General features: G+C 38.0%; 4 protein-coding genes, 1 long non-coding RNA gene and 1 other non-coding gene across 6 annotated transcripts; 2 read left to right on the plus strand and 4 right to left on the minus strand.

Moving 5' to 3' along the window:
* Positions 1–21: 21 nt before the first annotated feature.
* On the minus strand, positions 22–511 carry LOC149720126 (uncharacterized). Its single transcript, XR_016381425.1, has 2 exons — positions 349–511; positions 22–281 (listed from the first exon to the last, which is right to left on the minus strand). It is a non-coding gene; the product is annotated as an uncharacterized LOC149720126 (long non-coding RNA).
* Positions 512–7,895: 7,384 nt separating this feature from the next.
* LOC149720127 (putative ATP-binding cassette sub-family C member 13) lies at positions 7,896–11,867 on the plus strand. Its single transcript, XM_089864247.1, has 4 exons — positions 7,896–7,913; positions 7,984–8,121; positions 8,201–8,259; positions 11,561–11,867. The coding sequence occupies exons 1-4, from the start codon at positions 7,896–7,898 to the stop codon at positions 11,865–11,867; spliced, it is 522 nt and encodes a 173-aa protein (XP_089720373.1).
* A 4,737-nt stretch (positions 11,868–16,604) lies between these two features.
* On the minus strand, positions 16,605–17,594 carry LOC149720128 (uncharacterized). The gene has a single exon (XM_089864256.1). The coding sequence runs from the start codon at positions 17,592–17,594 to the stop codon at positions 16,605–16,607; it is 990 nt and encodes a 329-aa protein (XP_089720382.1).
* A 123-nt stretch (positions 17,595–17,717) lies between these two features.
* On the minus strand, positions 17,718–21,959 carry LOC149720129 (uncharacterized). Its single transcript, XM_089864265.1, has 6 exons — positions 21,632–21,959; positions 21,236–21,505; positions 20,675–21,184; positions 20,060–20,569; positions 18,809–19,977; positions 17,718–18,749 (listed from the first exon to the last, which is right to left on the minus strand). The coding sequence occupies exons 1-6, from the start codon at positions 21,957–21,959 to the stop codon at positions 17,718–17,720; spliced, it is 3,819 nt and encodes a 1,272-aa protein (XP_089720391.1).
* A 21,297-nt stretch (positions 21,960–43,256) lies between these two features.
* On the plus strand, positions 43,257–46,117 carry LOC149720130 (ATP-binding cassette sub-family C member 3-like). The gene is made up of 5 exons (XM_089864284.1): positions 43,257–43,339; positions 44,094–44,268; positions 44,324–44,578; positions 45,649–45,852; positions 45,923–46,117. Exons 1-5 carry the CDS (start codon positions 43,257–43,259, stop codon positions 46,115–46,117), a joined length of 912 nt encoding a protein of 303 aa, XP_089720410.1.
* Positions 46,118–61,315: 15,198 nt separating this feature from the next.
* TRNAV-CAC (transfer RNA valine (anticodon CAC)) lies at positions 61,316–61,388 on the minus strand. The gene has a single exon. It is a non-coding gene; the product is annotated as a tRNA-Val (tRNA).
* Positions 61,389–72,089: the final 10,701 nt, after the last annotated feature.

A 72,089-nucleotide genomic window follows, 5' to 3' on the forward strand; every position in this document is an offset into this window, starting at 1 on the left:
GGTTACGTCAGGCAACGGGTTAATGCGGATATTGGTTTAATTAAGGACGAAAATTCGGTTATTTAATAAAATGAATGTCGTTAAGAGTACGCAGTGTGATTTTACGTAGAAGGAAACTACCGATAAGAAAACTCAGGCTGTGTTGAAAGGAAAAGTAAGATCTACCCAAACCAATCCCAATGTTAAAAATCAAACTACAACAACTTGGATACAACTTTATTACTTTGAACTCTTCCCTATCACAGTTTAAAACTTCGGACAAGTTAATTTTATCCCTGGAACTTAGAAATACCATTGTTTTTAAAAATAAAGACATATTTTAAAATAAGTTATGAATTTAGTACTTACCACTCGATTCCAGCCTCTGCCATTCTGCCTGAGTGCCTCACTGCCTCTAGCAGACGCCTCTAGTCAGTTGGAAGGCGTAGGACCGTACTGTCCACAGAATCACGTCACTCGTGTGTTAATGCGCGTAAAAATCCTATCTCTCTTCACCCCCACGGGGAGGGAAATGGCGCGAAAACTCCGTAAACGGGACGCCTCACGAAGTTGCCCAAGCTACCCACTTCCCCTATTTTCTTCTGATTACCATGGAACTTTACACGGTAATTTACCATAGTAGCTGTAATTTACGATTTTGTCGGGTAAATTATGAAAATGGTTATTACCGTGGTATTTTACCACCAAATTCTTATTTCTTTCGCTTGGCAAATGGTTTAAAAGCTCCACTTTTTAAATCATGTTACAATTAAATACAATATTTATACTGGAACCACCGGGTTTGTCCAGGGACGACGGAAAGCGCCCGGACGGGTTGTCGTTAGTCCCTTGGTCGGGCGGGAAATCTCTCGTTTGGGATTTCACATGCACTGACCCTCTCGCGCCTTCATACCTAGCATCCTCAGCATCAGCCTTTCTCTTCCAGGCTGAGAGTAAGAAGAGAGCGAAATATTCGTCGCTGGAGAACCGTTTTATGTTTGCGGTGGTGGCCATCGAAACTATGGGGTCATTTGGAAAGGAGGGACTCAACTTGGTCCATGACATCGGGCGCCGTATCCGCAACGTCTCTGGAGAAAAACGCGCGGTCGAGTTTTTAATCCAACAAATCGCGGTCGCCGTTCAACGCGGCAACGCCGCGTCTATTTTAGACACATTTCCTCCTGGTTCGTCTTTGGAGGATTATTTAATGTTTTTACCCCCACATTGACGTGTCTTAATTGACTTTGTTTTTCGACCTTTTTTCTCTTTTTGTACAAAAAAATTAAGTGTATGATATTAAAAAAAAGTTATTGAAAAAAAAAATTAAATATTTTAACTAAATGATACTTTTCGAATTATATTTTTAATAAATGATACTTTTCGAATTATATTTAAATACATGATACTTTTTGAATTTTGTTTTATATAAATTTATGTCATTTAAATAATTATTAAATAAAGTGAAACAATCATATATCGCATTATTCAAAAACTAATCTTTTCTGATAGTAAATTTAATAACAGTTAACAAAGCCGGGGTCTTCTTATAATAAATTAATGATATACCAGCCACTAGATTGCGGAAATGTTTAATGCCCTTCGCCGGGCCCTTCTTGTTTTAAGATGGCGTAAACAGCGTTAATCTGAGTGTACATGTATTATTTTTCAAACACAGTAGTGGTTTGTAGGAAAAGTGTAACGGAAGAGTTAGTCGGCTGAAAACCTCACGACGAGTCGCTGGATTAGTCATTGCTAAAATTTATCTATTTCATTAAATATTTAATTCTTTTCTTGGAATGGATTCGTTTATTTTGGATAAGTTTTGTAAATCTACATTTTGGGTATGTTACTTCCATATTACTTCATTAGGTCTATGGTAAAATCACTTTACGTTGTTTAAGACCAGCTATTCGAAATTAAGTTTTTTTTCTTAATTATGTAGTGCTTAAATTATTATTAACAGGACGCCAATTTAACATGGTACACGGATGATCCAGACTTCACACCCTGTTTCCAAAAGACAATTTTGGTCTGGGTGCCATGCGCGATATTGTGGCTGTTCCTTCCTTTGGAAGTGTTTTTGATTGCGACGTCGGAAAGGCGAAGCGTTCGTTGTTCGCAACTATCCATTACAATGATTACAAAGATCGTAAGTCCATTACTTTATAAGCAATTTTGCATGGCACAATTTGTTCTATACCTCTCCCGTATATTATCCCGCGCATTATTCTCCTAGTTTTACGTCCTGTCTGGACTTTTATCTTAAAAAAGCTAATAGCCGAAACACATATTTCTACTGGGATTTGCTTACAAAAAATTTAAAGATAGAGAGTAGGGATAGCCTTACACACCTAAAATTTTTCCCTCATCCTTCACCATCTTGGGGGAAGAAGTGGGGGTGTTGCCTTCTCCCCCGCGTAGGGGGTTGCGCGGTGCGCCCACTTGTGGTGGCGCGATATTTGAATTTTGGCGATTGATGTACCACCTGGTGGTGAAAGATTAGATGATGAAGTCACGTGATCTGAAAAATATAGGCTTTTGCTATTGTAGGCTTATTCTTTGGTAGATCCTGAAAAGATAGGCTTATGCTAGTTGTATAGGCGGAAGAATCAGATTTTGTATTAAACTTCTAACATTTCTAAGAATTCTAGAAATCAAGTAATCGATTTCTGCTTTTTTGTACACCTGACAATTCAAGTGACTAACCCCTTGGATTTTTCATACGCATATTCTAAGAGAGTGGTAGCTCTCTTAGATAGAACTTCATACTGGCTTTAGTGTATAAGGGTTGTTATTTCATTGGAAATAACTTTTTAATATCTGTTTACCGTTTTGAAAATATTCCAAAAAACTACAATTCGGGCCCTTAATACGAAGTTAAAATTTCGAAAAGACTCATCCATTAGTTTATTTTATGGGTGGTTTTCATTTCCATAAAATTTTCACACCATTTTACGAAAAACATTAACCATCGGTTGGCGGTCGGTAACTTAATTCACCATCGATACGAGGTCGGTAACTTAACTCGCCCTTGAAAGGCGCTTGGTAACTTAATTCATCATTAGTAGGTGGTGGATAACTTAATTCACCATTGGTATAGGCGGTTGATAACTTAATTCACTATTGGTAGGTGGTCGTTACAGTGGCGTCGCTAGGCCTTTTGGGGGGGGCTTTGGCCCCCCAAATCCCAAACTTAGCCCCCCAAAATAATCCGTAAACCCTACCAAAACATTGCTGTTAGCAACCTAAAATTCTGTAGTAATATATAAAAAATTATTATGATATATTCGTTAAGTTTCATCTCTGCAGAGATGAATTTCAATATCAAAGAGTACAATTTTGAAGAAAAGAACAGAGGGAGACCAGTAAAATATTTCGTGTTCTTTCGAAGGGAGTCCCAATAGTGTGGACTAAAAGCTAACCAAAATAAAAATAAACTTAAGACGAGTGAAAATCCTTCATAATGGGTTCCGTAGTCTTTATCAATAAAAGATTGTATATCTTTAAATTACGAATAATTTCACGTTGACACAAATTTACGGATAGTTTTTAAAGGTCTACACATTTTCCAATGAACCCATTAATGCATTTATTTATTAAGTTCTTATAATAACTAGTTTGCCCAGATTTATCCCCCCCCCCAAATTTCAAACTCTAGCGACGCTACTGGGTCGTTAACTTAATTCAGTATTGGTAGGCTGTTGGTAACGTAAATCACTTTTGGTAGGCTGTTGGTAACGTAAATCACTTTTGGTAGGCGGTTGCTAACTTAATTCACTATTGGTAGGCGGTATTCTTTAATCGTTAATCTAGTTTAATTGTCTTTAATCGGTAATCCAGTTTAATTACCTTTAATCGGTAATCTAGTTTAATTACCTTTAATCGGTAATCTAGTTTAATTACCTTCAATCGGTAATATAGTTTGATTACAATTAATCGGGATTCTTGTTTAATTACCTTTAATCGGTAATATAGTTTGATTGCAATTAATCGGTATTCTTGTTTAATTACTTTTAATCGGTAATATAGTTTGATTGCAATTAATCGGTATTCTTGTTTAATTACTTTTAATCGGTAATCTAGTTTGACTACAATTAATCGGTATTCTTGTTTAATTACCTTTAATCGGTAATCTAGTTTAATTACCTTTAATCGGTAATGTAATTTAATTGTCTTTAATTGATAACCTAGTTTAATTATGTGTAACGTCGCTATATTCGCGTTAAAACGACGAAAGTCCAAGAGTGGCTTTCTACACTACTTAATACATTCGACTTCCTATGAGAAAATTTCCCTTTTTTTAACCAAAATGGCTGAATAATTTTATGCAAACAAAAACCCCCATTAGCAACTATATTTTCTATAAGAAAAACTATTGCAATGATCTCTTTGAAATTTTAACCACATAGAGGAATTTTTTTCAAAACAGTAAACATAATACGAGAAAAGTTACATCGAATACATTAAAGCAGAAGTAATATAATAAAACTTCCAACGGGAGGGAAGTATGAAATACGCCATAAGCGTAACGTTAAAACTAGCGAGAAATCCTCGAACCGCCAAATATTATACTCAGACACTATTTTGCATGGACAAGGACACAAGGTACGGAAGATCTAAGTCCTTTGATATGGTCGTTGGAAAGGGAAAGAGAAAAAGGCAAAAGCGCTTCAAACTAGTGTAGTCTGCTAAGCCGTCTGTCGTAAGAAACAGAGAAGATTTTGCTAATGAATATTCACATACGGTTATTTCGAAACGACAATCTAGTTTGTTGTGAAGCCAATAAAATGAAAATGGTGAATACAAGAATAAAATTTCGTGATAGATAATAACACCATTTTAAAATCTATGTATACTGTTAGGCAAGGTCAGAGATTAATTTTATGAAAGACCTAAGAAAATCCTAAAATCTAGTCTGCCTGATTGGTATGGTCCCATTTCTCCCAATTCTGTCTTTCCCAAAATACATTTTTATCCCAAACTTTCCGATTCCCAGTTCTCCCAATCTTACATTTCCCAATCGGAATTTTTATCCCAAACTATTCAATTCTCATTTCTCCCAATCTAATGGTTTCGTCTACTATTTTATGCTGCAAAGGGTTGCTTTCAAAACGACTTTGATTATTTTTAATGCGAATAGGTTAGGTTAGGTTAGGTTTGGTTTGGTTTGGTTAGGTTTGGTTAGGTTTGGTTAGGTTTGGTTTGGTTTGGTTAGGTTAGGTTAGGTTAGGTTAGGTTAGGTTAGGTTTGGTTAGGTTTGGTTAGGTTTGGTTAGGTTTGGTTAGGTTTGGTTAGGTTTGGTTAGGTTAGGTTAGGTTAGGTTAGGTTAGGTTAGGTTAGGTTTGATTAGGTTTGGTTAGGTTAGGTTACGTTAAATAATTTTCCTACCAATTAATGTGAAGTGTTATTCTAAATGTATTATATTTTTCTGCTGGATCCACGAGAAAGTTCGTAATTTATTAATCATTTAACTATGGCACGCCTTTTCCAAAATATTAATGTTAAATTTCATTGACTTCTCAAATAATATGTCTTTTCCAAAACATTACTGTTATGTTAGGTTAGGTTTGGGTTGGTTAGGTTAGTAATAGTTTATAAATCATTTAACAATGTTACGCCTTTTCCAAAATATTGACGTTTAGCTTCGTTGACCTCTCAATTAATATGCCTTTTACAAAACATTACTGTTATGATATGTTAGGTTTGGTTTAGTTAGGTTAGTAATATTTTGTAAATCATTTAACAAAGTTACGCCTTTTCCAAAATATTGACATTTAGCTTCGTTGACTTCTCAAATAATATGCCTTTTCCATAACATTACTGTTATGTTATGTTAGGTTAAGTTTGGTTTGGTTAGGAGGACGTCTCTTCGTCTTTGGAGCGGTTATACACATCAAGTAAGTGTATCCCTTATGAAATGAAAAAATAAATAAATAAAACCATCAAATTCTACTCTACTTGAGTCTTTTTGAGTATGCAATATTGGGTTAATTGGAATAGGAGAACTGGGAATTGGGTTGAATGATGTTTGGGTAAATGGGAATTGGGTGTTTTAAATTGGGTGAAATGGGGGGGTAACCTGTTCGACCACCAACCAGAAAATACAAGATTCAGGAGGAAAAAATAAAACTAAAATGGGAACTGGATGCGGGGAGAAAAACTCCATTTGAATATGTATAAATCATAAAATTGAAATTCAAACTAAACTGAATATGTAAAACATATCATTGTTAATTAAACAAAAAAATTCTCTTTGAACTTATTAACATATGTTTTATACTGAATTGGGAGAAAAGAAATTGGGGGAAAAGACATAGTGTTGGGTCAAATGGGATTGGGAGATATGGGAATTGGGAGAAACACTTTGGGTTAAATGGGAGTAAATCGCCTGATTATCTTCAAAATCTAAAATTACTACTTTGGAAAAGTTAAAAAATTTTTTAAGAGGTTTCAATGTAACTTGGGTCCATAGGTCCGCGACAAGGATACGATTATTCAGGTTTCAGTATGTGAATAATCAGGGAAGGAAATGAGGTTTACTTGGGAGGTGACGGAAGGAGTGTGGGCCCTGTGGGGGTCAAGTCACCTCCGGCGGACACGGGACAGTCGGCACCTATAGGGTAGGATCGCCGACATGTGTCGTATTCCCTCAAACTTTGCCGCCCAGAAGTTTGGCTTACAGGAGTGTGCCACACTCCCGGCGAAAAAAGTTAAAAATTACAATGAATCTGTGAGATTGACTAACTTAAGCAGCCGACGCAATCGCGAGATCAGAGAATGTATTTCTACGCTCTACGCGGCCCTATTTTTTTACCTTGTTTACGGCCGTATAAGTGCGCGGGGACATTCGCGGTACGAAGTCTTGGAAAAAATTCGCCTTTTTACACTGTCCTCCCTTAGGGAGGTTTCTTATAATTACTTTTGATTAAAGCCAGTATCAAGTCATATTCGTATGCAACATCAGTATTAATATTCGTATGCAACATCAGTATTAATATTCGTATGCAACATCAGTATTAATATTCGTATGCAAAGTCAGTATTAATATTCTTACGCAAAATCAGTAAGTGGGGTGGCGTAGCGGTTAGCGCTTTCGCCTCGCAGCAAGAGGATCCCGGGTTCGATCCCGGACTGTGGCACCGGGTGAAAATCTGGAAACAAATCCTTCTACGTAGAGTTTGCAAGTTCTCTCCCCGCTTGTTTAAAGGAGTTTTCCTCCGCGGTCTAACCCGGTTTCTCCTTTCCATAAAAACTTGCTGAGGTTAACGGTAATAGTTAGTATAGGGCGCTGTAGGTTAGCTGTGGCATAGGGGCTAGCCACCACCCCTCTATGCGTTGTAAAGGGACCCACCTGTAAATAAGCCACAGGCTTAGTGTGGAAATCCCTTCGTAGACAAAGTAAAATAAAAAAAAATATTCGTATGCAAAATCAATATTAAAGGGGTGAATGAAGTTGGGAGAAATATTTTGGTTATTAGGCTATCCTTACTCTCTAACGATTATAGGCCCTGCAGATGAAGAGGTCGTGGAAACACAAGCAAATAATTAACATTTCCACTACTACTTAAGCGCTTCGTAGAACGTCCTTTGAAAATGTCTTTTCTTTGCATTTTCAGATCTTGGTTTTGTTATTGGCCGCAATCATCGTTTTAAAATTTGGAAAATCAGTTTACTATGGGTATTTTGAGGTCGTGAATGATTTAGCTGTCATCCTGCAATTCGGAACTTTGTAAAAAATTTCATAAAACAACTTTCCAAGAGTATTTGGTGAAATAAATTGAATTTTCATGTTACAGATCCTGGCGCTATTTCTCATTATTTATGGTAGAGGGGGTGGTCCGGTGTTGTCTGGAATCCTGACAATTTTTTGGCTTCTCTTAACTCTGACGGAAACGATTAAACTGAGATCGACAACCATGAAGTTCTTTTTGCAAGTAAGTAAAGGTTTCTCTTTTTAATTGAAAATACTGCCAAAGCGACGTAAAAATATGAGAATATTTTCAGAACGACAAAGATGATTATTTCGGCCTGATTATTGAATTGGTGAAATACCCTTTAATAGTAGTAACCCTTGTACTACACTCGTTGACTGACACATTTCCTCACTATGAAAAACATACGTATGCGATGGAAGGCAAATCGGTAAAACTCATCATTGGTTTATCTTACATAAGTTGACATAATAATAGTTGATTTAGCCGCTCGGTTTTAAACCTTAAAGAATTCAAAAGAAGATGATGCATCGTTTTGTTCACGCTTGTTGTATTCATGGCTTACTAGGTATGTCAATTATTCTATTACACATGGCAGAAGTCCATTAAATAAACCTAGAAATTAAACAATTGCAATAGCTGGTAAAGCGTACGTTTCTGCAGTGAGCACAAAAGTAATCCATCTTTTACATAGGTCAAATTTGGTTTTATGTTTGGGGAATGGGATGAATTTAATATCGGGGCTAAAGTTTTTCGTATTATTGGTACAGTTTTTGTAACAACATTTCTTATAGGAAACCATTATTAGGCCTATAAATTGTTAAGAATTGCAAATTAACCGTAGACAAAGTTACAGTAACCACGCTGAATGCTGATCTCTAGTCTAGTGTGTAGTGTGAGCCTCTAACCGTATTTTCGGGTTTACCCTCTTTGAATTTCCTTCACAAAGGATCACGTGACGTATTACTTTTCGACCGTTCGCCGAGGTAGGTGCGCGTGAGAGCCATGGTGCCCGGCCACTATAGTTTGCCTTCCCCCTTCCATCTTTGACTCTCCTTTCGATTTGTGATCCCTGATTTAACTCCATAGATGAGCGTTTAGTTTTTTCCCACTTTCCTAACCCTGTTAGAAATCTCGAGCTCCGCTCTTTCAAGTCTTTCTTATCACTTGAGCGGGGCGTGACTTTTCAGTCCATGAACGCTGGATCTCTAAAGGGACCGGAAAACGGGGTAGATTCCCCTCTATAGCACGCTTGCTTTATCTAAAAAAAAGGTACGGCCACGCTCGTTAAATTTTTTTTCAATAGGTTTATGAAGAATCACAAAAGACCGAATGGCCTTGACTGTTCCCAAATTCACAGCCCCATCCCTTCCCCTGATGCGATGCTAGAGAGGGCTCGGTTTGTACAGTGGAAGGGGGTGTTTCCCGGTCACTTTAGAGACCCAGCGTTCATTTTCAGCCAATGGCTGTTTCACTCCCAATGGGGCACATTTTGGCGTACGAGTCGCACCTAAACCGAAGGTCTGAGAAACGTTATCGTGAGGTGGCGAATGTGTCGCCCTTCTTCACTATTGCTACACAAGAGAGGGAAGTCCCAAATCCCGCTTTTTGTTACTTCCTAATAGTACAGCAGCCAACAAGCATATTTTATTTAAATCGTGCACTTTTTGATAAAAGCATGAAAATTGGTGAAAATATAGTACTATATATGTAGAAGCGATTTAAGATTGGAGGCAACGTGCATTAGCTGTGCAAAATTAATTATAAGTAATTAAACATGCCTCGAAAGTGTAGTGATACCTGTATGAGAAACCCCTATACTGGCCCTTTTACCCGCTATACGGAGGGGAGTCGACTATAATTCACGACTCTTTACGATCGCGGGGGACCGACACTAAAGCCAATTTTTAGGTAAAACTACCTTTCTGCGGCTTCCAAATTGAATAATGAACAGAAATGTTCATGGATTAAAAGCAAATTATAATTATACATCAACAAATTTTATTCAATCATAAAAATGGTTAGTACTTCATATAATATTCAGAATATAATATGTTGATTTATGAGATGTTTCTTGAATAATGAGAAATAAATCATATACATTTTACCAGAATTTGACGGTTATACAGTATCATGAATTTCTGATTTTACATGTTGACTAACATCGGCGTTAAGCCAAATTACTGCACGATAAAAATGAGCGTGCTTTCGGCATGCAAAAATGATAACGACCGTTCAATTTTGAACAAGCCTCTATTGACGAATTCAGATTTTACCAGAAACATTCCGTTTTGAACAGGAGTATTTTACGCGTTCAAAACTAAGCACGGGCATTCATTTCTGATCAACCTACCGTTATATCGACCAAACCTTAACGCTAGCACTAATTTTTGAACAGCTTACATATTACCATTCAAAAATTAATCTTTATCTCATTCAATTTTGAATAACTGCCTTGCGCTAATGAAACGTTTAGACATGGTCGTTTTAGCGTTCAAATAGGAATGTATTAGTATTCAAACTAGAGCGTTTTCGGCGTTTAAATAGGATCATTTTGACGTTCAAATGAGTTTGTTTTTGGAGTTCTAACAAGAGTGTTTTCGGCTTTAAAACAAGAGAATTATGGGCGTTCAAACGTGACTATATTTGGTGTTCAAATGAGAGCGTTTTTGCTTTTTAACGAGAGCGTTATGAGAGTTCACACGGGAGCTTTTTTTCAAATCAAATGATTGCTTTCTGGGCGTTCAAAGAAGTGTTTTTTGGCGAGTTTTTTGGTTGTAAATCCAGGTTTATTTAATCACAATTTTAATATTATAATTCAACAAGTTATTTTTATTATATTTTGATGTTCAAGAACATAATAATTTGCCATTTTTTTTTAACATTATTCAGTGGATTTTTTTGTCTCCGAAATTAGGCTCGGACTGTTGATTTTTCCAGGAACACAAGCACACAGACACAAATTACGAAATATTATTAGAAAATGGAGGTTACAGCTAAACTAAATTACTGGCTTAACAGGCTGATTAATTACAAAACTAAGTTTGATAGGCGATCGTCCTCTCTAAATAATCGTGAAAACTACTAGCAAAGTTTTTATACAGTAAACACCTGCCTTTTTCAAAATATTGCTTGTTTTATAGGTCAGATTAGGTTAGGCTTGGTTAGTGTGTAAGGCTTAGTTTAGGTTTTGTCTTTAAGACCTACGGTTCCAAAATTTAAGTATTGTGGAACGTTTCATTATTTTAATGCAAAAAAAAAACAGAGATAAGGTAACCATTCCACCGATTTGTACTCGTGTATACGATTTAATTCTCATTAAAATTAAACAAATTATATTCAGTATATGTGAAGTACTAACTATTTTTATGATTAAATAAAATTTGGTGATGTATAATTATAATTTGCTTTTAATTTATGAACATTTCTGTTCAATATTCAATTTGGAAGCCGCAGAAAGGTAGTTTTACCTAAAAATTGGCTTTAGTGTCGGTCCCCCGCGATCGTAAAGAGTCGTGAATTATAGTCGACTCCCCTCCGTATAGCGGGTAAAAGGGCCAGTATAGGGGTTTCTCATACAGGTATCACTACACTTTCGAGGCATGTTTAATTACTTATAATTAATTTTGCACAGCGAATTCACGTTGCCTCCAATCTTAAATCGCTTCTACTTATATAGTACTACCTTTTCACCAATTTTCATGCTTTTATCAAAAAATGCACGATTATATCCTGTGGCGGCCTAACTATAAGCTAATTTAATGGACTTCTGCACATGGCCATAACTGAAAAGTTGTGACATCCGTGCTAATTGTTCTCGGTGGTTTAATTTCAACAAGACTTTTTTTTAACAAAAAATCTAATTTTAGCACCCTCTGGAAAGGATGGAAGAAAAACCCTGAGCCATCGGATCTGCACGACTTGAATCACTCGGCGCAAGCGATGAATGTGTCACGCATTTTTGAAAAACACTGGCAACCCAAAGCTAAGACCAAAAGTGACGGCGTTGAAATTGAAATGAAAAATTTTTCGGAAAATCGAAACAGAACCAATATTCCAAGCAAGTCGATCACTTGGCCCTTGTTGAAGACAGTATGGTTTTGCTTGATTTCTGGAGTGATCTTTCAATTTCTGTCCGACTTAGTGTCTTTCGTTCCTCCCCTCTTGATAGGGTAAATACATCTACTTTCATGGTTTAATAAAAAACGTCATAAAGTCAGTAAGTGTAGAACCTTTTGTAGAGGTTGCACGGGCACATAAATTTCAAAATCTGGGTGCACAGTAGTGCACCCGCCAAGTTGACCATTCCGTCCACTCGCCAAAAGCACTCTGAACACTCTTTTCTCGTAGCAACTTAGGCACTTTTAAGCCCACTGCATCTTCGTTGTAAGTAAAGGTTGAAAACTGAAAAACCACACACCACAAGTACTTACTGGAACAATTTCTACCCCTCTAATTACACGTTTGTAGCTAATACAGTTCACAAAATATCTCAAGTCCAAATTGTTTTAGATTGGTCACTGACACACCGACCGATCTTCAAAATTCCGAGGTACTTCTAGCGGAGATAGAAAGATTTTGGGATTAGGTACAATCAAAAATAAATAGGGAAAAGTATCGGACTGCCATATTTTCCTGCCTTTGCCGTAGCTTGACATGCATTTCGAGACGCCCAAGCGCGCGAGAGGTGTTTAAAATTGTATCAGCCAATCAGATTTGTAGTTGATGATGTCATTCATTCCGAAAATAACGCTCGTACGCCACCAAACGGGAGAATTTGGCATAGGAGTATCTCAAGGAAGAGTCACAACCTCCGCGCTCTGTTCCATTTTCTTTAGTGTTATTTTCGCGTTTGAACGAGGTTAAAGTTTGTTTAAAAAGTTAGCACGCCGAAATTAAATTAAAAATGCCGCAGATGTTCTTGAAATCAAACATTTAATTAATAAAACTCATCGTTAAAATATCTTTTATAATTTCGTTTAAACTTAGGCCCTGGGTTGCCATTATAAGCTAAAACGTTTTAATATTAGCAAAATAAATTAATACAATCATATACATCATCAAATTAGATTTTGGCGATAAACTGCAGTGGCCACGGTTAGCCTCAGTCAAAACATAAGTGAATCATATTATTATAAGTACTGGACGTAGGTTAAGCTTTTGTAAACAGCGTTTTCTTCCAAGACATCCAAGCCCGTCATCTATAGCTCAGTTTTACAAGTATAGTTTTCCCATTAACCCGGGTCTTGAGTTAGGTTAACGTACGGAAGTTCCGGTTGATGATAATGGCTGTCAGACCGCTGTCAGTTTCGTGATTAGTGTGAAGCTTATTATCGCGTTATAATTTTGATTTAGAATGACTTATGTTAGGATCAATGTAACTAATTGCAATGGTTGCATGCCCACATTAAAGACACGATCTATGTGATATTAAAAGTACTTAACCGTAAGCAACTAAAAAAACGTTCTGTAAAACTGAAAAATATTGACCAGCATCTTTCTCAAACAGAAAACGTTAAAGCATTGAAAAAATTTGTTACACTTAAAAAAGGAAAACCAATTTCTATGACGACGCACATAACCTTTAATTAGTAATAAATCGGTCCAACTATCCCCGCTAAAAACCTTTAAATCGATCGGTGGAAGCTTAGCTCAGTGCTGTACTGTACTAGGGATACATTAGAAATATTCGAGCGTGATAATTTTAATTCATATTAATTTCCTTTTCAACACAAGCGTTTAAAAAATACCTATAGTCCGCCAATTATTTTTTAAAATCGGAAAAATAAAGTGGACTTCTACTATTATATTCACAACCCAACACTTTGTATGGAACAACTTGTTTCCTTCCGCGCTCTTCTCTCTCAAACCTTTCCTCATTGGCTACCAGCCTACCGCTTACTTCCGTTTGCTTCGCCCGCTTATTAAAAATTACTTTCGCGCCAAAATCATTCCTCTGGTTTAGTTCACAAATTCGCCGTTGCGTTTCGCATATACCCTTTTCTCTTCAGTGCTAGGAGACAATGCTGAAGCACGGCGATGTTATATCGTCCAGTACTTCTAGGGAGCTGTAATATGATCCACTTCTGGTCAAAAGCAGTAAATGTAAAGTAAAACCGCACTATTTCTTCACGCGCAATATCACAAATTATCTTAGGTACGTGGTGAATAGGCGAAGGGGATGAAAAAGATCTCGCGAGTATGCATTCACCCCTCCAAATGCATGTCACAGACGAAGGAGAGAGTCCGACACTTTCCCCTATTTATCTTTGGTACTAGGGACCGTCTATAAACTACGTCACACTCTTATAGTGGGAGGGGGTTTGTAAGTTTGTGACGGTCCGTGACGAGGGGGGGGGTGAGGGGTCCTACGATGCGTCACATTTAAAATTAATTTTATTACGAAGTCAGTAAGAGGTCGATTGACCCTTTTGCTATAGAAGAAAAAACACAACGTTTCAAAGTCCACCGTGAGAACGACCCCTACAATAATTTAACAAAATGTTTATTCCATCATCGCTTAAATAGTAGAAACTGTAAGCAATGATCACCTACTTGCTCGTACGTGTAGCCAATTCAAAAAGCGCATTTAAAATAAAGAGACATGTTCACTGCAGAACTTGCTACACGTACGCATAAGGACTACTAAATGTAGTGTCAGCTTATCTCTCAAATGTCATTGTTTATTCACCACTAGCATTAGCAAGGATGAATAGGATCCTCCATCCGATTTAAATGTATTCGATTACTTCGCACATTTTTAAAATATGAATCCCAAGCTCGATTAGTGACAATGTCGAAAACTATTAAGTGTGCCCTTTAACTAAGCTTTATGGAAATATTTTGGAAGGTTATCTAAAAGCACATCTAGACAATAATGTTCTAAAGCTCAATCAGAGGCAAACGATATTTGTAAAAGTTTAAAACGGAAATGAACTTTGACTTTCAAGTCGAGCAAAAAATTTCTGAGTGGAAAAGAAGAAAGAATCTCTTTTTAGATCTATCAAATTAAATTGGTAAATTAAAACAAATCATAGTAGATATATATAAATCTCCAGAAAACTTTGTGTAAAACTTCTCTGTAAATGCGATATCAGAACGTTTTACGGTGTAGCAGTTCTTAAGCCACTGTGTTACAAAACATTTCTGAGATCATATGTACAGCCAAGTTTTTTACAGATTTGTATAGTTTGATTCTATTTAACTTGGCTATCGCACAGCAAAAAAGAACTAATAATAATGATATCCATGAACGTATGTACGTACTTACCTGTGGTAGCCAAGTGACCAGGACCGTCGAGAGAGGGGGGGGGGCAATTCGGTTCATTTTCCCGGGGCCCGTACCTCTCGGGGCCGGGATAGGCCTCGACCTTTGTTAATTCTAGTGGATAATGGTTGTAATAGATCATTAGCCAATAAGTCCTACACCAATAGCTTTTTGACTTCAAAGTTGATATTTATGGTTTTAGGCAAAGTAGTCTAATAATTTAAAAACACAAGTAGTATAGACAGCGTCTCACAGTCGCTCATAAATGGGTTTCTTGTAACCTCATATTTTTTGAGTAAAAAGCCTTAAGAGTTTCACAGGGCTGATAGTCACTCATACGCTCAAATTTAGTTGAATAATTTATATAAAACAAGTTGGGAAAACCAAAATATTACCTCTCCGAGTCAAGAGGAGGACTACTTACAAACTTATTAACCCACACTCTAAGAAATGGAAGTGTTAAAAATGTGTAAACACCGTAAAAACACCCAAAAGAGAGATTTATTACCTTGAGTTTTTAGGGGCCAATTTAAAGTGTAAATTCGGTGTAAAATAACACTATTAAAACACCGTTCGAATTTAAACATGAAAAATTATAATACTGCGGGTTTCTTAAATAAGGTCTTTCATTTTCATTAATGTTTCAATATTAAAGTCAATACAAACAGAAAAAAATTATTGAAAAACGTAATTGTTAAACCTTTTTTAAAGATGATATTCATGAAAGAAAACAGTTTTATCCTTTAAATAAAATTAACAAAGAAATTGGTAATCTGGCGGTGTTGTACCTTCATAAATCTATGCTAAACGTGTTAGGCGACACTCTTACAGGTGTTAAGCGATACTCTTAAAAAACGAGACTAGGTTAGGTACTGGCCTCACAGTAGGGCCAGCTTGAGAAGCCAAAGTGGGGCATTTGCTTTTGTGACATGTTTTATCATTATTTTGAGAAAAATTAGAGTACTAAATGGATGGTTTTTATAAAATCTGTAGTGCAAATTAGATTAAACGCGTTTCTGGTGCTCGAAAAACTCTTAGTGAAAAGAGATGATTAATTTTAACAAGAACGTCTATTGTTATTTTTCCAATTAGAGTGATAAAGTTAATTCGAATGTTCTATTTTTAAGTTTTAATCCGTAAGGGTTCGATTTAAAATCTGTTTAAATATTCTAAATTATCACGACTGTTTAGGAAATCTGTTCGATATAATTAACCGCTAGTAAATTAAAGACACTCATGTTTTAGATAGTAAAAGTTTAATAATAGTTAAAATGATAAAAATTGGTACATGTTACTCGTTGGAGTTCTTGTAAGGTTCTGATTTTTCGTTTGTAAAAGGGAGGGGAGAAGTTAGAAGAGAGATTTTTGAACTGCTAATGCTAGGGGATTAGCCTCAGTATAGAGGTAGAAATTTTCTTGGTTGCCTGACTCATGGGTTTGTCCATCCATGGTTTATTTGTTAAAGAAGTATCTTTTCTTTAAATTCTCTTCTCGCTCGTTCGAGGGGTCGTTCATAAAATCGAAATTACAAAGGGTGCACGCATAAAATAAATATACTACTTCAATTTATAACATACTCCCGCCTAATGTGGGTTAATGAAAACAAAATTGAATTAATCTAACATTATACAAAAAAATCGAAGTATCTAATTCAAATCCAATTCTAAAGGGTGTAAAAGTTGTACAGGGCGTTTTAAATCAGTTTTTGGAGTCTTGACTAAGCAGGATCTGATAAGTCCATCTCGTCCCTGGTAGACTTCCTTTATTCGTCCCATAGTCCAAAGATGACGTGGTTGTCGGTTTTCGCTGACCAGGACGACATCTCCAGGTTTCAGTTCTGACGGTGGTTTTCCATCAACTGGTTTCTGGTGAGCAGAGCGAAGTTCTAGGAGATATTCGCTGCGCCATCGTTGCCAGAAACGGTTCAGCAGGGTTTCTCGAAACATCCACCGTTTGTTTAATTCGATTCGTTTACAGGACGCTTTCGCTCCCGCCATTGTATTAGGAGGTAATGAATTAATTCGATTTCCAATAAGGAAATTTGAAGGTGTCAATGGAGAAGGCTCTCCTGCGTCACTTGTAATGAAAGTGATTGGGCGTGAATTTATGGCAGCCTCAACTTCGATGATTACTGTCTCTAATTCTTCGTAGTTAAGTTGGGCTGTTCCTAACGATTTTTTGAGACAACTTTTGACTGTTCCCACTTGTCTCTCGAAAAAACCTCCTCGCCAAGGAGCTCGCTCGATGTTAAATTTCCAATTGATTTGGTGTGTACTGAAATAGTCCTTCAGTTCTTCAGTCCAAATCTTCTTCCATAAATTCTCTAATTCGGTGGAAGTTTTCTTAAATGTCTTCGCGTTATCTGAGAAGATGATGCTGCAAAGACCTCTTCTTGCTATAAATCTCTTCAGACTAAGGATGAATTTAGCGACGCTTAGATCTGTGACCAGTTCGAGGTGGATGGCGCGTGTTACGGCACAGGTGAACAGTGCAACGTATACTTTCTTGTTGTCTGAGTTGCCGGTTTCGCCTTTGACGATCAAGGGACCCATAAAATCTACACCAGTCACCTGGAAGCTCGCTGCTTCCACTATTCTTTCTCGTGGTAATGGAGCCATTATTTGATTGGCTGGCATTGTCTTGAGTTTTCGACAGATCAAACATTTTGATATTAAACATTTTACTAGTTGTCTTCCTTTTGAAATCCAATATTTCTCTCGTATTTTCGTTAAAGTAGAAGCGACACCGAGGTGAAATACCTATTCGTGACAATGATAAACTTGTAATTTGCTGAAATGGTGGGTTTCTGGTAGTATAATTGGATGCTGTTTAGAGTAACTAAATTCCGATTCTTGTAGTCTTCCACCGACTCGCAGTAAGTTATCTTGATCGAGAAATGGAGATAAATTTTTGATTTTGGAATCTTCTTCTAGTGGTGAGTTTGATTCTAGGGCTGCTATTTCCTCGCTATAAATAGAGTTTTGAGCGGTTCTGACCCAATATAGTTCCGCTTTCTTGATCTCTTCAGCTGTTAATGGTCCATGAACTTTAGTACTGTTGCATCGTCCGTTACTTATCCATCTCATGACCCATGCTGTTACTCGTACAGGATACATAAGAGAACTGTATTTAGTTAGATCCATTATCGGTTCCTTTTGGGTTCGTACGTGAAGAGTGTTCTGTAAAGCGCGGTGTGGTCTAAGCTCCTCTTCTACTTCGCTTAGCGCTTGTTTCCTAGTTGTTGGCTTAGAGTTTTTAGGCCAATCTCTTTCCGCTTTTTTGAGGAATGCCGGACTTGTCCACCATTTTTCGTTGTCAATCAGTTGTGACATTCTGATACCTCTTGTAAGAAGGTCGGCAGGGTTTTCTTTACCACGAATGAAGGACCATGCTTGGGGATCGCTTAATGTGTGTATTTCTCCAAGTCGATTTGCTATGAATGGTTTCCAGTCAGTGGCTGGGCCTTTAATCCAGTGGTAAGTTACCATTGAGTCTGGCCAGAAGTGGTAAGATGGCTCTTCATCCGCGAAGTACTGGGCAAGTTTCTTAGTAAGTCTGGCTCCTACCAGAGCTCCTAGTAGTTCCAAACGAGGGATGGTCAAGGACTTCATGGGTGTAACTCTGGTCTTGGATGCGACTAAACTGACGTCGATGGATTCTTCAAATTCGATTCTTACGTATACTACTGCTCCATATGCTTGTTCACTGGCGTCGCAAAAGCAGTGCAGCTGCGTGGAGACTGGACCTGTTTTTCGACTAGTGTTGTAGCATATCTCGGGATTGACAGCTGGCTAAGCTCCTTTAACTCCGAACACCATTCATTCCACTTCATTAGGATATCTGGTGTTACTTCTTCATCCCATTTTGTTCCTTTCAACCAGAGTTGTTGGTATAAACACTTCACTCTTATGGTGAAGGGGGACAAAAACCCAATCGGGTCGAATATACGTGAAGAAGCTTGTAGTATATAGCGTTTCGTGTTGGTTCTTGTCAATAAGAATTCCAGAAGGGAATCTACTTCAAACTTGAATTCGTCTGTATCCGGTAGCCAGGTAATTCCTAGGACTTTCAACGGTCCTGGAGCTATTTGGGAGCCCATGTTGACTTTATCAAGGATTTTGTCAGGGAATACTTCTGTCCAACGTTGGCGGAGATCTTCAGAATTAGTTTGCCATTTGCAGAGTGGCATTTTGGCTTCTCGTAAAACTCTTTCTGCATCTGTTGAAAGTGAAAACGCTTTATCGACGTCGTTTGCTCCTCCTAATAAGTCATCAACGTATAGTGATTCATTTAGTAGCTTGCACGCTTCAGGGTAATCTTTTTCGCAGGTCTTGAGATGAGCTTTAATCGTGGCGGCTAGTAGGAAGGGACTTGAAGTTACTCCAAATAAGACACGAGTCATTCGATAGACGATAATCTTGATTTCTTCTTTAGTATTCGAGTTTCCCTCGAACCATAAGAATCTTGTAACATCTCTGTCTTTTGGTGACAAGCTTATTTGTATTAAGGCTTTTTCGATGTCTGCCATGAAGGCTATTAAGTACTTCCTGAAGTTTACCAAAATTCCTAATATTTCAGGATTGAGGTTTTTACCAGCGTGGAGGCATTCGTTTAAAGATGGAGCGTTCTTCTCGTGGGCAGATCCATCAAAGACGACTCTGAGCTTGGTCGATACTCTTTTCAATCGTTCTAGACCTCTGTGGGGTAGGTAAAAGGTTTCTCCTGGTGTCCCAAAGTTGTTGTCTTCAACTTTCTCGATAATTTGGAGCTCGAGATAATTGTCTATGACAGCTTGATATCGTTCTAATAAGGATGGATTTTCCTCGAATTGTCTCATCAAGTTGAAAAGTCGTTTTTTCGCTCCCATGTAGTGATCTGGTAAGTAACTATGATTCTGTTTGCAAGGAAGTTGGACTTCATATCTACCGTCTTTGGTCTTCAGAGTGGATTCAAATAATTCCATCGCCTCTTGTTCCGCTGGACTTTCTTGTTTTGGGTCGTCAACAATACCCATCGATTCTAAATCTCAAAAGGTCTTCAGTGTCTTGGTGATCATGTCGGTTTCTGCTAATTCTTGAACCATGATCTTCATAACCTTTACCGTTGAGACGTTGACATTGAAGTTTGTGGCGGGTAACGGTCCGTTGATTGTCCATCCGAATATGGTATCTACGGCACAGAGCGTGTCTGTTAAACGTACCACTGGCCCTTTGACAATAGAAGTCACTAGCTAGTAGAATAGCTAGTTCATTCGAGACCTCGGGGTATTCTAGTGGGTTGTCAGCCATTCTTAGTCCCTTGGCTTGCATTTTCTGAATTATGTCTCCGTTGGGAACTTCCAATAATGAGCTACTTACGTTCGGAGTTTCCAAAGCTTCGCAAGTGATTTCTTCACTTCCGTCGGTGTTCTTTAACGTCAGTAAAACTACGTTTCTTTTCTCTATTTTTGGTTTCTGTCCTTCAAAACAGTCTATTTCCACGACGGTGGTCCCAATTATTGGTAGCTTGAGAGCTTTGGATAGTTTCTCGGAAACGAAAGTTCTTTGCGCGCCATTGTCCAATAGACAACGAGCTACTGATGTGTTTTCTTGAGCTATGACGTTGACGCATGCTGTTTGTAAATAAACATTTTTGTCAAGTTTAACGATAGTAGACATCATGGTTGTTGCGTTATTTCCGATACTCTTTTCCTACTTGTTTTTAGAGTTATCTTCACCCATTGGTTCTGGGTATTTGGTAGGACAAACGACTTGATCATGATGTTTACCGCAAGTTGGGCATCTTATACGGTTACGGTATTCGCAACCTTTGGCCAAGTGTCCTATTCTAACGCAAATGAAACATCTTCCAACCTTTTTCAATGCTTCTTTTCGTTCCACATAGGTGAGGTTCTTACATTCGTAGTATTTGTGGTCAGCTTGATCACAAAACAAACAATGTTTGACTTCGTTAGAATCAGCCTTGACGTTAGCGAGTAGATTTAAAGTAGTGGGATGGCTTCTTAGATTTCTATCTTGAGGAAAACGTGATATTTTTCCTTTAATTTGTTCGATGGTGGTCGAACTTTCCTTCAGTTTAGATTCAGCCATTTCGTGCATCTTTTCGCGGCTTTCCACCTCTCTTCTAAGGAACGTTAACAGTTCTTCTGCCGTTGTATCCGATTGGTCATCGACTGTTCTGGCGAACTGCAGTGTGATTTCTTCCGTCAGATTTTGTAGAAGTAGGTCTTAAAACACGATTTCGTAAGTTTCTGGATTAATTCCTAGTGAATTGAGACTCCTGATCTGAATTTCGCAATTATCGTATAATTTTCTCAGTGCAACGATGTCGTTGGATTTCTTAATTAGTGGAATTCTTAGCAGTTGTCTCAGATGAGCCTTTTTGATATCTTTAGTTTTCCCGAAACGTTGTTTCAATAATTCGATGGCGTTATTGTAATTTCTCTCAGAAGCGGGTAATCCTTTTATGACGCTCATCGCGGGTCCAGTTAAGTATTGCTTCAAATATGTGAACTTAACTGAACTGTCTAATACTTCGATATCGTGTACTGATATTGAGAATTGGGTCCAAAAATCTTGTCAGGTGCTTGGATCTCCATTAAACTTTTCTATAGTAATTAGCGGTAGTTTAACATGCATGTTTTTGTTCGTGTTAACTGAGATAGTCGAGGAACCTGAAGACGTATTTTTCTTTAATTCTAATATCTGTTGTATTCTAAGTTCTAGATCCTTAATTGTTTCTATAAATTTCTCGTCCCATTCTTCTGTTGAATCAATTTCCGATTGATACTGATCGTCGTTAGATATGTGACTTTCGATTTCTACATTAGGAGATTCTATCTTCGTCTTCTTATCAACTAATTTCGGTAGCAACGTTTGTAATTCTTTTAAATCGCAATTTCTATCATCTTTCGTTAATTCTACGCTTATCTTGTCCATAAGTACTATTGTTAACTCCCTAAGTCTTTTCCTTTTGTTAAGGCTTCTTTCTAAAGAGTTCATGTTTCTTTAATTTTCTTCTTTCGTTGATGAATTTCAGAATTTGATCTTCGTTACGCGTCGAACTAATTCTAGCGGAGAGTTTCCAGTAATAAGGGTTTGTGACTCACCAAAGATGTTCTAGTCGTCTTCAAATTAATCGAGATTAATTCTGATCGAGTTTAACTGTTTCTAGCGGTCCCGGACTTTCGGCACCATGTTATTTTTCCAATTAGAGTGATAAAGTTAATTCGAATGTTCTATTTTTAAGTTTTAATCCGTAAGGGTTCGATTTAAATTCTGTTTAAATATTCTAAATTATCATGACTGTTTAGGAAATCTGTTCGCTATAATTAACCGCTAGTAAATTAAAGACACTCATGTTTTAGATAGTAAAAGTTTAATAAGAGTTAAAATGATAAAAATTGGTACATGTTACTCGTTGGAGTTCTTGTAAGGTTCTGATTTTTCGTTTGTAAAAGGGAGGGGAGAAGCGAGAAGAGAGATTTTTGAACTGCTAATGCTAGGGGATTAGCCTCAGTATAGAGGTAGAAATTTTCTTGGTTGCCTGACTGATGGGTTTGTCCATCCATGGTATATTTGTTAAAGAAGTATCTTTTCTTTAAATTCTCTTCTCGCTCGTTCGAGGGGTCGTTCATAAAATCGAAATTACAAAGGGTGCATGCATAAAATAAATATACTACTTCAATTTATAACATCTATATCTGCTGCTTGAATATTCTAGCCTCCAAAACTAGTTTAATACCCTATGCATTTGTACAAATTAAAAACTTTCTGCCTTTTTCAGAAGTTTATAAACCCGTAAAAATGACTTTATATGCAACAACCCTCGCTTAAAGAGGTATAGTTCTGCATGTGAGAACTTTCCTCCCAATAGGTGATGAAGTTCTCTCAAGATGGAACCCTGCTATGATTGGGAAGCCCTCAGATGAGCGGTTCCCATATGAGCGGATTCCATAATAGCGGTCCTCATATCAGCAGTTCCCTAAATAGCGGTTTCCCGAAATGTCAGTTTACCCGTTACAACAGTTACCGATACAGCGGTTCTCGTAAACGCGGCGTACCATTACAGCGGTTCTCGTAAACGCGGCGTACCATTACAGCAGTTCTCTAAAGAGCAGAAAAACAGGAATGCGAAAAACGACTGCTCTTTTTATGGTGTACGCTGTGTTATATGAACTTAAATAGAACTAGGTCAGATATGGTTAGCTTCGAGTTGATTATTTGAACCCCCAATAGTGTTAGGTTAGGTTTGGTTTGGTTAGGTTAGGTTAGGTTAGGTTAGGTTTGGTTAGGTTGGGTTTGGTTAGGTTAGGTTGGGTTTGGTTGGGTTAGGTTAGGTTAGGTTAGGTTAGGTTGGGTTCGGTTGGATTTTTTAGGTTTTGTTTTGATTGGTTAGACTTAGGTTGGTAATATTTTGGAAAAGGTGTAACAATTTTACGCCTTTTCCAAAATATTGTTGTTTGTTATATTTCACTTCCCAAATAATAATATGCCTTTTCCAAAAAAATTACTCTTTACAATTATCTACTTCCGAAATAAAATAAGCTTTCTTGAAATATTTTCTATTCTGGTATTAGAATTGTAAACTGATACAGCCTGAAGAATAGTGTAATATTTAAGTGTACTTTAAAAACACGATCCGTTAGTAGGTCACATTACTGACTAAATGATCACAGAAAAAGGTAGTTTTCGAAAACAACGAATATAACTGTATTGTTAAGAAATACTCGAAACTGAAGACAAACACTGCTATTTCCCAAAATAGGAGCCGCTATTTCTAAAACAGCGGCCGCTATTTCTAAAACAGCAGCCGCTATTTCTAAAACAGCAGTTTTGAAGAACGCCGCTGTCTTTTTGGAATCGCGGCTGCTATTTCGAGAACTGCTCTACCGGGAACTGCTCATACGAGGTACACCCGCTATGATTATAGCATTAATTGCTAATAATACTGCGGAATGGCGGATAATCAAAATTTAATTAAACAGGCAAACCATACTCGATATTTGAGTTATGCCTCATGAGTGGTCAAAATGTAGCTACTATAGTGTTGTTTACGTCATCGGTTTTGCTCTTAAGTCTAGGAAAAGTACTAGAATTTCTACTATTATGCTACCAAAAAATCTCCCACTCTTAAAGGTGTTAAGCGACACTCTTAAAGATGTGAAGCGACACTCTGAAAGGTGCTATGCCACACCCTTAAAGGAGTTGCGCAACACTAATATGAGAGTAAAAATTCACTTTCAGTGCGATATAAGAGTTAAAAAGGTGTTAAACTGCACCTCTGTTGCACAATTTTATACTTATCTTTGCCACGAATTGCTCAAATAAGTGTTATTAAATCCTTTCAGGGGGTGTAAATGAACACCCGTAACAGTGTCAAATTTGGACACTTATAAACTACTTTTAAAGGTGTTAAAGCACACCCCATTTTCTTAGAGTGCAGATATGGAATTATTTCTTTTTTTTTATGAACAAAGTTAAAATTTATGAAATATTAAAGCAGTATACAAAGCATAGCAAATATACTGTATATCAGACGACATTTTACATCCAATAAGGATATACTTGTACACATTGAAATCATCCAATGGGGGAAAAACGGGAAATGGAGAGATAAAACTTTGGAGGTATATTACCTTTACGTGTTTGTAAAGGCCCAATTTTCTACTCCTCAACTGTATACCCTCTATGTTCAAAGCCATATTCACAACAGGGTTGCCATGTAAACACTATCCTCTCGTTTCACCTCAACGATTTTCTTAGTTTGTCAACATGACTGTTAATGTTACATAACACCAAAGCTAATTTGTGGCTACACACACTGAAGGTAATATCACCATGGCATGTGCGACGAATGGTTCCATATAATATGCATAGAGTTAAAAGAAGCTGTCGCTGGATCGTTCTGGATGTGTACTGCATGTGTTCAAGCCATGCTAAATCTAAGGCAATTCGAGAAAGAATTCAAGGTAACTAAAACGTTAATAGAAGAATAACTAGTCAATTTCTCTGATCAAATATCGGCGCTCGAGTCTTCTATCGAAGCCCAGAACTCGCAAATCAAAGAAATGCTTCAGGACTATCAACTAATTAAATTCCATACATTGGAACCAATACATAAGCAAGTCAAAGCTCTTGATGCTGACTTCAAAACATTCCGGGAATCCACAAAAGTGCAAGTCAAAACACTGGAAGAGAAATACACAACAGTAGGCCCCTCGACACGAATCAACGACCCAACAATTCCTCTGACCATTAGTGGTGAAACAAGATTGTTGAACAACCGGCCAACGTTTGCAAAACAACTATACACCGACTTGTTCAATAACCGTAACCATTTATCTAACAAAGAAAACATGGACATTAATAAAAAACAGCAGCCTAAAGTTCCAAAGAGTACACATCAGGCCAAAGCACCATCACGTTCAACCAAACCACTCGGACAAATGTCTGCTGAAAGGATAGAAAATTCCCGTTTTAAATCAGTACTGACACATAATGACTACTTCATCGGCAACTGCTCGCGGAATGCAACCTTAGAACAAATGAAAACCTACATTGCTAATAGTAACATAGAGGTAACGAATATTAAATTAACCAGACGTTCCGAAGATGAATCATCCAAATACAACTGCTTTGTACTGCAATCATCAATTCCCATTACAAATATTCTAACGCCAGATGTATGGCCTACAGGAATATCTTGTCATAAATTAATTAGTGGCCAATCACAAGGTCCAGTACGTATATGGGGCAAAAATGAAGATCCAAAGGGAACAGTGCTATCTAACTCCCCTAAGCTCAAATACTTGCTATCAAACTGCACGACAAGCTCGAACGCTGAAGATGTTGACATGCACCTAAAGGATTTGAATGTTTTGAATGCTACAGTTAAGGAACTTGAATCCTCTTCAAAATGGAAAAAATCATTCATCATTGAAAGCACGCAAAAATACGACAAATACATATTAAATCTTGACAATTGGCCAAGCCCTTTTGTCATTCGTCGATATAGGGAAACCGCTAAACCCACAAATAATGAAGACTTAGATGATCCAACGACTGTCTGACTGTCACACAATAATTCCATACAAAAGAAGAACTCTAATAAAGGATTGAAAATAGCCCATGTAAATATTAGAAGCCTCCTGCCACACATTGATGATATGCGCATAGCAGTTTCCAAACATAACCTGGACATACTAGCAATAACGGAAACATGGCTGAAACCTTTAACACCAGATGTCATGATAAAAATAAATGGCTTTGAATTATGTCGATGTGACCGCACCAACAGACGCGGAGGTGGTGTTTGTTTATACTATCGTCAAGACCAATTTATAACACAACAGCTGCTGACTCCTGAAGACATATCCCTCGAACATTTAATCTGCACTTTGTTTGAAACCAACTCGAAACCGGTTCACATCTGCGTATGCTACAATCCACCAGATCCTAATCAAAACAGTACTACATTATCTAAAGAGATTAAACACCTTGCATCACATCTGCAGTCTGATTTAAGTCACGAAGTAATCATCCTTGGTAATTTCAACTGCGACCTTCTCCAACTCCCTTTATCTGCAAAAACGAAAGCATTAAATAAAGGCCTCTCATCATTTAAACAACTGATCGTGAATCCGACTCGGATAACTCTGACAACAACTGATTTAAGTCACGAAGTAATCATCCTTGGTGATTTAAACTGCGACCTTCTCCAACTCCCTTTATCTGCAAAAACGAAAGCATTAAATAAAGGCCTCTCATCATTTAAACAACTGATCGTGAATCCGACTCGGATAACTCTGACAACAACTGATTTAAGTCACGAAGTAATCATCCTTGGTGATTTAAACTGCGACCTTCTCCAACTCCCTTTATCTGCAAAAACGAAAGCATTAAATAAAGGCCTCTCATCATTTAAACAACTGATCGTGAATCCGACTCGGATAACTCTGACAACAACTTCGTTAATAGATCATATTTATACAACACACCCGCAACGAATCATATCAAGTGGCGTGACCCTATGTGGGGCATCAGACCACGATTTTATTTACTGCACCAGGAAAAAGCGATGTCCCAGGGTTCGAAAAGTTATTACGAAAGTACGAGATTACAAGAACATGAATACCGACCTATTTATTGGCTCACTCACGCAAGCCCTTGAAAGCATCAAAGTTGAAAATGTAGATCAAGGGATCGACCATCTTCACCGTGCCATAATGAAAAATTTGAATCAATTCGCCCCATACATTCAAAAACGAAAAGCTGTTAATTCATCCCCATGGCTTGGGAACGAGATAAAATATTGGATGCATATGCGAGATACAACAAAAAGAAAGAGTCACAATAGACCGGGACTCTAGGACAATTATCGACACCTTCGCAACAAAGTCAACGTCATGGTGAAAAATGCCAAAAGCCAGTATTTTCGGAAAAACCTTAATAAAACCAACCCTAGCAAAGTCTGGAAATTATTAAAACCGTACCTAAAACAAGAGACTAAAATAATTAAGTCACTACGAGTAAATGGGAACCTACTATCAAGTTCTCTGGAAATAGCCACCCACTTTAATGACCACTTTATAAACAACCAGGCTGCCTCTCTGGCAAACACACCCATACTCCCGTACACACCTAGTACCAACGTTGACTCTAAATTCAACCTAAAAGACGTTAATACTCAAACAGTATTTGGCTTGCTCAAATCGCTTGCTGATAGTCGAGCCGCTGGCACAGATGGACTCCAGATCTCCCTTATAAAGGCCCTTGCAATCGTAATTGCCCCAGTGCTCACACAGATAATTAACATGTCATTCAAATCAGGTGTTTTCCTTCCGTTTGGAAGGAAGCAAAAGTAGTGCCTTTATATAAAGCCGGTGACCATACCGATCCAGGAAATTATAGAGGCATATCGCTCTTACAATCCTTATCCAAAATCCTTGAGCGGTGTGTTCACACCCAACTTATAGAATATTGTCAGGAAAACCAATTATTCTACCGGATGCAGGCGGGTTTCCTTCCTGGCCATTCAACAATGACATGCATTTTAAATCTCCACGAACGCATTATCAACAACCTGCAAGAAGGTAAATACGTAGCAGTCACTTTCCTTGACCTATCAAAAGCGTTCGATAGTGTCAGACATGATATACTGCTGGAAATCCTACGATCCAAGGGCTTCAGTGACAACTCCCTAAAATGGATACAATCATACTTAACTAACCGTAAACAGTTAGTAACGGTCAATGGTTCTAGCTCAATATTCCTTCCAATCCGAGCGGGTGTACCGCAAGGCAGCGTACTGGGAGCTATCTTATTTAATTTATATACTAGTGACAACAATACATCCTTAACCACATCTGACTGTATAGAATATGCTGATGACACAGCCGTCTTAAATTCGAACAAAGATTTAGACACACTGTTATCTGACCTAGAGCGTGAAATTATATCACTTCGGGAAACCTTGCGTATAAAAGGCCTAATGCTAAATGAGAAAAAATCTGTCTTCATGATTTTTAGCCCAACTAAGACAAAAAGAATCCAAGCAGAATGTAAAACTCGATTATTGACACTGAATATAACGCGCGTTTCCTCCTGTAAATATCTTGGCCTCCATTTCGACGAACTCTTAAACTGGACTACTCATATAGACTATACATATAGTAAGATCCGGCAAAAGAACTGGCTCCTTAAATCATTTCTATCCACCATTGATCAGAAAACATCTCACTTATTATAAAATGCGCTTATACAGCCTCTATTCGATTATGCCAACATCTTTTACAACAATACATAAAACGCCAAAACTAAAAAGCTTCAGACGCTGCAAAATAATTGCGCAAGGTCAATTTTGAAAAACCAGCCAGATCATCAGCAATTAATGCAAGACAAGATCTAGGTTGGATGAATTTAAAGCAACGCCACAGTTATCACATACTTATACTAATGTATAAAATTCGTGCCAATAAAATGCCCACCTATATCCAAGACTTATTTGCAACAACGATAACACAAAACCACCACCATAACACAAGATTTCATAATCTAAACCCACCCTCTCAGAGCGCAACCAATCACTTCAGTAATAGAAGTATAAAAACTCTTGGTGTAAAACTATGGAACTCACTGACTATCGATATTAAGAATCAAAACTCTTTTACTACTTTTAAAATGGATGTAAAGAAATATATTTTAAAACAACTGTAATTTATTTGAAAGGACCCCTATGTAAACCAGACCTCGGTCTGATAGGTATATCCTAATAAAGCTTTATTTATTTATTTAAATGCGCACCATAAAAAGCATGAAAACACGATGCTATAATCCGATTACGATCAGACCTTTCACTGGTCTGGGCTGAATGACAGCGGAATTTGGAAAACGTTTACCGGTGAGATCTGTCGTCATAGCTTTTCTCCGGTCATCGGTGTTTTAAAAATGACGCTAGCGCAATAAAGCATGCAAGGTACCAAGGCTTAACAGAAATTGTATGTTGATGTTAGAGTATTCTTGATAGCTCCCTTGTACTTATTGATCGAAATAATTGTCAGGTTTAAGGATTGAAAAATAATAAGAGTTTAATACGCTGAATGATTTACATGATAACATGTGGTGGCTTCGGCCGCCAAGAGAGAAGTCCCGACCCTCGCGCTTTACCTTGGGCTCGCGTACCAAAAAAAAGAGGGGGGGGGAGAGAGTGGGGGTTACAATCAATCGATAAAATATAGGAACGCTAGTGACATCTAGGGTAGAGTTAAACGACTAAAAATTGCTAACATCTCGGCTGTTCCTGACAAATAATAAGCTCCTGATTATTGACTAAATTGATTGTTACAAATACCTGGAGCAGATGACAAAGGAGTCTCGGACGCTAGCTTCCACAATATAGAAGGCAATGGGACCCGCGTACGTCACAGCTGTAGCGGTATCGTTTGCCATAGAGGCGCTATCAGACATTATAGCAGACGATGCTTTTGGTGGATTATATCTGGCACCAAAGTCTGCTGGGAAATTTTTTTTGTAATAACGGACTACTGAGGTTCGTCTTACCCGATCGCAACATAAATATACACAATATAATTACTTTATTCAAACAGCTGTAATCGTTGGTATTAAGATAAAAGATAAGACTACATTTTGTGACCTTAAAGGTAGGAATTAATTGACTGCTACAAGAGGTTGGAAACGAAATCACTGTCTCTTACTTTTTGGGTTTTCGAGACTTTGCAGCCACGCTATTGGTTGGAAAATAAAGCTCAAATTTCCTACGAGAGGTGGCACTGCCATAATGATTTTGGTTAATAACCGTGACGTTCGCGGATCCCATTGCCCTCTACATTATGGAAGCTAGCGTCCGAGACTGCTTTGTCATCTGCTCCTGCAAATACTGTTAATACTGTATGAACTTTTTTTTTCACAACTGATTTTACCCGTTAATTAGTTAAATAGTCTTTTAAATAGCTAGGACTCTTGCGTGTTCTCTTGCTCTGACGAATGATAGTTTCGTCCTCGTCTTCTTACGCTCACTTCCGGTTCATCAGCCGCTTCATGGCTGACGGTCTCGTCCTCGTCATCTTCAGGAAGCTTCGTTAAGCTTGCTTCCGGTTCATCTGCCGCTTCCTGGCTGCTGCGTTGGTCTTCCGGTTCGGACCCATCTTCTTCCGATTCCCGTCCAGAATCGTCTCGGTTGTCGATAATCGGAAACCTTTTTAGTTTATCTATTGGGGCAGTATTCCGGTAGAATTTGTTTGTTCTCTGGTGCTCCGGTAAGTCTTCTATCAGATTACGATCGTTGTTTAGTTTTTCGGATACTACATACGGTCCGCGATACTTTGCTGCCGTTTTTAGCGATTGTCCCGTGGCCTGTGGCGTCCTTTCTACCAGTACTAGGTCTCCGGGTTCAAAAGTGGGTGCTTTTCCCCTCTTGGCGTTGTATCGTCTTCTTTGGGCTTCTTGATCCTTTGGATAGACTCGATTGCGTCCTGTCGACGTTCTACTATTCCGTCGTTGTAGGTTTCGCCGTTCGCAGCTTCGATGAAATCGGTGATCGGGTTTCTCGACTCGAAATTAAACAACAACGCGAATGGCGTGTGTTTAGTGGCGCTGTGGTAGGTATTATTTATACCCCACTGGATCTGGTGGATGTGCTCGTCCCAGTCTTTCACGTCGTCTCTTTTGCACATGCTTGCGATTGCTGGCGTAAGCTGGCGGTTTACTCTTTCTATCTGCCCGTTTCCTCTAGGAGTGGCGGTTGCGTTTATGACATGAACTACGTTGGCTTTCTTGCATAAGTCGTTGAAAGCTCTTCCGGTATAGGACGTGCCCTGATCCGTTATGACTCTTTTGGGAGCTCCAAACAAGCCTATGAGGTCTTCGAAAAATCTTTTCGTTGGGTTCATACCCGTATCTCTGACCGCTCTCAAGACTGTGTACTTGGTGAAGGCATCGATCGCTGCGATTAGGAACGTGTTTCCACTGGTGCTCTTCACGAACGGTCCCAAGTGGTCCATGTGGACTGTGTGGAATAGAAGACCTATCTTGTCGATGGGGTGAAGCATTCCAGGCTTTTTCCGTGCTGGTTTCTTATGGAATAAACATTCCATACATCCTGAAATGTATCTTCTGACGTACCGACGGAGACGAGGAAACCAGTGATTTTCCAAAATTTTGTTGCACGTCTTGTCTGCGCCGACATGGCCTATATCGTCATGGTTATTCTTTACGACGCGCCATCTAGTTTTATCCGGAACTACCCATAAGAAATTTTCTTCGTTGTTCCTTCCGATAACTCTTTTGAAGACTCTTCCATTCTTTATCGCGTACTCTTGGTGGACTCTTCTGTCATCTTTCGACTTTGGTCCTGATCTTTGGAGCTGACTCCTAATAAGTTGAATCTTTGAATCGCTGTGTTGTGCCGCTATTAAGTAGTCTTCTGTGTATACTTCGGTGTGTAGAACCGCGACATCGTTGACGATTTCTATTTCTTCTGGTTCGTCATTCGGTGCTCTACTTAGGGCATCAACATGGGCCATCCGAATTCCCGGCCTGTGTTCGACATCGAAATCGAACTCCTGAAGCTTCAGCCAGCAACGTCGGATACGAGGGACGAGGTGCTTCTTCGCCATGGTCGATCTGACTGAATTACAGTCCGTAATCACCGTAAATCTCACTCCAATCAAATACGCTCGGAACTTTTCCAGTCCGTAAACTACAGCTAACGTTTCGAGTTCGCTCGAGTGGTACTTGGCTTCTTCTCTCGTAGTTTTGCGACTAGCGTAGCAGATGGGATGTAGATTGTTGTCCTTTCCTTTTTGTATCAATATAGCTGCCAAACCAATCTGACAGGCGTCAGTGTGTACTTCCGTCACAGCGGTGTGATCGTACAGTCCTAACGTTGGTCTCTCTGTCAATCTTTTCTTTAGAGCTTCGAATGAACCGTTTTGTTCATCTGTCCATACCCATTCTTCGTCTTTACGTAAGAGCTTGGATAACGGTGCCGCTTCTTTGGCGAATCCTTTTACGAATCTCCGGAAATAACTAGCGAGTCCTAGGAATCGTCTGACGTCGTGTACGTTCTTTGGTACTGCGAATTTCCGTACGCTATCTATCTTTCGCTGCCCTGGCCGGATTCCTTCGGCGCTGATTTCGTAACCTAGATAGTCAATCTTGGTCTGTAGAAAGAAACATTTTGGTAGTTTCAGAGTCAACTTCGCCCGCCTGAAGACTTCAAAAACTTCTTTCAGGTGCTTTAGACCATCTTCTGCGGTTACGGTTGGGATAAGTATATCGTCCATATAAGTTAAAGCGATAGCGTATCGTAGTGGACCGAGTACGAGGTTCATAGTTTTCTGAAAGACCGCCGCTGCATTTGCCAATCCGAAAGGTAAACAAAGGTACTCGTAGTGCCCGTCCGGCGTGATGAAACCCGTGAATTCTCTTGAGTTTTCTTCCAGGGGAATCTGGTGATAACCCGATGAGAGGTCCAGACTGCTAAAGAACTCGTTGCCCTGCAACCTCTCTAATTGGTCGTCGATCAATGGCATTGGCGAAGCGTTCTTCTTGGTAATGCTGTTGAGTGCTCTAAAGTCTACGCACATGCGTACTTCGCCATTCTTTTTCTTGACTAGAAGGATTGGGCTTGCATAGAGAGAATTTGATTCCACGACGATCCCTGCGTCCAAAAGCTCCGCTACTTTGCCCCGAACTCAGGGTTGGCACGCTGGTATCCAGTCCGGTTTTATCCACCTGGATTAAACCGGTTTAAACCACGATGAAAAATCCAGTGGATTTTTCAAAAAATATAATAATAGAGTACAGCGCAGGCACCATAAAGTGAGATGGAAGGAAAAGTTTGACCCACATGTCTTTACCTCTTTATTTCATCGAAATGGTCCATTCCCATATATTGTGGGTTATTTTGACGCACCCTTCTCCCACTGCTCCACCCGAAACTCTTGAGATCGAGTTGAATTTTTCCCCATGCTAAATTGGTTGGTCGGACCGCGCGTTTAGAAAAATCTTTATCAGACCCTGCCCTATTGAAGATCACAACACAGCCCACCCGGGCCCGACCCTGCCCCATTGAGGATCACAAAAAGAGCCTACCTGGGCCCAACCCTGCCCTATTGAAGATAATAAAAATGTCTACCCGGGTAGACGGTATGAAAACCCTACCCGACCCGACCAGCAAAAAGTTTTAAGTCATTTTCTAACTAAAACCTAGGATTTTTCGACCCGATATATGTCGGGTTGTATTGAAAATTCTCGATTAAATCAGGGGCCCTACTCATCTCTAAGGGAAATGTCTATAGTTTTAAGAACATTTATGTACAATAAAAATGATTCTCAATCAGACGGCCTAGTAGAAGACAACGATCGCACTAAATGTAAAAAGAAGTGCTAAAATTTAAGCACTAAAGAGTGGTTTAAAAAAAGCTGGATAAAACCAATAAAATCCGGTTTAAACCAGCAAAAAACCATACCAGTGGCTTTTTCAAGAAAAATCCGGATTTTTGCCAACCCTGCGGGCCGAACTAGTTCTCGCTCCGAGAAAGAAAGCCTGTAGGGCCGATAAGTTACCGGTTTCTACGACGTTAGTTCTATTTCGAACTTGATTAGATCCGTTTTGCCAATTTCAGATAAGTTCTCAGCGAAAACGTCCCTGTATTCGTTGATAAGTGTCCACAGTCGATTCTTTACTTCCGATGAAACGTTCGGTCCGACGTTTATTTCTTCTAGATCGAAGGGTCTTAGCTTCGATGGTTCTACATGCATTACTTCGCTCGTCGCGACGCTTACGTCCGCTTCGCATTCTTCGCCCCGAACCATAGTTTGACCGCTTTCTATTACCAATTCGTTCTCGGATACGTTAAGTATTGAAATCGTAGTTTGTCCGTTATCAACAGCGTAGATATCTCTTGGTATACAATATTCTTTTCCTGGCAACATTCGTAGTTGGTTCTCGATGTAGATCTCTGACTGGTTACTTCGGCGTTCGTTCACCATTAGTTCGATGAACCCAATGTAGTTGGGGGGTATAACGCTTGCGTCCTTGGTCCATAACGTTGCAGCCTGTTCCGGCAACTCTGGAATCTGAAGATTTTTCAGACAGTCGTCTTCCGACTCCGATAGATTATCTTCTGCAAAAAGTCTGAGTGTGTTCTGACGCTTAACGATTGTGACGTGGGGTTGTTCCGTGAAAGGTTGACCAATTAATAACGGGATACTCTGAACGTGATCTTCGACAATTAACATTTCGACGGTAGCTTTAACTTGATCTACCTCAATCGTTCCTCGTGTCTTGCCTTCAGGTTTGGTTTTTCCCTCTCCGTAACCTCCAACCACTAACCGTTCGTCCACCGGCTGGACTTCAAGCTTCAGTCGTTGGACGTCACTTTTCCTGATGATGACGCATTTGCTTCCCAAATCGATGTATGATCTAACCTCTTGTCCGTTGACTAGAGCTTCTTTAAAATACTTTTCATTTTCGTTGAGTTTCTTTTCTCCAGAATCTACGTGTAACGTTTCTTTAGGAACGGTCCTTGTCGCTCCGGCGTTACAGTCTTTGGTTGTGTGACCGACTTTCAAACATTTTTCACATTTCGGCTTTCGCATAGGCTTCGGACAATCTCTTGCCATATGTCCGTATATAGAGCAATTATAACATAAAGGCTCACCCTTTTCATTAAACCTCCATTTCGTCTTCGTTCCGTCGTTGGGTTGCTTTGGCGTTTCTTCAGACGTTGATTCTTTTGCCTGGTGGTCTTTCGTTCGCTCCGGGAACGTTCTTTTTCGTTCAGCATCCGTAGCATCGGGAGTCAAACGCAGTCTTTCTTCTAGTTGCTTGACGCAAACAAGCAGCTCGGGTGGTGAAGCAAAATCTCTCACGCTAAGAGACGTGATTAAAGCATGATTATTCAATCCCGTGATTAAATATTCAACCATCGCTGCCTCTGACAATCCACACAACCTACCCTTGGCTATTTTGTCGTGGTAATAACGTTCTAGACTTTCACCCGGTTTCCTAATTCGTCGTTCCATGTCTCTCTGCATAGCTTGTAAACTCTTGGGAGGTGGAAACCATCTTTCTAGTAAAGCCGCCCATTCTGGCCAGGTATGGACTACGGAGTCTAGTCCTTCCAGCCAAACCTTCGCTGTACCTTTTAGACGCGGTAATGCATTGCTTACGGTTACTCTGTCAGACCATTCATACGCTGCGGCAGTATCGGTAACTTTTTTACCCATATCCGACTCGTTTGATGAGGGACTGTCTCAGGGTCAAAATCAGGTAAGACTTGACTTTGTCCTCCCCAATGATGATGCTCGACGTTATTCGCGTTTTGCGGAACTTGCCCGCCCTGCGGGGGTAACGCTGCATCTAGCGCTGCTCTTACGGCTGCGGCTACTGCTTGCTGGATTGCTTCTTGAAAGGCGCCTAAAGGGATCGCCCCTTGCTGCTCTTGTTCGTTTTCGTTTTCGTAGTCAGACATTGTTCTCGTTGAATTTGATCTTCCCTTTTCGTTGGTGTGAGATCCAATTCCGTTTCTAAGTTCCTCTTTGTCCGAGTCGTTGGACGTTTCCTTAGGAACAGGTTTCTTAGCGTAGAGCTTATGAAGTGCTGGTATAGAAAATAGTTCTTGTAATCCGAAATCGTTGGATTCGTTACTTTCTTGATTCGAAGTCTCGTCGCCGCAACTAGTTATGCTTCCTTCTTCTTCGCTATCGTATCGTTGAATTAACTGCTCGTTGACCTGGACGTTGGTCTCTTTGTTATTTCTTACAATAGCTTCTTCTTTGGCTGGTATAACTAATCGTGCTCCTGACTGAATTTCAAACTGCTTACTACTTCTGCATAAAAGACTTATATCCGGGGATCGTTGGATTTCTTTGGTTTTATGCGCCCTTGAAGTATAATAAACTCTTGTTGCAGTTTTTCGTTGACTTCTTTTCACATGAGGGCATTCCATGAATCACTCGAAACTTTCGAAAGCCTCATGGCGTCTACCCGTGTATTTCTTTGTTAGGCTTAAATCTGTTCGCATCGCCTCGTTTTCTTATTATTTTTCCGTTCCGATCCCACTTCTGAGATGTTAGAGCATTCTTGATAGCTCCATTGTACTTATTGATCGAAATAATTGTCAGGTTTAAGGATTGAAAAATAATAAGAGTTTAATACGCTGAATGATTTACATGATAACATGAGGTGGCTTCGGCCGCCAAGAGAGAAGTCCCGACCCTCGCGCTTTACCTTAGGCTCGCGTACCAAAAAAAGGAGGGAGGAAGAGAGTGGGGGTTACAATCAATCGATAAAATATAGGAACGCTAGTGACATCTAGGGTATGTTATGTCCTTATGTTGAAATAATAACGATTGAAGTTATACTTATAAAAATATCGTTTAATGAGAAGGGAAGATTTTACATTCGTTCTGCTCTGTGCATGTTTCTGGCACGAACTCAGGGGCTACGCCCCAGACTATTTCTTTAGGGGTTTCTAGAAGTTACAAGTATAGTGGTTTTTCTTGTTCCAAGTATATCTTTAGTGTGTGAGAGAATGGAAGACTTGTGTATACATTGTACATTTTATATATGCGCTTGATTAGATATAACAATATACCTTCCCTTAAAAAAAATTTACGAAAGTAAAATGAAACATGCAATTAAAATACAAAACAAAAACAGTTCATGTTGAGGTAAGGGATCCTTTAGATTTCAGCAATGAAACGACGTGGGTTTGATGCGGTCGCGAAGAGCGGCGAAGGACCATCGTTGGTGGACCAGCAACAGGATGAGGTGGTGCGTTGCGCACAGGTGCTGGTGTGGTAGTACCGTTTGGCGGGAGGAGAACAGGTGGTATGGCGGTATCCCTTACAAAATCTTCTTAAGAGTTCTAAAGGAATTTCATTGGAACCCTACGGAGCCCTTGGGATCATTTTCTAAAGAAACTATTTCCAAAGACTTCCTTGGAATTTCCTAAAAAATTCTTGAGATAAATTTCCAAAGAATGTCTTGGGATTATTTTCTAAAGAAATTCCTTAGGAATTCTAGAGATAAATTTCCAAAGAATGTCTTTTGCCTATTTTCTAAAGAAATTCTTTAGGAATTCTAGAGATAAATTTCCAATGAATGTCTTGGGATTATTTTCTAAAGAAATTCTTTAGGAATTCTGGAGATAAATTTCCAAAGAATGTCTTGGAATTATTTTCTAAAGAAATTCTTTAGGAATTCTAGATATAAATTTCCAAAGAATTTCTTGGGATTACTTTCTAAAGAAATTCTTTAGGAATTCTAGACATAAATTTCCAAAGAAGGTCAAGGGATTATTTTCTAAAGAAATTCTTTAGGAATTCTAGAGATAAATTCCCATAGAATTTCTTGGGATTATTTTCTAAAGAAATGCTTTAGGATTTCTAGAGATAAATTTCCAAAGTAGGCCTAGGGGTTGTTTTCCAAAGAAATTCTTGAGATAATTTTCCAAAGAACGTCTAGGGAATATTTTCCAACGAAATTCTTTAGATCAATTTCCAAAGAACGTCTAGGGAATATTTTCCAACGAAATTCTTTAGGAATTCTTGAGATCAATTTCCAAAGAACGTCTAGGGAATATTTTCCAACGAAATTCTTTAGATCAATTTCCAAAGAAGGTTTAGGGTTTATTTTCCAAAGTTTTTCGCATTTTAAGTTTGTGGATGACGAAAATTATGGCACTAACTCTTTTTTTTGTATTGTGGAGGTTTCAATGTAAGAACGGCACATACGTCCGCGACAAGGATGCGATTAGTCAGGGTACAGTATGTGTTTAAGCAGGGAAGGAAATGAGGTTTACTTGGGAGGTGACGGAAGGGGTGTGGGGATCAAGTCACCTCCGGCGGACACGTGGAAGTCGGCACCTATAGGGTAGGATCGCCGACATGTGTCATATTCCCTCAAACTTTGCCGCCCAGAAGCTTGGCTTACAGGAATGCGCCACACTCCCGGCTGGTACTAATTCTTTAAAAGTAAAATAAGAGTATATAATTAAAATCGTTATGTTTAGATTTACAGGGAATCTAAGCTGTCAGTCGGAATTTTTGCTTAATTCTCTTATTGCATGTTTTATCTTTATTTCGAGCGTAATTAGAGTCCAAAATAAATATTTTTTAATAAACATTGTAGAGAAAATTAGGTTAAACGTGTTTCTGATACTTGAAAAACTCTCAGTGAATATACATTATTAAATTTTACAACAACGTCTGTATCTACTGCTTGGCCGTTAAAGCCTCCAAAATCCACATAGTACCACGTACAATTGCACAAGGTTAAAACTTTCTGCCGTTTACGGATGTTTTTAAGTCGATTAAATGTGTGACTTTATAAGCAATTTCACACTGCATGCGAGAACTTCCTTCGCTATATGGGGTGTAGTTCACTACACTCCCTGTATTGGGATATGGTTCTGCGTGTAAAAACTATCCTCGTTTCAAATGGCTAAATTAATTTACCCACTTCTCAAGATATTTCCCAAGAAAATTCCAAAGACATTTCCCATGTAAATTCCAAAGACATTTCCCATGTAAATTCCAAAGACATTTCCCAAGTAAATTCCAAAGACATTTCCCAAGTAAATTCCAAAGACATTTCCCAAGAAAATTCCAAAGATATTTCCCAAGAAAATTCCAAAGATATTTCCCAAGAAAATTCCAAAGATATTTCCCAAGAAAATTCCAAAGATATTTCCAAAGACATTTCTCAAGAAAATTCCAAAGACATTTCTCAAGAAAATTCCAAAGATATTTCCCAAGAAAATTCCAAAGATATTTCCCAACAAAATTCCAAAGATATTTCCCAACAAAATTCCAAAGATATTTCCCAACAAAATTCCAAAGATATTTCCCAACAAAATTCCATAGATATTTCCAAAGTAATTTCCAAAGATAAAGAGGCCAATATTCCCCAATTTCCTAAAGAACGCCTTAAGGATTTCCAAATAAATTTCCCAAGGAATTTTCTTAAGAGTTCTTAAGAAGATTTTTGTAAGGGTGCATCGGGGCTGGCAGGAACCAAGGGAAAACTAGAGAGTCCCCCCGTACTTATCAATATCAAACAGGGTTGGCAAAAATCCGGATTTTTCTTGAAAAAGCCACTGGTATGGTTTTTTGCTGGTTTAAACCGGATTTTATTGGTTTTATCCAGCTTTTTTTAAACCACTCTTTAGTGCTTAAATTTTAGCACTTCTTTTTACATTTAGTGCGATCGTTGTCTTCTACTAGGCCGTCTGATTGAGAATCATTTTTATTGTACATAAATGTTCTTAAAACTATAGACATTTGCCTTAGAGATGAGTAGGGCCCCTGATTTAATCGAGAATTTTCAATACAACCCGACATATATCGGGTCGAAAAATCCTAGGTTTTAGTTAGAAAATGACTTAAAACTTTTTGCTGGTCGGGTCGGGTAGGGTTTTCATACCGTCTACCCGGGTCAGGGCCGGATTAACAATATTTTGGGCCCTAGGCAAGGCCTTAGACCCGGGCCCCCAGCCCCCCAACAGACCACAGTTTAAGAGAATCTAAGAGACATACTATTTTCTATACCTTTAATTGACTTAACACTTAACTGCATATTTAAATTTCTTTTTGAACTCAATAGTTAAATTTCTTTCATTCTAACTCAAGAAATTTATCAATTATCTCTTCATAGTCTATGAAGTTGTTTAGTAAATCCTTTTCAATATATATAAGATAAAGAATTTAATTTTTACTGGGCTAATGTGGTTCTTAGGTAGTTTTTCACTCTTTTTAAAGCTGAAAAGGATCTTTCGCCACTTGCATTGCAAACACAACTAAATTCTCAAAAATATTTCTAAGTTTGGAAAAGTTGAAATGATATTATTGGTACGAATGAAGGAATGAAAGAATTCTGGGTTTTTGCTTTCTTCATTCTTCACGAAATGCTTGAAATGTAGCAGTTCGTTTTCAAGCTCTTCAAAATTTAAATCATTGCAATACGTTTCTGCCAATTCTTGGAAAGCTCCAGAGAAAGATTCATCGGGGGCATGAATGTTAAAAATAGGTTTGAACTTTTCATCAGTGTCCTTGTTAATTTCAGATTGTTTTTTAGTATTTGTCATTAGATACGACGTAAAACACTTTTATTTTGAAAGCGCCCGGTCCACTCAGTTTGTTTTTAGCCACATCGTATGATGTACATCTACGATGAGGCTCTTAGTTTGGCCTCGTTTGGTTCGTGTATTTTAGGAGGATGGGCATTTTAATAGTAACTTTAAGCATTGCATTTAATCAGTGGCGTCGGAACCGGGGGGCAGGGAGGGCTCAAGCCCCTGCTCTAACGAAATGTGAGGGGGCGCAGCCCCCTCACATTTGGTTTTTAATTTTCTTACTTTGTATTCATTTAGGTATTAAATTTTAGATTAAAAATAAAAAATTGCTATATTTTAGGACCTACTGCATTACAAAAAATTGTAAAGCATATTTTAGCTATACTTTCTGAATTTCTTTAATAGTAGTCTCACCCCTTGAGAAATACGGTCCAGGGCTGATACTAAGTCACTTTTTTCGAATTCGGTTACTAAAAGTCACTTTTCCAAAAATTAGTTACTATTTGCCATTTTTTTTGGATTTTTGAGTCTTTCGGTGTTATTTATCTTCTCGACCACAAAGTTAAACTTAATATATTTGTCTTATGACGGTTTAAACGAAAAAATAGCGAGATCACAGTTGATCAAAGTCCAAAATCGTGGAGCTCGCTTCGCTCGCTCAGCAAATTTTTAACTTATTATTTAAAATTAATCCAATTCAAATGAATGTTTGTTTTATTTTTGGATGCTTTGCATTCTGTAATTGAATTTCGCCGTAGACCTTTTATGAGGTGACCTTTCTTTTGACTGGAAATATCTAAGACCATAGATTGGGCTTAATTACGACTCCGACCTTTAAAATATCTTTTAAATCGGTCATCTCTGAAAACATTTAATTTCAAGTGGCCCTTTTTATAGCTTGATTTACCCCTATTTACCCCCCAACTTCAAAACACTTCCGACGCCCCTGCGTTTAATTGTATCAGTAAGGGTTAGCATTTTGAATTGTGTTTTACGATTGCTCGACATATTTAAAGCGAGATAAAGGATTATGGTGTTACCTTAATTAAAATGGAAGGTTTAATACTCCCTTTAAAATTCCTGTCACCAGTTGACAATAAGGGTTTCACGCTTTCAATCCCGCTCCCCTATATCAAAATTCAAAGAAATCGAGAGAATTTTCAAAAGCAAAAAGAAGTATATTCCGACGTTAAATTTAGAATGGCCTTAAGGAGATGTTAATTATTAGAAGTTACGTGTATTTCTCCACAAATCGAGAAGAATTTAAAAAAAGCACTAACTTGTGGCCCTAAATATTACAATTATAATGTAAGTAAATTTATTGAAGTAAGGATTAAGGGTTATTATTTTTGTTAGGGCAACGAGGGGTTATTCACTCTCATTTTCTGTACTTCTTTTAATGGGCATTTACGGGTATTTCGTTTAAACACTGTTAAAGGATGCTCATCGTGGGGGTACTCACGTTTTTCGTTCGTGTCACACTATTATAATTATAACAGAAGTAAAAAATGAAGTAATCATTTTAAAACAGTTCAGGTAGCGCATCGAGGGCTATTCACTTAAATTTTCTGTACGCCTGTCAAGTACTGTACGATGTGGCTACTATTACGAGCCCAACCCTTGGGTCGCCTTGTTCTTTCCTGCGCCTTTAACATATTTACGTATTTTTTTCCCCTTTCTTCGTTACTTTTGTAAATTATCTCTTTTGTGAGCTGAGCAATTATTTAAATTATTTCAAATTATCACGACCACCCCGAATAAAGCTTCTCAAGGAATCATACAATGCAACCCCAGTGTTTAATGACGGTCAGTAACAACACGATTCAAAATGAAATTTCTTTCTCCGAGGATTACGTCTTCTCAAAATACATTTCCATTGAATTTTTAAGTTTCTTTTCGTCTTTTTCTTTCTTCCTTTATAAATTGCCATGTTTTTGGGTAACGGTTTTTCCAACATTACGCTGCCGTTACATTTCACCTGGCTTTTCCATGGTGTCAGTGACGTTATGTTTTGGTAGAGAAAGAGGGGGAATATATTTTTTGGTTTTTCATTTTCTCAATTTTGGAAAACTAGCTGATTACGGGCCCCTCAGATATCCGGGCCCTAGGCAATTGCCTAACTTGCCTAGTGGTTAATCCGGCCCTGACCCGGGTAGACATTTTTATTATCTTCAATAGGGCAGGGTTGGGCCCAGGTAGGCTCTTTTTGTGATCCTCAATGGGGCAGGGTCGGGCCCGGGTGGGCTGTGTTGTGATCTTCAATAGGGCAGGGTCTGATAAAGATTTTTCTAAACGCGCGGTCCGACCAACCAATTTAGCATGGGGAAAAATTCAACTCGATCTCAAGAGTTTCGGGTGGAGCAGTGGGAGAAGGGTGCGTCAAAATAACCCACAATATATGGGAATGGACCATTTCGATGAAATAAAGAGGTAAAGACATGTGGGTCAAACTTTTCCTTCCATCTCACTTTATGGTGCCTGCGCTGTACTCTATTATTATATTTTTTGAAAAATCCACTGGATTTTTCATCGTGGTTTAAACCGGTTTAATCCAGGTGGATAAAACCGGACTGGATACCAGCGTGCCAACCCTGATATCAAAGGAGGCATAGGTGTATAGTATGCAATCATAAAGTAACTTCACTCCAAGAAAATTACTCCATCCATGGAGTAATTACCATTGGCATATTCTAGAATGCCAATGGATAACGGCGTTAATTATCGCCTGTCGGTACTATCTAATCGGTACCAATATTCGATCTTGGAATCTACGTTGGAGTATAGTATTTTTCAACATTTATCATAAACAGCCGGATAAAAACCGTTTTTTTTGGTCCAGTATTTTGGATCGGTTAAACAGGCCATTTAATTTAATCGGTTAACAGAAAACTGGATCTTTTTCGGGAACTTGACATCCCTAGTTTATGTAAACTAACTATATAAATCTCCAGAAAACTTTGTGTAAATCTTCTCTGTAAATGCGATCTCAGAACGTTTTACGGTGTAGCAGTTCTTAAGCGCTAAGCGAAGCTTGGCATATTTTTGCACCAACTGATGGGAAAAAATTAGGAATTGCAAAAATATTTATGCTAGGATTGGAATGGATCGATTGAGATGAAGTTAGTCTTGCCTGACCAACTAGAGCAAGGGGAGTTCAGAAATTTAACCAACACAAACTCAAGTTAAATATTAGGGACAATATTTGGAAAAGGTGGAAACGTATTAGCAAGAAGCGATATCCAATTTACAAGTGAACTAGGTATCGCTTTTTGAGATTAGTAAATAGGTCTATACACGAATGCGAGATGATATGTTTCTTTTCCGTTCGCAATTGGATCATTATTATACATAATAAAATAATACACAAAATATTTTAGTAAAATTATTACTAAAGTAATTTATTTTAAAAGTAACCCAATTTCTTTTGAAAACCAACATTATTAACACATCAGTTCAATATTTACTTTTCGTTTACAAATGTAACGCAGTGTGCCTTAATGTTTAATTAATCGTTAAGGACTTGTACCTTTAGTGCCATTATTGATCACTCTTCAAGCGATGATCCTTTATGGAAGGGTATTTTCTACGCTTGTCTTTACGGTTTCGCCGGTGTTACGCAATCTCTGTTGAAAGAAGGTAGCGCCATTTTCCACACCAAACTAGGACTGCGACTCAAATCTGCCACTATGCACGTTCTTTACAAAAAGGTAAGTTAGTGTTTTCTCTCGGATGATAGTTCATTTATTACCTTCGTCGATGCAGACATTTCGACTATCGAGCAGCGATCGGCGTGATCTGACAACTGGGGAAATACTTAACACGATGTACGTTGACACGAATCGATTTCAAATTCTGTCGCCGCAACTGAGTCTCTTGTGGTCGGTCCCGGTACAATTAGTTCTGTGCTTCGCCTTCATGTATCAAGAACTGGGTTATTCAGCCTTTGCAGGAATAGTACCCATAATCGCATTGGTTCCACTGTCTTCTCTTAGCACCAAGCAATACAAAGATTTGCAAGTAAATATTGTCCAATTTAACACTAGGGAACATAGTGGAATTTTATAAAGGCGCATTTTCAGAGAGCAATATCGGAAAAAACCGCTTCAGTTAGGCCTATAGTTAGACCATCTTTATTTATTATATAACACTGCAAGGGGTTAGTCAATTGAATAATTAGGTGTACAATACCGCAGAAATCGATTACCTGATCTAGAATTCTGAGAAAATCATCAGTAATCAAAATATTTTTCTGGGTAATCAGAAATCTCCGATAATCACTAGAAATCACGTGAAATCTTTAGAAAATCGGAAATAATCACATGATTTACTAGTAATCTTTTGTAATCACCTCGGTAATCACAAATTTCGTGAAATAATCACACATAATCAATGGAGGAATTTGAAAATCCAAAATTAAAATCGTAATCAGTTGAAATAGAAATAATCACTGCACTCATTGCATAATTCACGAAGAATACAGTGGTAATCACGGTATTCCCCAAAAAATCACCGAATTTCATTGGAATTCAATTTTGCTTATCTGTTAGGGTTTAATTTTATACACAGCTAAGCCGATTTATTGAAAATCCCATATAGTCGATATATTTCGTCTATGTTCCGGTTCTTGAAGTAGGCGGGGGGGGGACGAGAAAAGCGGATACTGTGACTAAAATGAGAGAATCACTTTTAGGCAAAAAGGACAGTATTTGTAAAGGATAGGTCGGTGTTATTTAAATACAAAATTGTTGTTTAAACCTTTTCTTACCCTACAATATTATAAAAAGTTGTAATAGCTTCTTAGATACGAGTGTGAAAAATAACTAGCTTCTTCGATTGTGATCTGTGTGCCCTTTCGTGTTTTGTGTGTGGAGTTTCGATACACTGAAAGACGACTTTAACTATGTGTGGTAAAAACTTAACGTATCCAACTGTTGGGCCATCTCGACTATTACATTAGTGAGTTAGATAACATGAGTACCGAGGGTTAGCACATACCCACCCGACCCACAACCACATCTAGCTAATTCGAAAACATTGATTTGGGTGACTTGTTTTAATGGTGTTTTCTTGAATTTCTCATTTATAAGATTGAACTGATGAAGCAGAAGGATAACAGGATGAAAATGATGAGCGAAATCTTGAACGGAATCCGCGTTTTGAAGTTGTACGCCTGGGAAAGTTCATTCCAAAGAATCATTCTTGAAATAAGGGAAAAAGAAATTACAATCTTGAAGAAACAATCATTCTTTCAAGGAATAAACGTTTTAATCGATTCTATAATACCGCTTTTGGTATGAAAATAATTGTATAATCAGAAAAGTATTGAAAAGAATCAATATGGTTATTTTTCTCAATGCTTAGATTACTTTACCGTGTTTCACCATGTACGTATTAATTGATGACGACAACGTTCTTACATCGAGGAAAGCCTTCGTGACATGGACGTTGGTACAATTATTAGCGATGTCAATGGTTGAATTTCCGGACTTAATGAACACGTTAGTTTTGGTAAGTTTAATGGCAAACAAATTGAAGGGGCGGGCGACCAAAAGATAAGCGGTAATTTAGGCCTACATATGGTTTAAAAAGTTTTAAATATTTGAAAATGTATAAAATTCAACATTATAATTCAGATTTAACAAGTTGAGAAAACCAAAATTTTACCCGCGGTTATCGGGTCGAACTTTCATTTACCCGTCGGGCCCTCCACAGAAAAAAAAGTGTTTAGGTTTGCAACATCTGAACAGGTTATAAAGTTAAACATTGGTGTGAGGTAATGTTTATTGCTTCAATGTTGATGTCTAATTACATCTCTGTTTCTCTTTAAGGATCCTTAAAATGTGTTGCAGATAGAAACACTTCTTATTTTATCACGTTTAAGAGGTAAACACAGAATAATCTTAACACTAAGCTAAACATCAACGTTTGCCAGGTGTTATTTAATGTAACATGTTTTTAATACGGCTGGCTTAAAGTATTTTCATAAAGAATATAGCATAAAAAATAAATCAATATTAGCAATTGGTTTTATTATGTCATATTTTCCTGATTTATTAGTATTTCTTTCTTATAATCCATAGTTCTAAAATAATAATTTAAAAAATGTTTGGATCTAGTGTTCATTTTACGTAGGCCGGAAATTGTTTTAAGTTAATTTAATTTACATTCCATCGGGAAAAACCCAAAGCGCGGGTTTTTCGGAGTAATGGGATTGTCCCATTGGACAGCATCGTAAATCCGCCAAAGTGAGGGTTTTACGGTCGAATGGGATTCGGCGCAATGCTACTGAAGTGTTTAAATAAAGCTAATTTGAAGTTCAATGGAAATTTTCTGTTTACCCTCTAGAAGCGGCACGGTTTTTACTGAAAACAATGTATCTTATTTCGCAAGAATTATTTCAACCTATGTATTTAAACCGACGCACGTCGTAACACCATTCAAAAACCTGCAAAAATCTTTGAAACTAAGCTTATAAACCCTTAAACACGATAGGAAGCTAAGCTTATAAACCTTTAGTCATGTTTAAAACCTAAACATGTTATACAACTAGGCATATAAACGTGTAAACACGTCTTGTTACTAAGCATTATAATATAATAACATGACATATACCACCTTAAACATGTTTAATTCTAGATATTACAAGCGATCAACACATTTTGAATCTAAACACAAGGTGTTGCAAAACTAAACACCATTCTTATTTAAATATGAGTGTTTTTAAACATGATAAAATATCTTTTGCATTGTCATGTTTAGGCAAGTGTTTAGTTTGTAAACACTTTTTTTTCTGTGTCGAGTCCTGCAATATCCCCAAAATTAACTTTCGAGTCCAATTTGGACCCTTGTTTTCGCGTCGGGTCCAATTCGGATCTTAGTTTTTCCTTACAGTCCAATTGAAAGCTGAGCCATTATCCCATTGAACAATATTAATTAATAACTTGTTAGTAATTAAACTATTTAATTGTGAAAGGCAGAAGTATTGAATTAAATTACTTTTTTCTTTTTGGCTTAACTATAGCAAAACAAATACATTCGTCACTCATAGCGCGTTTCGTTGCTTTTTATCTCTCCGAGTGACGATGACGTCACGGAGAGGTATTACACCGGACGTGTCTGTGTGTCTGTCTGTCTGTCTGTCACCGCGTTCGCAGTTGGTAAATCGGTGCAAAGGTGTTCGCCATTTCCGCACTGCCTTCGCAAGTCGCAGAAATTGATAGTATTGTTGCTCTAAAGGCTCGTTTATACAAGAGCGGAAAGCTGAAGCGTATAGCTGAGAGATGAAACTGAAACGATTTTTCGAACCCGCGCGACTGTTCACAAGCGGGCGAGATCTGAAATTTGCGCGCTTTTGCTGAAAGCGGAAGCCGATTTTAGCGATGCGCTCGCGATCTGCCGAGGCAGATTCTCTCGCTCGAGTTGAACTCTCGCAAAACTACATGTGACCTCGTTCGACCAATCAGGAAGTAGATATCGAGATAACTCCTAGAATTGCGCAATATTGTGCAATGTTTTCATTTTGGATTCCCATTTTTGCAGTCACGTTGTCTGTTGATACCGACCAGAAAAAATTTGTAATTAGCTTGCAATTTAAAATGTCATTGAAAGAGAAAAAAGAGCAGGAAAAACAGTTGAAGGCTCAAATTAGGCAGAAAGATAATGAAAAAAAGAGGAGCTAATTAGTGTAATTTTTAATTATCCGGAAATATGGAATAAAGCAAGTCCGGATTTCAGAGATAGGCAGTTACAAGCAGTAAAATGGGAGGAAATATCCAACATAATGAACATGTCCAGTAAGTTGATGGTTAAATTCAAAGTTTAAAAATATTTAAAATGAAGTAATTTATAGTTAAAGACACAAAAACACTGTGGAAATATCTGAAGGATCAGTTTAGGACTAATTTTCACGCTGTCAGTAAAAAAAAGTCGGGCCAGGAATACATTGAGGAGCAAGATATGCAGCTCATTAAATGGCCCTTCTTTAAACAACTTATGTTTTTGAAAGACGTTGTGTGTCGTCGGGAGACAACTTGCAACTTGGCATACAATGACGAAGATGGCGAAGCTGCTGATAAAATACTGAAGAGTATAGGACTAAACAACGAAGAAGACCACAATGAAGCTGTTGAGGAGGAAGAGAATGAAGGAAGTACATGCGCTTCCTTTGCGCCTTCAACTTCTGCTGGGTCTTCAACCTCTGCTAGGCCTTCTACTTCTACTGGACCTTCTACTTCTGCTGGACCTTCTACTTCTGCTGGACCTTCTACTTCTGCTGGACCTTCTACTTCTGCTGGACCTTCTACTTCTGTTGGGCCTCCAACTTCTGCTGGACCTTCTACTTCCACAAATATAACCCTGGACACAAGCAAATCATCGAGAAAAACGAAGCGAAAAGCAGAAACAGACCCGAAGGAGATTGCTGATAAAATTACTAAGGAAATTTCCAAAATAGATGGATATTTGGAAGCTTCTATTGCTCACCAGTGCCAAAACAATGTAGAAAAAAGGCCACAAACATTTTGCAAATATTTAGCTCAACTATTATCAGGGGTTCCAGAAGAAATGCAACTTGATTGTGAAATGGATTTGGTTGGTGTGGTTCGGGGGTATTTAAAACGGAAAAGCAATTCTGAAGTTGTAAATAATGAAAAATAATTCTGTTGTTGAAATTTATTACTTATTATAATTAAATGGCTAAATAACTATTGACAGTAACATGTTCAATTACATGCAAACACAAGAATATTCATTAATAAGAACACATTATTAAAAGCACAGGTATTATTAATTCAACGAGTAACTCCAGGCATATCTCATTGCCAAGGAACAGCGCCTTGCTCAGACCAAAAGTAATCCATGTATATCTTTCTGCAATGTTTTGCTTTTTCTGTCGAGTTTCTGGACATGGACCCTGGAAGATTATATAGAGCATTTTCTGGCTCATCGTTCCATACACCATAGCGATAATTTCCCATATTGTCAGTAAAATCTGCGTATCCAGGAGGGCAGTATGACTTTTCTGATGCCTTCAAGTGTTTTTCTTTCGATATTAGAAAATTGTGCAAGACCACAGTAGCTTTTACAACTTTGTCAACATTCTCTGGGGCAACGTTTATAGTCTTGTGAAATATTCGCCATCTTGCACCCAATATCCCAAACGCATTTTCGCTACAACGCCTTCAACAATTACAAATATAGCATGAGTGTGCAAGTATTACCAAACTGTAAATAACTTAAAAGGTTTTTAAAAAGTACAACTTACCGGGCTCTACTTAGTCGATAGTTAAATACTCGAGATCGGGAATTTAATTCCTTTGATGAATAGGGACGCAAAAAGTTCTCTTGCAGCTGAAACGCTTCATCCCCCAGAAATACGAAAGGGGCAAGAATATTACTTCTTGGTAGTGTTTTGGGTTCTGGTAGATTCAGGCGTTTGTTTTCAAGGGCAGACCCAATTAGCGAGGCCTTGAAAATGCCACCATCTGAATTTGATCCAAAACCTCCAATATCCACCGCCAAAAATTTATATTCTGCATCTACTACCGCCATGAGAACTATCGAATTAGTGCCCTATAAAAAGTTATGATAACGTTAAAAAATGTAAAACATATGCCAGAACAATTCATATACTTTGTAATTATAATAAACAGAACCACTGTTTGGGGGCTGCTGGATAACTATATGTTTCCCATCGACGGCGCCAGAGCAGTTTGGAAACTGCCATAATCGGCAGAAATCATGAGCCACATCCTTCCACATTTCTTGAGTTGGTGTTTTTATGTAATAAACACAATGAATATAGTTCCCAGTAGTTCATATTTGTGTACCTACTTTAAGATAAAGTGGCTGTAGGACATCCCACAATGCATCACAAGTTTCTTTGATGACCATATGGGCCGTTGATTTCCCGATCCGAAATCCATACGCGATGCTAATCATACTATCACCGCTAGCTAAAAATCTTTGAAAGATCTATTAAATTTAAGATATTCTAGGCTATCTGAAAACATTTAGAAGATAATTACCTGAGGGTAATTGCCAGTCTATGCGCTGGTGAGAGTGGTTCTCGAGAAAGTGGGAATTTTTGGACCCTATCTTTTATCAAATTTACGAGTTCATCAAACAGTTTTGGTGACATTCGAGTAAAGTTTTTAAAATACACATGATCATGTCGTCTCATTTTTTAAGCTGGAATGTAAACATTTGATTTGACAACGTGTAAAACTCAATGCTAAAATTTAGGCACATTACAAAGAGTAAATACTGACCAAAGTGTGAAAATATCCCTCGTTTGTCCTCCTTCTCCATATGGGATGAACCCACCAACGTCGTTGACGCCGTTTATTTTTGTTATTTATTAAATTTAACCTTCTCAAAAGTAATAATTTCTTTTTCAATAAAAGTAGAGTGACGGTAAGCCCAGGCCCAGGCGCCATGTTTGTTGTTTTGAAATGAAACGTAGCTTGGCTTCTCGCCGCAAGCGCACGCTTTTACCCTTTTCTATATGAACTAATCGGAGTGCGAAAGCCGACGCTTCAAGCTTTTGCCGAACGCGGGAAGATCGAACTTTTCAGCTACGCTCTTACGCTTCAGCTTTCCGCTCTTGTATAAACGAGCCTTAACACCATCACAACGAACTAGTTCTCCATCTACAAGGTGGAAGAAATCAGACCAACAGCTACCTTTGTTGACGGCCCCCAATATTGCCGGTGGGTGACGTCACTATACTACATAGTAGACCTCGTATACAGGGTTTAAATAAATATGTAGCATTGTTAACAAAAGAGATGGTTTAATATGGGACATGTCTGAAGGCTACCAGCCTCGGAACTACGTGAATTCATGACTTAACCCCAAGCAACCTTAATTAACAACGTTAATACTACGATATTCCCTTAACATAACCCCATAGGAAGACATAAAGTGGGGTAAGGCCAGGAGACCTTGCTGACCACAGAATTGGTCCACCTCTACCTATCTAACAGTTATGTAAAAGTTCTTTCAGCCATTAACGAACACTGACCGCCCAATGTGGTGGCAAAGCTCACGAATTACTGCTAATTACTGCTATCGCTTCATTAAACTCGTGACGCAGGACGTCCAAGTACGTTCCACCAGTAATGTTCTCGTCGAAGAAGAAGGATCTGTTAAGTCGGTATCCATGAATGCCAAGTCACACATTTACCTTAACAGATGGTAATGGTGTCGTAAACAATAGGCTTTTTGATGGGACCAGTAATGCATGATAAGACGGTTTACCGTACCATCCCTGTGAAATGTCGCCTAGTCAGAAAATACGTAGTGCCTTTTGCCGGAATAGTGGATCGGCTGCAATTAATAGTTCACGCATGGTAAGACAAATGTAATGCCGTCTTATTAAATCGTCCTCTTTTAAGGCTTAATGGCGGTGGATATGATAGGGTAGGAAATGGTGTCGATGTAATATGGCAAGAATATCTGTATGGCTTAGTCCAACCGATCTACCACTGTTACGAGGATTTTTTTCAAAAAACGTGCTAGAATATTCTCTTCTCTGTCTTCATTACCGATTACACGGATCTCCTACGTTCACGGTCCTGCACGACGAAATCATTACTGCTATGTTGTGTACATTAATTTATCTTTAACAGGGTGTTTGTTACAATAATACTATCACGGCCGACGTTGTATCTCTAAAGGGCTATACCTCGCCATTCAGTGTAACATTACACTAAAAAACATACCAGTAGATAAGACATCCATACGATGTTTCTTTAGAAAGGAGTACTGTAGATCAGAGTTACACAGGCAATTCTGACCTACAGTTCTCCACGGGTTATTTTAAAGATCCCACGTATGGGATCCTTATCTACGGTAGGCCAAAACGCGGGCTATGTCTATGCCCATAGCCCGTAGTTTGGCCTACTGTACTGTAGATAAGGAGACATAGACACATTCTGTAATCACAAGTGCGCGAGTTACGATGCCGCTACTTTCTTATTAGTGTTATTCATTCTGTCACGTAGAAGAATGCCAGCCTATTCTAACAGCGATAAACTGGACTTTATGTTTATCTTGGGTGAATGTCGTGGTAATGTGCAACAAGCGGCAGCATTGTATGCCGAACGCTTCCCAGACCGGCAACATCCGGTTCGTAGCACCTTCGTTAACATTAGAGACAATCTTCGTGATGTCGGTACTTTCGTCGTGCACGACCGTGCACGTAGACGAGACCGTATAGTCGGTGATAAAGGTAGAAAAGTGGACATCCTAGCACGGTTTGAAGGTAATCCTCACACAAGTAGTAGAGCGGTCGCATAAGAGGTCGGACATCGTCATCACTACCGGCCATATCATATCCACCTCCATCAAGCCTTAACGGACGATGATTACTTAAGACGGCAAGATTTGTGTCTGACCATGCGTGAATTAATTCAAGCCGATCCGTTATTCTTGCGTAAGGTCCTTTTCTCCGACGAGGCGACATTTCATAGGAATGGTACGGTTAACCGACATAACGTCCATTACTGGGCTTAACAAAATCCCCACTGGTTACGACAACATTACCATCAAATTCGATGGAAAGTAAATGTTTGGGTGGGCATTATTGGCACTAGAATTATCGGTCCGTTCTTTTTCGATGAGAACATCACCAGGAACACGTACTTGGACTTCCTGCGTCGCGAATTTACTGAAACGATTGACGAGTTACCATTAGCAGTGCTTCGAGACCTGTGGCTTCAGCAGGACGGAGCACCAGCACATTGGGCGGTTCAAGTTCGTCAATGGCTAGACGAACACTTTCACATTCGTTGGATCGGCAGTGGCGGACCAATTCCGTGGCCGGCAAGGTCTCCTGCCCTTACTCCACTTGATTTTTTCTTATGGGGTTATGTCAAGGGCGAGGTGTACAGCACCGAACCGTTAAATGTAGACGATTTGAAGAATCGGATTCGAGCGGAAATTAACAGTATCACACTACAAATGCTGTAAAATGTGTTGCAGGACCTGGACAGCCTCCTTGAAGAGTGCCTTCACCACGATGGAAGAAACGTTGAACATCTACGCTGATATGTTTGCAAAACAGATTGTACTGTACGTTTCAGTGTGCGGCCTAAGTTCATAGGCTAAAGTGTAGGGCTATGACAATTCAATGTGTGTAGCATTCAGACATACTCCCCATTATCACGTTTGTACTGTCTTACTTTTTAAAATGGTGTGAATCCCAAGGCGTTGTTATTTAATAGGTCTAAATGTAGTATATTCACGATATCTTTCGGCAGTTTTGGGGGTCGTCCACAAAGGTAGCTGTTGGTCTGATTTCTTCCACCCTGTATAACACATAGACGCCGTACTCTTCTTCCTGGCTCCTATACACCACCACCTTGTACTCTTTCGTGCATTACAAATGCAAACCAGCGTGTATTTACTGGCTTCTAAACACCACCATCTTCTGGTCTTTCGTGCATTCCACATACATGCCGATCTGTAGCTTCGTCTTCTACTCTATTATCATCGTTATGGTCAAGATAAACACGGCGATCAGCTAGGGTTACGAGAAACGTCTAGCCTCCCTAAGGTGGGATCGCCACAAAGTTTTTCGCAGTTGCGCTTTTTCTTATCCCGCACTGTTAATCAATCGCCTTATATACGGTAAATTTCCAAAAGTTCTGATATAGGTGTTCCCTAGGAGTATAACGTTAAAGATAGCTATGTTTAAAATTATTTTAGGAATTAAATTTCTTAAACCGACTTAACTATAATTAATGTAAAATACTGACGATTAAAATATTTAATATCAGTTATATTTATTTAATTATTTAAGATAAACTTCTTTCTATGTAATGAAACAAGAGAGTTTATAAAGAACGAGTAATGAAGATTGCATCTGAATCGAAACACTACACAAATATCAAAGTTAATATAAAGCGAGTAGGATGAAAAGATCTCTTACAAAACGATAATATTTTCTTTTTGCAGAACGTTAAATGGAAACATTTTAAATATTTTTCGGCATTACGATTTTTTTAGTAGTTGTGTAGCTATAAAGCTTTGTTTCATCTCAATATTCCAAGAACATCTTTTGATATTAACATTTCAAATTTGAGTTTACATTTTAATTCAGCTTTACTACACTTATATATAGTTTAAACGTTAACTTTTAGCTGCATTAGATAATATGGATGTTAATACTTCATCTCTCCAAAAATGTTGAAACGATTGGGTCCATGAAATAAGATACTCTAGATTTAAACCGGAATTGACCTGGTTTCGTGTCCTCTTATAGGAGGTCTTAACGGTTCAGAGTGAGCCGAAAGCAAAATACACTTTTAATATTATTATATAATACTTTAGATATTAGGTCCTCATTAGAATTATAGAGGATACACACATTACAAAGTAAATTGTTAAACGCTTTAACCGTTATAAATGACCTTGGTAATATCTCGCCAATTTGAACTATGTATTTCTGGTTTTTCTCATTGGCTGATGAACACCGTGTTTAGAAAGTAAATATTTGTTTGGAAATGTAGGCCCTCTGTTACTTCAAACAATTAATTTTCTACACTTATCTCTTACTTTTTCGCGTCTTTGTGTACAAAGACAGTTTTGATTAATATCTGCCACTTCAGTCTTAATATGAATTAAAACTGTTTAGAAACTTTTTTTTAAAACGTATACTGAAAAGCAGGCGCTCCATTAAGTCTTGTGGTGTTGCGCGTATATTAGTTACCACGTTTGAAATAACAAGGCCCTAACCATCTATTATAGAAGTATTACTCTTGATTGCTTCAACGCCCAGTCCAACTCAAATTGCCTTCCCGTCGTTTTCACGTGCAAAGCACAGTGGATGCAATAACACAAATAGATTCCGAAGACTTAGGCTAAAAAATTATTACGTAGACCTGTGTACAAAAACAATCTATACACCTGTGCACAAACATATTCCATAGACCTGCGCTGGGTGACCACATTTCCTAAATTTTATAATTTTTCCTATTTTCGGATGTCTTCCTATTAGTTCCTATAATTTCGATAATTTTCCTATATTTTCCTATTTTTTGAAATTGTAGATATTTTGTGGGCTCTCACTTTTGGTTTTGTTATATATCACCAAAGCTATGGAAGCCTCTAAAAATATTTGTCACGGAAGTCTGTGGTTTTAAAGTTATAGCATATGTTTCTAAGATTACGTTCCATAAGTATGACTCTTCCTATATTTCGAAATGCTAGAGACTTAATGAGAGCTAGTTCGAGAACGACGCGAGAATTGACTACACTCGATTTTCTACTCCATCTTCCTATTTAGTCTGTACTAAGCCTTTGACAGGGCCTCATCAGGCGTCGCTTTACGAGAATCTATGACGTTTCATTTACGTCACTTCGAGACAAGCTCTCCGGTTCCAGTGACAAATTTATGTAACATATCTTACGAACTTATGGTTATAATTAAACCGAAGCTCCTTTGTAAATCTTGTCTTATTACTTTCAAAGCATTTGCAACCTATATTTTGCTATTTTTTTCAAGAGTAGTTCTCTTGTCTTTTCCTGTTTTTTTAATTATACATCTATATCTATATAAATCAAAGTCCTGACTGATAATCATCGCCCAGCCCAAACCGCTAGCCCCAGAAGGCTGAAAATTTGGAGGAACGTTACTCGTAAGTAGCAGGCGCGTACTAAGAAAGATTTTTCCAATCCGCCCCCATCTTCATAAATGGCGCCCAGAAATGTAACAAATCTTCTCTTTGTAAGAAAGTCCGTGAGTTTCAACCGAATTCACAAATATTTAGTACACTGGATTCCTTTAACCTATAGACGGGCTATATGGTCTTTCGGGATCGATTTGTTGCCATATTTTAAATGGCGGCCAGATATTTAAAAACCTTTCTTCATAGAATCTCTGCGTGTAAAGTAATAAAAAATGTTTCGACGAGCTGATGGGCGACGCCGAGTGCCTTCGCTCCTAGGATGCTACAAAAATATTAGTCGAATCAGTAAAATGTACCCATACTTGATGGAAGTTCTTACTACACTCAAGCGATGCCGCGGGTAACAGCTAGTCTCCTATAATTTCCTGTAAATCAATTGTAAATTTCCTATTTTCCTATAACTATTACAAGGTTATTTGTGGTCACCCTGAGTGCACAAACATATTTCGTAGATAACATAGACTTGTGAAAACACATGTCATATAATTGTGTACAAACAGATCCCGTAGACTTGTGCACAAACAGATCCCTTAGAATTGTGCACAAACAGATCCCTTAGAATTGAGCACAAACTGATGTCATAGATTTGTTTCCATAAAGATTCCATAACCATTCCACGGACTGACTAGTGCACAAACAGAAGTCTTAGACTTGTTTACAAACAGAAGTCATAGACCTGTTTCCATAAAGATTCCATAACCATTTGCACAAAACAATTTCATACCCAATTGCACGAAACGATTCCATACCCATTTGCACAAAACGATTTCATAGACCTGTGCACAAAAATATTCCATAGACCTGTGCCCAAAGAGATTCCATAAAACTGAACAAAAGATTCCCTAGACCTGTGCTCAAAAAAAAGCCGTAGGCCTGTGCACAAACAGATGCCGTAGACCTGTAAAGAAACAGATTCCTTAAACCTGTGCACAAACAGATGCCGTAGGCCTGTGTACAAACAGATTCCGGAGATCTGTGCACAGATTCCGTAGCCATGTGCACAAAAAAATTGCGTAGACTTGTACACAAGTGGAAGTCACAGGCTTGTGCACAACAGATGTCATAGACATGTTCAAACCAAATTCCATAGTTTTGTGCACAAACAGAAGTCATAGACATGTGCAAAAAAACATTCTATAAACTTGTGCACACCAAGTTTCCATAGACCTGTGAACAAAAGATTTCATGGAGATGTAACCATTGCACAGAAATATTCCCTAGACCTGCGCACAAAATATTTCATAAAACTGTGCTGTGCACAAAAAGATTCCATTGACCTATGCACAAAATATTCTATTGGCTTTTGTATAAACATGTGACATAGACCTGTGTACAAAAATATTCCATGGACCTGTGCACAAAAACATGCCTTGGACCTGTTCAGAAACATTCCATACCCCTATATGCTCAAAAATATTCCACACCCATTTGCACAAACAATTTCCGTAGACCCGTGCACAAACAGATACCGTAGACTAGCGCATAAACAGATTCCATAGATTTGCGCACAAATATATTACGTAGACTCGTGCACAAATAGATTCCACAGACTTGTACACAAACAGAAGTCACACGGTTTTGCACAATCCGATGTTATAGACTTGTGCACAAACAGATGTCATATGCTTGTGTAAAAAACTGATTTCATAGACTTCCTCAAAAAGAGATGTCATCGACATTTGCACAAGAGATTCCGTAGACTTGTGCACATAAAGATTCTTCAGACTTGTGCACATAAAGATTCTTCAGACTTGTGCACAAACATATTTTGTAGACCTGTACACACAGATACCTTAGACTTGTGCATAAATAGATGTCAAATATTTGTGCAAAAACACATACCTTAGACCTTAGCACAATCATATGTCCTAGACCGGTGTACAAAACCTTCTATATATTTGTGCAAAATCATATGTCCTAGACCGGTGTACAAAACATTCTATAGATTTGTGCACAAACATGAGTCATATACCTGTACACAAAAATATTCCACGGACTTCTGCACAAAAACATTCCATATACCTGTACACAAAAATAATCCATGGACCTCTGCACAAAAACATTCCATATCCCTATACTCAAAAATGTTCCTTACACATTTGTACAAAAATATCACGTTCACCTGTGCACAAAACTTTCACGTACACCTGTGCACAAAAATATTCGGTATCCATTTTCACAAAAATATTCCGTACACCTGTTCACAAAAATATTCCAAATCCATTTTCACCATGATATTCCATACACCTATGCACAAAAATGTTCCTTACACATTTGTACAAAAATATCACGTTCACCTGTGCACAAAACTTTCACGTACACCTGTGCACAAAAATATTCGGTATCCATTTTCACAAAAATATTCCGTACACCTGTTCACAAAAATATTCCAAATCCATTTTCACCATGATATTCCATACACCTATGCACAAAAATATTCCGTACACGTGTGAACAAAAACAGTTCGTACACCTGTGCACAAAAATATTTCGTACAATTGTGCATAAAAATATTCCGTACACCAATGCATAAAAATATTTCGTACACTTGTGCACAAATAGAATCACAGGCTTGTGCACAAAGAAATGTCGCAGACTCGCGCAAAAAGAGATGTTATAGACATGTGCACATCAGATTCCATAGAGTTATGCACAAACATTTTCAATGCCCCTATGCTCAAACAGATTTCAAACCCTTATGCTCAAAAAGATTCCATACCCATTTGCACAAAAATAATACGTAGACCCGTGCTCAAAAATATTCCGTAGACCTTTGCTCAGACAGACGTCACTCGCGTGTGCACAAACAGATGTCATAGACTTGTGAATAAACAGATGTTATAGACTTGTGCACAAAGAGATGTTATAGACTTGTTCACACACAGGTGTTATAGACTTGTTCACAAGCAGGTGTTATAGAATTGATCACAAACAGGTGTTATAGACTTGTTCACAAACAGATGATTTAGACTTGTGCACAAACAGATGGAATAGACTTGTACACAAACAGATGGAATAGACTTGTACACAAACAGATGTTTTAGCCTTGTGTACAAACAGATGTTTTAGACTTGAGCATAAACAAATGTTATTGACTTGCGCAAAAAGAGATGTCATAGAAATGAGCAAATCAGATTCCATAGACCTGTGCACAAACAGAGGTCGTAGACCTGTGAACAAACAGAAGTCGTAGACCTGTGCACAAACAGAAGTCGTAGACCTGTGCAAATAAAGATTTTTCACTTGGACACATAAAGATTCTTCAGACTTGTGTGTGCACATAATGATTCTTCAGACTTGTGTGCACATAAAGATTCTTCAGACTTGTGTGCACATAGATTCTTCACACTTGTGTGCACATAGATTCTTCACACTTGTGTGCACATAAAGATTTTTCAGACTTGTGTGCACATAATGATTCTTCAGACTTGTGTGCACATAAAGACTCTTCAGACTTGTGTGCACATAATGATTCTTCAGACTTGTGCGCACATAAAGATTCTTCAGACTTGTGTGCACATAAAGATTCTTCAAACTTGTGCAAATAAAGATTCTTTAAACTTGTGCACATAAATATACCCTAGACCCATGATCAAAAATACCATAGACCTGTGCACAGAAGATTCCATACTCCTATACTCAAAAGGATTCCATGCAGATTTGCACAAAAACATTCCGTAGACCTGTGTAAAACAATATTCCATAGGCCTGTGTAAAACAATATTCCAGAGGCCTGTGTAAAACAATATTCCATAGGCCTGTGCACGAAATGATTGCATAGGCCTCTGCACAAAGAGATTTTATACTCCTTTGCACAAAAATATTCTGTAGGTCTGCGCTTAAACAGATTCCGTAGACTTGTACACAAGCAGACTCGTGTAAAAATTTAATTACCTATATTTGGTAATTATCTTTAATTGCTTATTTTGTTTAATTATCTTTAATTGCTTATTTTGTTTAATTATCTTTAATTGCTTATTTTGTTTAATTATCTTTAATTGCTTATTTTGTTTAATTAAGTTTAATCTGTACTTCGCAACTAAATTAGTTGGACGCGCAATAGTTATATTGACAATTAAGCTAGCTAATTGCCCTACCAATTTGATTATCCGCAGTAAAACGACGTATGTCCTAGAATGACTTTCTTTATTACTTAACCCAAGCAAAAAAGTCTTAAGTTCCACAGTTTAAAGGTAAACCACGTAATTCGGAGCAGGTACTTAAAACTATTAAAAACAATACTTAAACTTTGCTTTTCTTAATGAAACAAAAATTGGCGCCCACTTTAGAAATGGGGCTTTCATTTAAGACCATTTTCAAATCTATCAAACGTATAGTTATTTTTGTAAGGGTAGTTACAAAATGGGTAAGTTTGGAAAATTTCCCATGTTATTTCTATGGAGATTCTCTAGTTTTTCGCCAAAATCTGTGATTAATTTTATGGAAATGAAAACCACCCTTAGCAACTTTATGCTTTATAAAATAAACTATTAGGTGGATCATCTTGAAATTTTTACCACATATTAAGGGCCCGGATTTTAGTTCAGTAGAAAAATTTCGAAACAATAAACTTAATACGATAAAAGTTAAAACCAATCCAAAAACCTTCCTTATACATTAAAGCCGTCATCAGGCCTTATCTAAGGGAGCTACCGCTCCCTTAGAATATTATTTGCAAGTATTAAGGAAATATTAAGCATTTATGCACCATTTACAGTGGCTTTTAACATCTTTTTTAGACAATCTATTGAACTTCTAATATTACTTAGTTTAATGGTTTTAAAAGTAGGGAAAAAGTACGCTACCAAGTGAAGTGAAATAATTGTTAAATATATATTATAACCTCTACACCACAGACACGTGGTAAGTCTAAGTTTTCCAAGAGATCTAGTTAATTATTATGTCCAATCAAGATGGTTAAAACATTTATCTACCTGGGCTCGAACCTGGGACTTTCCGCGTGTGAAGCGGACGTGATAACCACTACACCATAGATACGTGGTAATACTGAGTTTTCCAAGAGATCTAGCTAATTCTTTTGCCCAATCACGATGGTCAAAACATGCACCTACCAGGGCTTGAACCTGGGACCTTCCGCATGTGAAACGGACGTGATAACCACTGCACCATAGATACGTGGTAGCACTGAGTTTTCCTAGAGATCTAGCTAATTATTATGTCCAATCACGATGGTCAAAGCCGTACTTTTATAATTAAGTAAAATTAACATACTTAGACTTAATTGTTTTGATCAAGCTGGCCGATAGCACACCCTGAATACTTAATTGTTAATTTAAGATAATTCCGAAAAGTATCTTCGCTGTAGTTTTTAAGTTATCGGTGGGGAAAAATCACGAAAAACCCATGTTAATCTCCATAGGAAATTAGCAAAAGCGGGTGAATATTACTTTAATGTTACAAAACGGTATCAAGTCATATCTACAAAGGCCTACCGGCCCTGTAGAATTTGAATTTTAAAATAATGTGGAGATATTTCCTGGATGTTTTACTATGCAGAATGGTCTTATAATTTGTAGAAGAATCGATACAATATAATTTGATTTTCCTCTTCATCCTCCATTTAAGGAATGTCCTGTTGACTGCCCTTTTGTCGAAAGATTTTCAAAATTAAACTAATGCTTTAAATGATTCTTTACAGTCGTACGTCTCTATAAGAAGAATCGCAAACTTGTTAAGTCTTGTGGAAACCGAGGATTATGTTGAGCAGATGGATAGCAACGCCCAATATGGTATGTCATAGAAGGACTAGGATAAGTGTTTCCTTATATTTAAATACATACTAACGAAAGAGAGTGTTATTGGCTGAATCCATTCGGAGTGAAAGAAAAAATCTGCTTAATTAAGCGCGGAGCAGAGAGCCTTTAAAATTGGACGACTAAAGCCTGGTTCACACCTGGCGAATTGAGGATCGAACGGAGGAGCGAACTGAATTGAGGGGCGAACTCTTCAAAATGATAGCTTTAGGGGGTGCTATATTGGCGGGAAAATCAGAAAGCTTGGCTGGTTTGTCTTTTTGTCATCATTTCCAATGGATGATAGAATGATAGAAAGAAGGTGCTTGCAATGCATTGGGGTAGGATTTTTGTAGCTAGAAGATGAACTTAATCCACCGGCCAAGAAAAAAATCAAAAGGACTGTATGGGATTTTATTAAGCGTCGTAACCAATTCAGTATCTACAATCTATTGCGGCAATTACGAATGAATGATAGAGCCAATTATAAGAAGTGCTTGAGAATGACTCCGACAACATTTGAGAGTTTATTGCAAATGGTGGGTCCTTATATTCAGAAGAACGACACAATTTTGAGACAAAGCATTCCTCCAGGTGAACGTCTTGGTCATGTTTTAAGATAAGGCCAAGTACATTTGGATGAAAGAAAGAAAAAAATAGATTTTTGGGCGATAATAGATAAGAGCTGAGCAGCGAATAAAAGGCCTACTACCCACCCACATTTTATACGGGCAAAGCTGACCTATTCGCTCGTAAAAATAGTTTAGAAACTATTCCGGGCGAACGGGGTGAGCGAATGGCCAAAACTATGTCAGACTAGACGAACGGACGAGCGAACTGTTCATGACGGGCTATTCGCTCCTCAATTCTCCAGGTGTGAACCAGGCTTAAAGCGTGAACTCTTGTTGGGTTCTCCGCGGGGTTTATAAACTGATTAGATTAGTGGAGTTGTGTAAATGAGAATTCGAGTATTTTACTTAAAACATAACATTTATTATTTCTTTATCGTTATGATTAAAACACATCGTCATTTCTTTACGCGAACGTTCTGCCCCGTGGCTAGTGACCGACTCCCCCTTATTACCGGCAGGTCCTCGCTATTTATAGTGGCAAGTTAAGGTGGTGCCCTCTATCACTACAAACTGAATCAACTAATTAATTTCATGATTACAACAACTCTTCCTAATCTAGAATGCGGTGCACCACCAAAAAGCCAAGCGTCTCAACGGCTAAATTTAAGAAAATAGTATGGCTCCGCGAGACCTCTCGTGAAACTCGCTGTGTTTTAAATTTTTAAATATTGGCACCACACCTTAAAGGGAGGGTGATGTGTAAAATCAAGTTTTTTTATCGATTCCTCTATTAATTTTAAGACTATTCTGCATAGTGAAACATCCAGGAAATATCTCCGTGCATCAGAAATTTTATTAACAGAAAGGCAGGGCGTTACGCGATAGGTCGGAGGTCCATTTTTTCAAATTATCCGTAAAATCTGAACCTAATTTGAATTTTAAAAACGTTCGAAGAAATTTCCTGGATGTTTCACTATGCATAATGGTCTTATAATTAGTAAAATAATCGATAAAAAATCACTTGATTTTCCTCTTCACTCTCCCTTTATATATATGCATCAGTGTCCGTCCGTGTCATTTACAAAAGAAATTCGTCCGCCACTAGAGCTAATTTTATTCCCTTGATGTGAAAAAGGAAAAATCTCATAATTTAGCATTAGATGTTTTAATTCGCAAAGGCAATACGTGAACTTCAGCTATGAAAGTCCAATATTTTTATCTAACTGCATGAGAGACATAATAATGCACCATTCCCTAGCATCTGCATTAACTATGCTGTTTTCCTGATACTGGGGTCTCACCCACACCTACAGAGGAAAACCGGACCTCTGGTATTTTTCCCTTGACGTCAATCTCATGCAGAAACACTCTTTCCCAAATAACAACGCTCTTTTTAGCCACATCGTACATCGTGAATATACGATGAGGCTATTAGTTTGTCCCGCGAGCCTGTGGTGGGTGTGGTAGTGGTAGTAGTTTTTCGCGATTTGGGATGTGGTCAGAGTTACCCAAAGAAATGGTTATGTCAGAGCTAACCGAAGAAATGGTTATTTTATGCCTTTGGCAGTATAAAATTTTTCGTTCGTCATTGAAGGGAGAGTGTATGTGAGAAAATTGTGGTGAGGTAATATTTTTCGTTCGTGTATTTTAAAAGGATGGTGATTAGAATAGTAAGTTTAAGCACTGCATTTAATTGTACATGTAAGGTTAAGCTTTGTGAATTGTGGTTTACGTTTGCTCGATATATTTAAAGTTAGAGAGAGAGGATTTTAGTATTGCCTTAATTTAAATTGGAGGTTTAATACTCCCTTTAAATTTCCTGTCACCCGTCAACAATAAGGGTTTCACACTTTTTATCTCGCCCCTCTATTTCAAAATTCAAAGAAATCGAGGGGAATTTTTAAAAGCAAAAGGAAATATATACCGACGTTATATTTGGAATGGTTTAAGGTGGTGTTTATTATTAGAAGTTACGTATATTTCTCCATAAATCGAGAAGAGTTTTAAAAGATGGTACTAGCTTGGGGCCCCAGATATTACAATTATAACGTAAGTAAATTTATTGAAGCATAGCCCACTCGATCACGCGCGTCACGGCGCGAGCAGCTTGCGTCGTGACACGCGTGATCGAGTGGGCAATGTTTGAAGGAAGGATAATTTTTTGTTAGGGCATCGAGGGGCTATTCACTGTGATTATCTGTATTTCTTTTAATGGGTATTTCGTTTTACCACTGTTAAAGGTTGCGCATCCTAGGGGTACTCACTCACGTTTTCCGTTCGTGTCACAATATAATTATAACTGAAGTAATAAAATTTCAGTAATAATTTTAAAACAGAAGCGCATCGAAGGGCTACTCACTCAAATTTTCTGTACCCCTGTTAAGTATGGTACGATGTGGCTGCTATTACAAGCCCTTGGATCGTCTTGTTCCTATCCCTTTTTTGGGTTGTGGACTCTCGACCTCAATTAACTCACGACTAGGGACGCCATTAGTCCTTTCATCAAAGAGGAGAGAAAGAGGGAGAGAGAATCAGTATAGGCCGCCGGGATCCATGCGTGGTGAAAACGGGGGTAAATCTACGGTACACCGCGGCGCCTGAGCGCTGCTTTCTCGCGCACAGTTGACGAAGGGGGTGACAGAGATAAGGCGAGGAGATCAATCCCCCCATGCGCAAAGGATGTGCGTCCTAAAACTAAACGTACCGAAAATTGTTTTTACTACCCCCTATTTTCCCATTTTTCGGCGGATTTTATAAAGCGCGTTTATATCTCCCTCTCTCTCCTCTTTGCTTTCATATGCGCCTTTCACTTCACTGCATTTTTTTAAGTTTTGCAATCAGTTATGTACTACGTTATTCAACACTAAACTCAGTTATTAAACGAAACCTCCCTCAAATGTCACATACTTCCAACCGAGACGTTTTGCAATATCTTCTTTCAGACATTATAATCTGATCTTGAGTGAAATACATTCGTTGACTTTACGCCATTCACATGTCAAAGGCATATTTTTTCGTACAAAACTAAAACTGCGAAATGCTATACCTGAGCTTTGATTTTTCAAGCAATTTCTTTTGACTTGTCATTTTCCAAGAACGATTGATACAAAAATTCATTACTTTGAAAATTTCAGCAATTGAGGTTAAGAATGGCATATTTTATTGGAACATGGGCGATGAAGCAGCATCTCTGAATGACGTCAATTTCAAAGTATCCCGTGGTTCGTTGGTGGCCGTGGTGGGACCGGTGGGTTGTGGCAAGTCTTCGTTATTAGCCACTCTGGTTTCCGAGATTAAGAAAATGAAGGGGGAGGTGAGAGTTGCCGGGAGAGTGGGATACGTCACTCAACAACCCTGGATCCAGAACACTTCTTTCAAAAAGAATATACTCTTCGTCAACGACATGGACCTGGAAAGATATAACGACGTTATACGCGCATGCGCCTTACAAACAGATCTCAACGACCTACCCGCTTATGATGAAACAGAGATAGGAGAGAGGGTAAGTTTCAATGGAAACCTTTTGTGAGTGGAAGACCATTAAATTATCACCGACAGTCAAAATAGAAGTAACTTACAAAATTCGATTTTTTACTCTCTTTCGTGCCTAAATGTGCGCACAGGTATTAAAGCATAGCGCGGCTCCTGTGGATCCCCTACAAGGGGACTTTCCTCCTGAACTCCGGGTTTTGCTTGGCAAAGGCTAGTGGGCGGGATTTATTCATGCACGTATAAATCCCGCTAGCCTTCGCCAAGCCAAATCTGGAGTTCGTAAGGAAAGTCAACTTGTAGGGAGCCGCGCTATGCTATAATTAGGGCAATGAAAAAGAAGAGGAAACCCGCTCTGAGAAGAGAGTCTTACTTTAGTTGCCCCGCAAAACTTTTAAGTCTTAGGTGATTTCGCAAAGTGCAACTTCTTTTCGAGACGTCACACAGTCATACTACTGTTAAGAAATTAGGTTTCGGTCGGCCGTATTTCTAGAGGATGATATTGTTATGTGTCGTCTGCTACAATTTGGCAGGCAATGCTAAAAGTTAAAGCATATCCTCCTGGATCACGCGACTCGCGGACGCAGGCTGCTCGCGCTGCCCGCCAAATAGGACCAAAAACGCGTATCAAATTATCAAGGATTTTAAGCCGAAAATCCAAGCCGTCTATGGAAGGAACACAGTTTTTTGGCCCTAATTTGGCAAATACTGGCTCAAATCTCTTGAAATTTTAATGACATGTGTAAAATAAGGTTTGTGATTTTTGTGTAAAGTTTCAAAAGATGATATCCTTTAGTTTTTTTGTAAAAAGTTAAAACTTAGCCTAAATCAGAGCCGTCAGCTTTTAACATGGCCGTCTATGGGGGAACCACGTTTTTTGCCTCTAATTTAGCAAATACTGGCTCAAATCTCTTGAAATTTTATGAGAGGTGTACTGAAGGATTTTTAATGATCGTGCAAAGTTTTAAAGCTCTAAAACCAATAGTTTTTCCCCTGAAATTCAATAAAGCATTGTTTGTACATGAGCACAACCATTATTCGTTTTAAATTTCCCGGTAAGGTTTCGGCGCGAGATATTGGCGAGAAAAACTGGTTACTGGCTGTTGAAACCGGTTTTTAGCTGTTGAAACTGGTTTTCACTTTACCTCCCACTCTCCTTCCAATTGAATCCTCCATCCTTCCAGAGAGAATTTGTAACTTTCTAGTGATAAGTAAAAATTTCATAAGCACATACAATTTTTTATAATTCCTGAAATGTTAATTAGTATCCACAGTTAGAAGTTCCCTAGATTTATATTTGTATGGTTAAGCATTTAAATTTTAGAAATAGGTTAGTTTTCCCTTCAAATAGTTGGAAAATTTGAGTTAAAATAACTTTGTATCAGCTGTGAATTGTTCTTCTAAAATTAAACTGAACCACATCAGTTCATTGACAAACACCTGAATTCCGTATGTTAATTCCTATCTTTTCATTAGCATCTAGGAAGAAATGATTATCATATAGGTTTTTGATCAAACACGCTCAGAAAAAAGCTGACAACTGTCAAATTTCAACGGTAGTAATCTAGATCTTCTGGTTGTGCTCATGTACATACAAAGCTTTATTGAATTTCAGGGAAAAACCATTAGTTTTAGAGCTTTAAAACTTTGCCCGATCATTAAAAATCCTTCAGTACACCTATCTTTAAAATTTCAAGAGATTTGAGCCAGTATTTGCCAAATTAGGGGCAAAAAACGTGGTCCCCCCATAGACGGCCATGATAAAAGCTGACGGCTTTGATTTTCGGCTTAAAATGCTTGATTTTTCGAGCGTAAATCCCCGATACGCGCTTTAACATAGGAAAATAATTCTTTGGGCGGTCTTCTATAGCGCGAGCAGCCTGCGTCCGCGAGTCGCGTGATAAAGGAGGCTATGGTTAAATTCAAACAAAAGTGTTTACTACTTCATTCGACTTCATTACTTTGGTTACGAAATAAATATCAATATTATTATTGCTATTTTGATTGTTATTAAACAGGAAACAAACAATTTAGCGTCTAAATCCATATTCACAAAGCCCACTGTAATATTTGAACAAGTAGACAGTTTGAAAATTTAGATTTTTCACCCTGAATGATGTTTTCTCTGCAATGAACCTATGAAGTAATAGTGACGTCGCACAGACATTAAAACAAGCTGGACGGTGATGATATAGTTTGCGAAACCACCTATTTTTCTAATTTTTTCATGTACAAAAATTAGTATATGAACCTTCTTGGACACTGTCTGAACATTTTTTTGAGTTATGATATGGAAATGAGAGAGTATAGCCGCCTGTATACCGAATTAATTCGGTATACAGGCGGCCTTTACGTAGCCCCATTTGTTGCCCCCCCTTTTCTATCTATCTCGTTCCTCTAGATGGTACCGTGCCTGAAGGGGGAAAATATGGTTGGGGGGGGGACGGCACGTATCACGTGATATTGTTGGCGGGAAATTTGAATTTGTTTTTAGTGTATTGGTACGACGTCATGTGACTTGGTGACGACATTCAGTGTCCATAGTGTTATTATTTGGTGTATGTTTAGGATCTTGTATACATTTAGTGGATGATTTAATGGTAATTCTATAGGTTCAGTAGACCCTTTCTACACGCACCCGTCCCGTAATGTTGTTTTTTTTTTGAATGATTTTAAGGTCTCTCCATGTATGCTTATGCCATACTAAAGAACTAGATTAGGTTTACGTAGTTTATTGAAAATTAAGCAAAGACTAAGTTCTACAGTAAGGATGTATGCTTTGTATTGTTATTATTAGGTGTATTTTTAGGATATTGCGTACATTTAGGGTATAATGTGTTGGTAATTCTATAGGTTCAAGTAAACCCTTTCTACACACACCCTTCCCGTAATGTTGTTCTTTGTATGATTTTGAGGTCTCTCCATGTATGCTTATGTTATACTAAAGAACTAGTTTTAAGTGAGATATGGTTTACATTGCCCAATTACAGTTACAAATTAAGTTGCGACGCGGTACTAGGTGTACTCATGTTTTGTATTGTTATTATTCGGTGTATCTTTAGTATATTGTGTACATTTAGGGTATGATTTATATAGGTTCAGTAAGCTCTTTCTACACACGCCCTTCCCGTAGTGTTATTCTTTGTACGATTTTAAGGTCTCTCCATGTATGCTTATGTTATACTAAAGAACTAGTTTTAATTGAGTTAGGGTTTACGTATTTTATTGAAAACTAAACTATGATGCGGTTCTAGATACTCATGTTTTGTATTGTTATTATTTGGTATATCTTTATGATATTGTATACATTTATGGTGTGATTTATATAGGTTCAGTAGGCCCTTTCTACACCTACCCTTCCCTTGTTGTTATTCTTTGTATGATTTTGAGGTCTCTCCATTTATGCTTATGTTATACTAAAGAACTAGTTTTAATTGAGATAGGGTTTACATAGTTTATTGAAGAAGGTTCGAATACGACGCGGTTCTAGGTGTACTCCTTTTGTGTATTGGTTATTGAGTTACAGGGTTAAAACAATAGCACATTTTTATATCATAAAAGGGGAATTACGGCAGTTTTTACACAACTTGGTAGCTGGTAATCAGTTAAAATGAACAAAAATTACAATAAAACATCATAAAATGCTGATCCTAACTAAAGTATACACGAATATAGCTAGACTGCTTCATATATTTTCTAATTAGCACACATTTTAAGCGACATTTTAATCAAAAAAGAATTACATATACCGTAACACATGATTTCTTACTAACCTTGTCAACAACCTTCTCACCAGAGTTCGGAACTGAAATGACTCTCTATAGTTTACAAAATCCCCTTTGGCAACCCAGCAGGTGTAGGTTACATGACATTAAGGGGGAGGAGGAGGTCGAACATGGTTCATAACAAAAGAATTTATCCCAATCTGCTTTTATTTATACGCAAGCACGTTCAGACGTGTCTAAAGGTCTTTGGGGGGGGGCATGGCAATGTCACTTGATTCCTTGCATTGCTATCAATGTAATTTATATTTAGAGTGATTTATGACTCACTACCAACGTGTTAAGACATTCCATCTGTTTTTTAGTTATACGTAAACATGTCCAGGCGTGTCTTAATGGCTTTGGGGGGGGGGTCGAACCATTTGTATTGAATCAATGGAATTTATATTTAGAGTGATCTATTGCTTTATTAATGGGGGCTGGTGATTCATCCTACGATGGGGTTTCAAGCATTTAATTGATTACAGGTGTTTGCCCCGAGGGCATTATTAGGACAAGTCTCAACAAGTTTAAGATGTTTCCGTTGCGTCAACAGAAAGGCAATATATCATTAGACCGAAGCATTGACCTAAACGTACTATATTTATCAAAATTATCGGCAGCGTAAATCAAAAATTTGTGGAAAACGTAAAAACGGTATTGAAAGAAGCATCATTCACAACGCATTTCGTGTTAAAAGTAAAAAACAATCGAAACATTTTTGATCAACCACGTTACATTTTTTCGCAACGAAATTGAGCATTTAAAATTTTTAAAAACCCATAGGAATAAATGGGGAAATGAATAAACCACCGACACGAAATCAGTCATGCACGTGACAATTGACAGACACGGAACGAGTCATTTGAAAAACATTTCAAATTAATTAAAACGTTTCGATAAATTTTAGCTAAATTTATCGAAATTACTCTATGTTTCACCAAAAACACTTGATTTAGCAAAATTTCACCAATTTTTTTCTAGTTAAATAAAAATTTAATACCTCTTAACCCCCCCCCCTCTTCGCAGTAAATAGTATAGCGATGTTTTACTATACAGAGACTAAGCTAATTAAACAAAGTATTTCTTAGGAAACGTCCATCCATTCGAGCACGAGTATTAAAATACCCAAAGTATATGTTTACAATGTCGAATTATCTACATAGTTTCACACTAGAATATCACTGCTATTTACACTGTTCTAGGGAAAAACACAGATTTTAACTAACACCTTTAGAAAAAACATACATCCTATTTACTAAAACAGATTATAGCACTAGCGAAAAGTTCAAAGTACAACACAGAGTGTCATTTAGCTAATGTCAGTGCATGAATCGTGGATTTCTAACAAATAGAAGGAAAAATTATACGCAACATTTTTCTATAAAAATGCTTATTTGGGTTTCCTAAATTCCCCAAAGAATTGCATACAAAGTTTGAAAAAGTACTGACTTCAGTTAATCCAACTCACTTTGTTTCTTTAGTTGCCTTAAAATGACGAAACGAGTCATTTGAAAAAGAGTTCACATGACTAAAAATGTAGCGATGATTTTCGCAATATATTTATCAAAATGATTCGATGAAAAATATATTTTCATTAATTTCAGAATCATTAATTTCAATACATAACGCGATGGTGTTGCAGACTTAAGGAATTTAATTTTCTATACCTCAAAACTAACTTTACTCTTATCGTTGCAATTTATTTATTTATTTAATAAGGCTCGAGGGATAGGGTAGTGAAGCCTGCAGGGCTTGGGTACGACCCCCCTCCATGGCACAAGAGTCTAGATACAATACGAGAGTATATACAAACGGGGGAATAGTACAAACCGAAACGTACAAACGGACTAACAAAAGAGAGAAATCTTACGAAATGGTTAAGTTTAAACATTCAGTTACGTCATTAAAATTGTTCCTTACTAGTAAATTTGAATATCATGAAAAATACGGGTTTTTACACCAATAGTTACAAAATTTGACGACTGCTTTGATTAAATTTAATATGATAACACTAGTATTAGTGGTTAGGGTCGCTCATTCTTGAGATGTTCAGACTTTAGGGTGGTGCTTCCCTCAATTGTTGTCTGATGCTCATAGCTTTTTTTAGATACATTGGAATTTATTGTCCTTTTTTTAATTGGACCACCTACCTGGTTTTATGACATTAAAAGGGGGGAGGGGGAAGAGGTCGAACTCGATCCATAACAAAAGGATTTATGCCCATCAGTTTTTTATTTATACGTAACCTCGTTCAGACGT

The sequence above is a fragment of the Phalangium opilio genome, unplaced genomic scaffold (genome assembly GCF_054372755.1).
Source record: "Phalangium opilio isolate 3A_F unplaced genomic scaffold, DU_Popi_V2 ptg000002l_1, whole genome shotgun sequence".
NCBI lineage: Eukaryota > Metazoa > Arthropoda > Arachnida > Opiliones > Phalangiidae > Phalangium > Phalangium opilio.

Excerpts from the sequence above, each read along its gene's own strand:
- LOC149720130 (XM_089864284.1), top strand. The coding sequence starts at position 43,257 with ATGCCAATGGATAACGGCGTTAATTATCGCCTGTCGGTACTATCTAAT. Across the intron at positions 44,269-44,323 it reads TGCACGTTCTTTACAAAAAG|ACATTTCGACTATCGAGCAG; the intron begins GTAAGTTAGTGT and ends TCGTCGATGCAG. Across the intron at positions 45,853-45,922 it reads ATTCTATAATACCGCTTTTG|ATTACTTTACCGTGTTTCAC; the intron begins GTATGAAAATAA and ends CTCAATGCTTAG.
- LOC149720127 (XM_089864247.1), top strand. Across the intron at positions 8,122-8,200 it reads ATGCGATGGAAGGCAAATCG|AATTCAAAAGAAGATGATGC; the intron begins GTAAAACTCATC and ends TAAACCTTAAAG. Across the intron at positions 8,260-11,560 it reads TTGTATTCATGGCTTACTAG|CACCCTCTGGAAAGGATGGA; the intron begins GTATGTCAATTA and ends ATCTAATTTTAG.
- LOC149720128 (XM_089864256.1), bottom strand. The coding sequence starts at position 17,594 with ATGCCAGCCAATCAAATAATGGCTCCATTACCACGAGAAAGAATAGTG.
- LOC149720129 (XM_089864265.1), bottom strand. The coding sequence starts at position 21,959 with ATGAACTCTTTAGAAAGAAGCCTTAACAAAAGGAAAAGACTTAGGGAG. Across the intron at positions 20,570-20,674 it reads CAAATACCCAGAACCAATGG|CATGCGTCAACGTCATAGCT; the intron begins GTGAAGATAACT and ends ATTTACAAACAG. Across the intron at positions 18,750-18,808 it reads GAACAAAATGGGATGAAGAA|CCAGCTGTCAATCCCGAGAT; the intron begins GTAACACCAGAT and ends AAAGGAGCTTAG.